Source organism: Lycium ferocissimum, chromosome 2 (assembly GCF_029784015.1).
Source record: "Lycium ferocissimum isolate CSIRO_LF1 chromosome 2, AGI_CSIRO_Lferr_CH_V1, whole genome shotgun sequence".
Taxonomy (NCBI): Eukaryota; Viridiplantae; Streptophyta; class Magnoliopsida; order Solanales; family Solanaceae; genus Lycium; species Lycium ferocissimum.
In genome coordinates this window covers 4,598,011-4,652,936 of record NC_081343.1, presented here as the reverse complement: position 1 = coordinate 4,652,936, position 54,926 = coordinate 4,598,011, and the positions used below count along the sequence as shown (strand labels likewise).

Below are 54,926 nucleotides of genomic sequence, written 5' to 3'. Positions count from 1 at the left end.
TTTAATCACTTTTTGAGTCAATTAAGTTGCGGTCTCCCCCTAATTGCTCCCAAGCAAATTGATAATTTTCCACACAAACTCATGCCTCAATCTGAAACACTATACAACTATAGTTTTCAGTCATCAAATGGTAGGATTCGATAGAGGTTTCTCGAATTTGATATTTTTTTGCACGCAGATATTGGTTTTTTAGAGATAGTCCTTATCACCACCACCAATTTTATCAAGTAATCTCATATGTAAGGTCTAGCGTTGTTATTACTCGTTATCTCTAACGGTTAGGCTCTCTTTCTTCATAATTTTTGTCAACCCTGCCCCAACATAATTCATAAAAAATTTAGGTCTCTCTTTCGCCCGAAAAAATGGCCGGTCGCCGAAGGCCTAGCAAGCTTCAGTTTCGGAATACTTTTCGATAATGGATTTCATATTGTATATCGTATATATCATTGTATATCACACATAGATTCTTCCGGCACATTTTTCAATAATGTATATCGTTTTTATATCACCGTATGATATCACACATTCGACAGTGTATATAACGAATAAGATGTGATATTCACATTACTATATTATATAAGAGCAAATGTGAGGACTTTTGTAGTCCTCACAATAATTTCTCAATTTTTAAAAAAAAAAATTAATTAATTACTTTTATGGCCCTAATCTTATTTATTTAAGTCAATTTTTTTGTTTTTTATTTTTAAAGTACTTTTTCAAAAGTTTATCGAACCCATTTTGTAGTCCTCACAATAATTTTCAAATTTTTTTAAAACTTTTTAATTAATTACTTTTAGGTTCTAATCTTATTTATTTAAGTCAATTTTTTTGTTTTTATTTTTAAAGTCTACTTTTAGCCTATCGAACCTCCTACCTCATTTTTCACGTTCTTTGATTTTTCGATTGTGCTCGATATCCGCATTTGAACTCAATTCCGTGATAATCAGACCGCATCGCATCGCTTCTATTCGGGGGGAGCGCTTCCTCCAAAGATTTTTTTCCATATCCATGTATTCGAACCCCTAATCCCTCGATTAAGAGAGAGCAAACCTCATCCAAGTTGAGATGCTTAAATTATGTATTTGTCGAAAAGCTTCATTAATTATGTATAAATTATTTATTTAGAACTAAATAACTTCGTAAAATTAGGATACATAAGTTATAATGTCAAACCCCGGTTCCAAATTTGATTTGAATTAAATAATTTCATCAAAATGAAAGTTAAAATATTAAAGGAGTGGAATGAAAATTTTCTTTTCATATAACTACCCTACTGCAAAACTACAACGTATAAGTTTGTTGTTGTTATTGCTTGTACACATTTCAACACAAATTATACTTTTTTAAAATATCTACTTTATATTTGAGGTTTGGTAAAGACATTTTACCACATAACTAGTATGTATACATGGATATATTCACTACATCAAACACCCATTTTTTTTATGTTCATACATTATTCGCCACATCACGACTACAAAAACACTATCACTCCCAATCATTAGCAACACCATTGCAATCCCAAAAAAAAAAAAAAAGAAGGAAGAACAAAATTGAAGCAGAAGAAGTAAAGATACGTAGATTCCCTCTTCTCTGGCTATTCAGTTTTTCTCTTTTATTTCGCGCTGCACCGTTTTCTGATTTTTCGATTTTCTTCTTCTTCTTCTTCTTCTTCGGCGTTCTAGATTATTCTACCGGTGTGTGCCATTGTGTGGCTATTTTTGGTGGTCGATTTTGCCTATTATGATTCTTCTCTTGCTGCTTCATCATACTGGTTTGCTTTGGTTCGGCGACATATTCAAATTGGTATAGTGGTGATGATTTGACTTTGGGGAGAAGATTTCAGATATTTGAGGAAAATAAAACCTTCAGAAGGGAGAGATAGAATTTGAAAATTAAAACTATTTTAATGGAAGATTTTTCCAACTATGCGACATATATTTTGTAGTCTGAGCTACCGTGTGCCAAGTTCGTAAACTTGTTTTTTTGTTTTTTAAACGATTTTTAGTGTTCCAAGTTATCATATGATGCCAAATTTCTCTCTACTTTATCTCTAATTACTAGCCTACCTCCACGGAAAAAAAAGAATAAATATGGATTCTACAATTTTAAAGAGTTTGGGTGTATGTGTTTGTTGGTGTGTGTGGGGTGGGGTAGGCAAAAGTAAGTACGCCGTCATCTTTAATCAAAATTCTTGGATTCATACCCTGAGAATGAAGTAGCCTTCGATAGTGAGCTCTTTACTCTCAATGTGGGACTTCTCGGTGCGAATCCAAATTAGTAAGCCTTAAGCTGGTACTGGCATAGAAAAAGTGTTCACATGAGTTTTATGCACACTAAAGCAAAGAACTATCCTTTATAAAAGTCATTTGACATGGTGAATAAAATCCATTTTGGATAAGAATGTTCAGGAAACTGTTGCTTCCATTGCATGTCAAGAGGGTGATTGATTAATTGATTCTAATTCTTGCTACACATTCAAATTGGGGAATAAAGGGAGGGGGGGAGTAAGTACGTCTTCATCTTTAATCAAAGTTCTCGGATTCATATCCTGACCTTCGATAGTGAGCTCTTCACTCTCAATGTGGGACTTCTCGGTGCGAATCCAAATAAGTCAAGCCTTAAAGCTGATACTGACACAGAAAAAGTGTCCACATGAGTTTTATGCACACTAAGAGCCTCGTTTGGACGTTTATGCCATGTTCGTCATAGCCTATAAGTTAAAAAAAAAAAATAAGTTGGGGTAGTCTAACTTATTTTTAACATGTTCGTTTTCACTTTTATGTCGCTTTTTAGATAAGCTAAGTCAAACGGCACGATTATTTTTTTGAGCTTATATTAAGACAAAACGACTTTTAAATCGGCCTGTACCAAACACTCAAAAAAGCCGAAAACGAACATAAAGCAGGATAAAGTTAACTTTAAGCCAATCCAAACGGGCTCTAAAGCAAAGAACTATCCTTTATAAAAGTCTTGAGATGGTGAATAACATCCATTTTGAATAAGAATGTTCAGGAAACTGTTGCTGCCATTGCATCTCAAGAGGGTGATTTGTTGATTCCAATTCTTGCTTTCCATTCAATTTTGAGGAATAAAGGGAGGGTTTCGCTACAATTTCCCAAAGAGATAGAATCTCACTAAACGGAAGGAAAAGGAGGGCTTCAATCCATTGCAATACGGTATCTTGGTATAAAGCGACGGTTTCCTCCAGCCGGACGGAGATTGGCTCTCGAGTGCAATGCTAGAAGGGAGTTTGACTACAAGATCCACTCGTTGAGCAGGGATAAAAATCAACCTCAATAATCCGACGATGCTGAGTGAAAAGGCCGTCACTCAATGAATAAGAGTTACTCTAGAGATTACGAACTAATTTTTCCCAAAAGCTCACATTGATATGAAGGGACTTTACCTGATGTCTCTAGAAACTCATCAAAATATTAATGCATGGTAACCAAGTTTATACCGCATCACTTTTAAAATTTTACTTGAATTTTAATTATATTCTCTTATACATATTACTTCTTCAAGAATTACGATTGATTAAAATAATAATTTCCTACCATACTGAACCTTCATTTATTACAAATCAAATTAAAACAAATAAATTGTCAAGCTTCTGAAAAATCCTAAGTGCTTATTATTATTTTTCCAGAGAAAAGCTTATTTTAGAGTCTATTTGACCAAGCATTTAGGGAAGTAATTTTTTCCCTAAATAACTTACCTTGGTCATGCACAAATTGCTGATGAAATATTGCAAAATTACTTTTGAAATTGATTAGCCAAATATAAACTGTGATTATCCAAGAATATTTTTGTGACGCCCATTTAATTTGTACAATTTTTTAGCAAAGTGGTTTATGATTTTGCCTCCCTGCTATTAATTATAGAACTTAACATCTGTATGTAAAAGTAAGCAGTTAGAGAGAGATATTCCTAGGCTGACATATACTATAAAGTATAAACACTGACCAGAAATATATTGCAACTGTTCGGAGTTCAGAACAACTTTTCAGCATTTGAAGAAACAAGATTGACTAAACAACCAGATGAAGTTTAATACATTTAAAATAACCATTTGCTTCTAGTTGATCATTCGGCAAACACATTTAAAATGTATCTCCTGTCATACAGGTAGTATTTGAAAGGATATTTGCCGCCAGGTTTTGGCCTGCCAGAAGACTTAACCCTTGAGACATCCATGGTCATTTGCAACTCCTAATCATCTTCCCTTTCAGGTGGAAGACCGCAAGGTAAAAGCATTTTCTGTACAAGCACAGATGGAGTTATGAGTTGACATAATGCATCCACACCAGAGATAAAGAAATGCAATATAAATTTGCCCTATCTTGCGCGAAATGGATGAGAACACGACAAGTTGTCAACTAGCCCTGAATTATTTACCTTTATTTTCTTCTTTAAGGTAGGGGTGTGTGGAGGAGAAGAGGGGGGTGGGGGGTGGGGGCAATGGGGAGCGAAACAGATAGGAAAACAAATTTGAAACAACAATAGCATGCGGTTGACATTCCAGAATTCGAATTTGCAAATATTGCAGCTTGATTCACCGCTCAGTAATATTTAACTTAGCAGCGGTACCCAATGGCTACTGAGCTTAACAAGAGTTACCATTATAACTGGAGGTAACAGCTCACTATAACTGCAGTATTTTCACCAGAGTTCAGATTTTACCTTTAAATTCATAAGAAAATTGAAGCCACATCAATATTTAAAAACACAAGAGAAGGGAGGTTATTCTCTTGATTGTGCAGAAAACTTCTCATCAAGAAGTAATTGCCACCTTATCTAGCCGCAAAAAAATCATGTTACCTTCCATTTGTCTGCTCACGACATCTCTAGCGAAAAGTTCTATTACCCTTTAAAAACAGAGCATACTGAAGAGGTATGCTGCATAACCAACACTGTTGATAAGACAGTGCATAGAAAATATACCACATAACACATCACAACACAAGGCCTACTTCTATCATATTTCTGTTGCCGAAGTCTAGTTCCTTCCTATTCACTTTGATGCTTCACTCATCACTTGACTTAGGTAGTTTTGTTTAACCTTTCACTCCCTCAAAATAGTGTAGCATTGGTACATGCTTTACTTATTATCTCATAAACCAAGTACTTTGGAACTTCTGTTTGCGTGGCAAAAGAAGGGTTTGTCTAAATCCTCCTTCAAAATGTAGAACATTATCCCTGTTGCGGCGGTGGATCATATGGAAGGAAAGAAATACTAGAGTTTTTGAAAAACACAGTTAATCGTAAGAACAAATGTATATTTTTGCTCAACTCTTGATGCAACATGGCATCAGTCAATATTTGGGTGCTGGATGCCATGATTGATTTTCTTAGTCTTCACTCTATAAATACATCTTTTTTGGTATATACTTTCCCGGTGGTCTTCACTGGCTTACATCAATGACATACATACATTTTCAAAAAACAATACTAGGTATATTCATCATGAACATGCATTTATCCACCTCCTATTGATGACACATTGGATTGGTCTAAACTTTAAAGCAATTTAATACATCAAACATTTAAAACTCCCGAAGTAAGCTTTCAGGTGCACACGCAACTGAAGTTCTAGCAAAAATAGAACTCTTCTATCCCATTTTATATAATCCCTCCATTTCATTTTATATGATGGTGTTTTACTGGAAACCAACTTTAAGAAAGAATGACTTCTGGCACATTCAAATAGTACTCTTAGGGATCGTTTGGCTGGAAACAAGTTATCCCAGGATAACTTATCCTGGGATTAGTTATTTCACCCTCCCACAGGGATAAAATAAAACTACAATCCTGGGATAATTATACTGCGATTTTATCCCAACCAAATGTGAGATAAACTCATCTCAAATATAATCCGGGGATTATCTATCCTTATCCCTCGTACCAAACGAGCCCTTAGAACTTGTTTCCTGATATTTCTATGACTGTAAAAGTATGTCATTAAGGTAAATTGAAAAGTCTCAAGTTAAAGAGTTTCCAAAATATAAAAAGGTCAAATTCTTCTAGGAACCAATTAAAAAGGAAAGGAAATCATATAAAATGTTACAAAGGGAGTAATAATTTTTGGATAAGTCAAACATTTTTTAACACTCTGGAGAGTCGATCAGTTTTTCGAAGACCTTTACTACAATTTTTTCAAATATTTTTTATATTTACAGTCAGATAAAGTTGTTATTATATTACTTTTTATATAGTTGCTAAATAAGTAAATGTTGTTTCTTCTAATTTAAGAATAGAAGTTTAGATTTCACTCTATTAGACGTAGTAATTTTCCTACTCCATGCTCTGTCAATTCTTTTCAAACATTGAAAGCAGTAAATTAGACAACCATGCATAGTCTGCATTATTACAGAATAAATTGAAACATGCACATTTGAGTAAGCCAGATATGGGCTGACCTTATAGAATCTTTCTTATGCTTCAGGTATACACTTACTAAGTACTTACTAGCCTTGAACAAGTTTTGGTCACTAGAGAATTTTCTCTAGTAAAATTAAAAGCGGCAACCCTCACGCTGATGGCCCAGTGGGTGGATTAATAAGAAAGTACGTGCCCAGAAGCAAATCCGGAATTTAAACTGCATTGAACCTCTTACATTTTTAGTATTATCGGTTTAGACCTAAGATTTGTTGCAATCATAGTGAAATTTTCCACATAAATTTGTACTCAACGTTGAAAGTACTGGGTTCAAATAAAGCAGATGTTATAGGGTTGTGTCCGCCTCTGTATGTGCCCCCAGCCTTGATGAAAGAAGTAGGCCTCATCCAGCTCTAGTCCTGTGTGTAGCCAGAATGTACCACAAGGCAGTGAGACCTAAACTAGTGCAGGAACATCTTCAAGTGAATGGGCAAATACTGACTAAGAGAGGCTTTCAACCTGACTATTACCTAATAGGCATCCAATGTAAGCTAGCATAATGATTGATAAAGTTGCCACAGTAAATCCTTGCTTACTTTAAGGATCTTAGCAAGTCCACCCTCACAAATCTACATGTTTGTGGTAAAACTAGATGGAACCTCCTCTACTTTTTAAGCCACAAAATTGCTTGAACTAGTGCCACTAAAGGCCTCCAGTTCCTGTCTCAAAGGCATAAGAAGCACCAAAACTATATCTGCAGCATCTGGAGCAACACCAGAACTTTCTACCCCTTGCACGATATTATCAAGCAATTTTACTGTTGATTTGCCTCAAACCATAATGTCTACGTACACTGTTCTCCAAATAATCCAACTATTTCCCTTTCAAATAGACTAAAATTTTATAAGAACTATCAAGTGACAAAAACCTGAAGAATCCATCAATCCAAAAAAGAGAAGAAAAGAAATCTTTAATGGCCTTAAATGATTGCACTCCACCTATTACAACATTTTGGCACCCTTTTGACCCTTTCCTGATGTTTTACAATATTCAACCTTCTTAATTTCTACGAATGCTTGTTGTATAAATTCCCTGCCTGTCATTGGCGATCCGAGTAACATCTATAACAAGTGGTCTTCACAGGAAGGTTCATGAAAGCACACCTTGTTTATTTAGCTAGTATTTCTTCTGATCTTTCAGTTAAGCTCAAAGCTCAAAAATTTGGAACCTTTGACCTCACTCTCTCTGGATAGAATCGATCTAGTTACAATTAGGTTTGCCATTATAATATTAACAGAGAGTCCAAATGGAGCTTAACAGTGAGCAGGAAGCCAGACCCCTCTTCTAGTTCCATCTAGTTTAGACTTTTTTAAGACGTCAGCCCTTCAAATTTGGACTAATGGACCCGTTTTGGCGGCTCTCAGAAAGTACTTTTCTTAGAAAGAGGAACTCATCAAATTGGGAGGATAAATTTTAGAAACAAAGACAGGAGAACAGATATTCTTCATTTTCTTTTGAACAAACATTGACTTACTTCCTTTTTCTTTTGGAAACAGGTAAAATACAAACATTGACATAATACTTTCAATGTGTCTTTTCTTCACCTGCTACTTCTGGGTTTCTCTTTTGCTTTTCTCTCCTACTCCATATTTACTAAAGCAATCGGATGAGATTGAACAACAAACTGATTATTTTTGTGGTTGATTAACTGAAAATGAAAATCAAGTTTGCATTGAAGGAATCTTTCAGTGACCTTGTTTTAATTACATGATATCTAATCTGAGCCATCAGATTAATAATGTTGTTATTGTATATTGGAGATTTAATTACTAACTTCAACTGCACTTTGATGTTAATATCTGCAATTAGATGTTAATAGTACTAAGTCCAGATATGTTAGGTAATTTTGGTATTTATGGTAATAGCACTGCACTTCATAGAAGTGTATTTCGCTTCTCACTTTTTGACTAAAGGCCCATAGGCATAGTCATTTGTTTATGATACTACTGTCAGCCAGTTGACATAACATCATGAAACACTGAACCAAAAGCTCACTGAAAATTCTCTATGGAGAATCAATGGTGCACCAAAGTAGCCACAACAGCTCATGGCAGGGGAGTTCGGAAGCATATTAGAGGGTGCTGGAATAACTTTGAGGCAGATATGGGCTTCATATTGGTAATGAAAGGAAAATAAAGTTTTGGGAAGATGCATGGTTGGGCCACACTCCTCTTAAAGAGCAATTCTCGGATATTTTTAGAATATCAACTCAGCACAATGTAGTAACTGCAGAAGTTTATTCAACACAAGGTTGGAATCTCTTTCTTAGAAGGAATGTAAATGATTGGGAAATAGAACGAGTATGTCTTTTTCTTCAGCTCCTAAGCAACATAGAGTTGGACTGCAACAAAACAGATTCTATCAGTTGAAAGGGGCATCCCAAAGGTCTCTCTACTGTCAGAAGCTGTTACAGAAGCTGTTACAGGAAACTGGTATCAAGTAACAACAGGGGTTTTTGGCCTTGGCAAAAAATTTGGCTTAGCAAGGCCCCTTTGAAGGTCTCTAGCTTCTCTTGGATTGTGGCTAGAAGGGCTTGTCTCACTCATTCCAACCTCCAACAGAGGAAAATTCAGCTTTGCAGTAGGTGCCACATGTGTGAAGAACAATATGAAGATGTAGGCCACCTCCTTTTGCACTGTAGAGTTACTACTCAGATGTGGGAGCATGTTTCTGTCAATCTTACACATGTCCTGGTCCATGCCAAAATCCACGAGGGAGCTACTGCAATGGTGGAACAAAGAAGGAATGTACAAGATTTCGAATACCATCCCTCAAGCTATATGGTGGACGGTTTGGCTTGAAAGAAACGAAAGAATTTTTGAAGACCATAGGAAAAATTTGCAGTTCTTAAACAAAGATGTCTTTTTTTGGCTAGCTTTTTGGTGTAACCTGATTATTGTACAGGATGTGGATGCAATTTTAGATATAATTCAGGATCTGCAAGATCTGTAGTTAGGTTTTATTGCACTGGCTTAGTGCAAGCTTTTTGTATACGCCGGTTTACGGCCTGTTTATGAAATGAAATACATTTACTTCATTTAAAAAAAATAAAAATAAAAAGCATGTGCTCTTAGTATTAATCAAGGTTCCAGCATCAACTCCAACACTATGTTCAATCAGTTCTGGAAATCCAACTAAAACACACAAGATTGACAAAATCCATTGATCACTTTATTACGTGCCCATTTACCTTTATCAGATAAACCCTTCTTTTGAGATTTTGGCAAAAGATGCATTGTTCACTGTTTGACTTCAGAAATAGAATTCAACTTATATGAAATAAAATCAGTTTATTGAACGACAAATGGATGGTGCTTGGTTAATAGCTGTTCTTTTAGTGGTAGGTAACGTATTAGACTACAATATGGCAGCTCGAAGCACCGTAATGCATCTTTTTGCGACTAATTCCGTTCCAAACAAATCTATACTAAAAGAATTGTCAGTCGATTCAAACATCAAACTCAACAGTAAGAACCACGAAACCCACAGCAAAAACACAAAACCAGAAACACTATAAAATGCAAACCTGCATAAAGTTGTAGCGTTCCCTTCCGATGGATTCATTTTCTGCTATGGCAAAATAAGCCAACATTGGATAGTGGCCGACATATGACGCGTAGCTATCACGTTGAATGTTTACTGCCCATTCACTACGCCAAAAGAAATAGTTAAATTTAGACAGTTACTATTACAATAATAACTAATTGGGATAATTACAGCCCAATGCCTTTGGGTGATCTAATTTAAAACATAGTCAACAAATATATAGGTATTGTAATATTTATACTTAAATATGCATATAATATACATAAACTATGTGTATAATACACATAAATACCATCCGTATAATGTACATATCAGTGTATTGGTTTTGTATATTTGGGCTAGCACCAGTAAATAAGTTTGGCCGAAGGTACATATGCGTTAGTTTCCCTAATTAATTTAACAAAAGAAAAGAACGAAAACGCGTCATTGTCGATAAATAAAAGAAGATATACATATATGTAAAATAAAGGAAAAGAGGGAAACAAACAATCTAGTCAAGTCGGCATGTCCAGTTCCAACATATTTAGCTTGCAAGTGCTCAAGCTGCGAGTTGATATTGAACCTGTCACTTGCCTACACCCAATTAACAAAACAAACAGTAAATAGTTGGGGTTCTCGATGGAAGAAACAGACTTCAGGGTTTTAAAAGAAATTTTAGTTTTTCAATTAGTAGCAGATATGTGTGTGTGTGTGTATGATCTGAACTACAAAAATTGAACTCAGGAATTTCTTCATACCTGCATCTTTTCAGAAACCAACTGAGAGAAAAGGGGAAATCGAGAAGCAGTTGTGTTATATGGAAGATTACAAAACAGGGTCAGGATTATTGACATGCCTGTACGAAATGTATTCCTGTCTAATGGGCCGGGCTGGCCCGAGACTGACCAGGTCCAAACCGGTAGTGGCCTGGCCCGGACCAGCCCACAACCCGGCGGGCTCCAATTTTTATGACACAGTCCCTTGACAGGTAGTGATTGTTTGGTAGGTAGCTAAAATTATCTCAGAATTATAATCTTGGGATTAATTTATCCCGCCTTTTGAGATTATTTTATCCCAAATAATCCCAACCTTAGTGGGATAAGGTGGGATATCCCATCTTCGGATTATCTTCATTTTGTATGTGTTTGATAGTAGGATAAATTTGGACCGATAAATTTATACCTCCTACCAAACAAGTTACAAAAAATTAGTGCTGGGATATTCCAACCTATACCATGCACCAAACGACCCCGTATAGTACAAATTGCTAGCACTTTAGTTTCTTCCAGATAAGGAACTTTAAAAAAATGTACGCACAATTAATTGTGTAAACCTGATAATGCGAGAAAATCATCAAAATGATCCTAAATGTACAAGCTTTGGCTCCATTTGATCCTTAATATATAGGCATAAGTCATTGACGGGCCTTTAAAGTTATCCATAGGTTCCACTTAGACACCTCAACTCAAACTTGTACTTATTGAACACCTCCACCACTCCGGATTTGAACCACTTAAATACCTTTTTGACAACTAGCTAAAATTATAAAGTGTGTGTATTGAACTGGCAATGACATGCCAGAATGTCTAATTAGAAGATGACATGTGGCATTTGGGCCACAATAATAATTAAAGGATGAATTATGAGAAAAGAAAAAAAGAAAAACTAATTAATTTTTTAAAAAAAAAAAAAAAACTATTTTCATTTTGCCCACCTTTCTTTTCGTTTGCCCGCCACGACCCAAACCGGAACCCGGCGACGGCACTGCCTACCTACCGATTACCACTAATCATGCTATCATATCATAATCATAAACAAGAGTAGACCTCGAGGGTCATCAAATGGAAATCTACTAAATCATAAGAGAAATACGCGTGGATGAGCCCGAAAAGAAATACTATCTGCATCGACAAAAACTATGCAAACCGACAAGGCCGTCGCCATGAATACTAGGGCCGGGGCTATGACTAACGTTCGACTAAACCAAGCAAGCTTTCTCGGGTGTATGACATAATAAGATCGGACAGGCTCCCATACGCCATGCACACAAAAATATAACGTGACTAATAACACAACAACAACTTTGACCAATCAGTGTCGGTTGAATAAAGCAACCTACGGGGACGGATCATCAACTTGTTACTCGAACGGGCTGACATGAAACAAAAGTGACATCGGTACGGACGCATGGCCAAAGTACATTATCAAGCACATAGATAAAATGAATGCAACGAGTTGCCTCGCGGGCCAAAATATGCATAAAGCGTGCGAAGAGGAAGGGGTCATCCATATATATGCGTATATTTCAAGCCTCTCGCGGGCATCATCATCAATGTGACCCGCCGATTGATCGGGTAGTGTGCGTATATAACCCCGTCACCTTCCCTATACCCCATATATATATATATATATATATATATATATATATATATATATATATTACATAAACGCGTATATAACAGGGGTCATAGGTCTGTACGTATATATATAATATATAATGCAATATATGAATATGATAAAAGTACATCCTGAATCTGTCGGAGTGACATAAGGGTTACACCTCCGAACATCGTTATGCAAATCTTCACCAATAAGTGACTCTACGAATCATATTGAATAAGAAGAAGACTTACTAAGAACAATATTCTACATGAATCAACTGGAACATTTAGCTTAAGAATAGGATCTATGGAATAACGTTACGTTTACGTTTCGTTCATAATTCATGCCAAAAGAAGGAAAGTTAGCCTTAACATCGTCGTCAACACAATCCCACAACGAATCCGTCGAACTAGTACTCCAATCCTATAATAGGGAAGGAATTTGTAAGCTTAGATGGTACTAGTATATCACGTATATCAAACAAAAATTGATTCTGAAACATGAACTTAAACCCTCATATACGTAAGATAGGCATGTCTAGTATCGTATAACCTCAAAGATAGTCCAAGTGTCCAAGACTAGGACAACTAACATACGACGAATCTCAACGTATCAAACTTCGAGGTGTAACAACATCGTCCCCATTAAAATCAATTTTCTTGTGTCTTTTTTTTTTTTTTTTTTTGGTTTCTGTTAGATTTGATTCTTTCTTTTCTTTTGTGTAAAGGAATTCCTTTAATTTTTAATATAGATGTTCTTTCCCAATAAATTCAAGTGGTGGTCGTCTAACCCCTTATTTTTTTATCTTTTTTTTCTTTATTTGATTTTTAAATCGGATTATTTTGTGGTTGTAGTTCATTTTTTTCAACCAGAAGAGAGGGAGGGAGAAAGAAATAAAAAAGTGGTGGCGGTCTCCATATTTTTCGGCGAACAAGATAACAATGGTGGGGTTCGCCGGAGATTTCCCCGAATATGCTTTTTTTGAGGCATTTTTTGCCTTGTGTTCTATACTGGACTGATTTGAATGATATGGAAAATGGAACTGAGTTTAAGAACTATGTAAATGGGTTGAGGTTGGAAATAACGAAGGTTAATTATATGAGTTTCGTTAATGGAGTTGAAATTACTTACCCAGATTTGTATTACAATGATTGGCTTGTTGTTCATGGACTACAGAGTTTGATTCCTTTACCTGATGAAATTGAATTTAAAAAATGTAAAGAGGGTCGGGAAGTAAAAATAGGGTGAAGAAGTTGCTTTTCCTTTTTTTGATTAAGTTTTTTTTTTTCAAATATGAATAAAAAAGTTCTTTTTAATTATTTTCTTTGCCAAGTGTCAATTGAAGAAAGAGAGGTGAAGTTTTTTCAGAAAAAAAGAAGGAAAAATACTATTTCAGGCTCAGTCAGGCCCCCAAGAAATGTGAAGAACACTTTTTTCGCCACATTAGCATTTTGTGTTTAAGAGGTACGTGTTTTGAACAATTTAGGTGTTCAATACGTACTAGTCCTAGTTAAAAAGTACTCTTTTTGAACATGCATAAAATAGGAGGTTTCTGAACAAATAATTTAAACCAAACCTCACTTAGGAATACGGGTGTCAAGTGGGCTAGTTTTTCCCACTAACGAACTAGCCTGATATCGGTATTGGCCCGACCCAAGACCGCTAAGGGGAGGGTAAGGTAGTGTCACGACCGAAAAACTAAAGCCATGAAGGCACCTATTGCCGACCGCTAGGTAAGACAAAAGATTAACAACTGATTCATTGGAAGTAAAATAAGTGGAAAGTAAAATGGAAACACGAAATATCCATAAATTAAATTTATATAATAATCAGAATGCGCAAACAACCCGATATACCATCCAAGACTCGATAATGTGTACAAGAGCTACTAAGAATACTAACATAAGCCTGAAACAATCAAATACACTATCTAAAATGTAAAAAGATATAATTAAATAAAGGTAGAAAGAGATTGGCGCTGCAGATCATCTAGGCAGCTCATCACTAGATCTCCTGAATCAACATCCTCAGACTCAGACCATTTCGCAGGACCCACTCGTATTTAGAACAGAATCTGCACCACAAGGAGTGTAGCAAGTGTAGTATGAGTACGGAAGCACGTGTACCCAGTATATGTCATAAAGTAACAGCGAAAGAAGTAGTGACGAAGGTATTAATAAAAGTCTTCTTTACCCTTACCGGTTTACCTTAACTCGAGCCGATCGATTAACAGGGTAATAAATTATCAATTACCAAGTAAAGTCAAATAGTCAATTAATCAGATAAGCAGCTACGCTTAATTCCTTCAGAGAATTTAGTAATAGGTCCAGAACATCTCAACAAGATCAAATAGAGATAAGCCACGAATATAATGCAACTCGTTGCGGGCGTGCAACCTGAGCGAACCATAATACTATGCAGGAAATGTGTTTACGAGGTCACCAAATCTCCGATAGACATAAGTCCAAGCTGAGAGAGTCATGAGGTCCATATACTGCCGGAACCATTCCCCTTCGGCTTACACACCTTCACCGAAACCATTTCCCTTCGGCTTACAAACAATTCGCCGAAACCATTTCCTTTTGGCTTACAAACATTCGCCGAACCATTTCCCTTCAGCATATCACAATTTCAGTGCCGACGATCTCCACGTGCTCAATGTATCCTCATATCTGATCTCATGTTAATGTATATGCATGATACTCCATATAAGAGAGTGAATATCTCAGCAATCTGAACTCAATGAGTTCATCAATAATCCATACTTAATAGCCAACAAGTTCAAGTAAGTTCATCAGAAATTTCCAGACTTAATAGCCAACACGTTCATCAGTAATTCCAGACTTAATAGCCAACCAATTCATTAACATGTTCATCACAAGTTTATGAGATTTATTAAAGTACCAATTATAATCAACTAGTGAAATATAAGACAAGTAGCACATAACATCTAATGCCCACATGTTTTGGCATTCCTGGGTCACGACCCATAGCTACATAGTACACTATTATCCATATCATGTCTCAGTACTCGTACTAATGCTCTTCACATCACGAGTACGAGAACCCCCATTATGCCATTACCCCTTATTATTTCTATTTTAAACATTACTCAACATAAACGTTCCTCAAACGAAGTCTAGAATTCTTAACATACCTCAAATGCCGAGCAAACGCGCCACGAACGTCAAGAAATCGCCTTTTCTTTCCGAATCACCTCGGAACGCTCCCAATCAATCAAATATGGACATTACATAAGTAAACAAATTTGTAAACACCATATTGCTATACTTTAATTCAGAACCTAAAAACAAACTCAAAAAGATAACCATGAGCCCCTAAGGTTAAAATCGTAATAATGTCACAAAATCAATTTATTCATAACCCATAGGTTCTAAATCTAGAAAATCAACCAAAACCAACTATAAATTGACCTCCAATTAAAGGAATTACAAGTTCTCAACTTTGGGGCTCAAAATCTTAATTTTTACTACCCAAACACGAATAAATACGTTAGGTTGCACGACCTACTTCCTGTCCTCTGCAATATCCAATTTTCTCCTAAGGATGGAACACGTTCCTTTACCTGTTCTATGCTAGCATCTTGCAGAGTATAAATTGCAGGCAAGTAAAGAACACAATGATTTTTACGTGGAAACCACTCGGCTCACAAGGGAGATAAAAAACACGACCTATACCTCTGTAGGATTTTCCTCAAACTCCGCTACAACAGTGAAGCCTCTGCAAATTCAAGTTACAATCCTTCTAACCTAAGAGCTAACCTCTAATCCCTATCTTACTAATCAACCTCTGACTAGCAAGCAACCTTTAAGTTGATCCCCAACTTGAAGTTGAATTTACAAGGTTTTGTAACTATTGTAATGCTTATAATAAAACGGATAAAGATACAACTCGATAAACAACCTAATACAAATTTTCTAGACTCAAGAATTGTAAAATATAAACTCTATTCTACAGCTTCTTAAATCATCTTCTCGTACTAGGAATGCATACCTTGATATATCTTTTGATCGCTCAATATTACGAATTCTCTCTTTGTGGGTGCGCAAACCTTCTTCTTGGTGAGACTTTGGTATTTATAATAATGAGTCCACAGTAGGTCGGCAAACACAAAACTCTCTTCGAGTAGGCCCATGAGATGTTAGGGTTTGTGTTGTATTTGGATTCTTGCCTTGTTGAGTTTGCTTCTTGTCTGGGTAGAAGTCTTACTAATCCCAATAAATATGATAAGGAAATCTTTATACTTGACCGCCAAGTCTTTACCATAAATCTGCAAATCCTAATTGTTGTAGGTCTTGCTATGGAATATGTTCACGAACCTGTTTCATTCACCTGGTTCGTCTACCTCTGAATCTCTGCCCTGTCGGAGACGGAACATGTTCACAAACCTGTTTCATCATCCCCTTCTTGTTCATTCTTGCAACTCTATCTTGAGCCTGATTTTTATATGGATAATGGAATATGTTGACAGACTTGTTAAAGGATTAAATTAGTGAAAAAAAAGCTATCTTCTCTCTCTTCAAAAATTAAAACCCTAGTGGTCTAACCCTAATTTCATCGGCCGCCGATGGCCATTTTGGCCGGTGGGCAGCCTCAACCTGGGGTTGTTCCACCAAATATACCTCATACACAGCCCAACCACACGGTAGAACACCATAACAACATACATGCTTAACCTATTTTGCCTAACCCCACGAATGAAGCCTCTACATCCAAAAACACAACCCCCAGCCAAAACGTTCGTAATAATTTGCCTAGCAGAATCAACTATGCCAACCTTTTGAAGCCAAATTTAGGAACAAATATACCCAATATACCTCTAAAACCAGTTACTTTCATCAATGGAGAACCCCATGTGGAATAAAATTCTAAGGAAGTCAAGCAACTAATCATGAAGGAGAACTTACAATATGTTGTACTAGGTAAGTTCTCATATGATATAATAGATATTAAGGAACCAAGGACAGCTGTTCCGGATCAATGTGGCATCAAAGGTAATTGCGTTATTAGTCTCATAGAAGGTAGATACATATGGATGAGATTATCTTTCTTTGGAGGATAATATTGAAATGCTATCTACACCTGCTTATTACATCAAAGTTCATTCAAGATATTGTCAAATGAGGCCAATGATATGGAACCCTTGGTTTAAACTAGATGAGGAAACTTCTATAGCAATTGCATGGATAGGTTTTCCTGAACTTCCTCCAATTTTTTTTGCAAAAGAAGTAGTCTTTTCTTTGGCATCTGCAGTTGGCAAACCTTGACAGTTGATTTAGCCACTACAAATAAAACAAGTCCTAGCTGCTCAAAAGTTAAGGTGGAGTTAGATTTATTAGCAACACACCCTTAGAGGATTCATATATCAGTAAAGGATGAACAAACAGGGAAAGTGCATTCAAAATGGGTAAGAATCAATTAAGATTTCTTACCTAAGTAATGCAATCCCTGCAAATTACAGGGTAATGAGGAGAAGGAGTGCAGAGCTTTACACCCAAAACTGGAGAAATAATATAGAGAGGAGATGAGGAAAGAAACCATGACGGAAGTGGGGACAGCAGCCAATCAGAGGAAAATATTAACAAGTGGGAAGGTACTAGGCAATGTGCAAGCAAGGAAAGAATGGATGCAGAGAAGGAAGAATAAATACATTAAAGATGCCAGTGGAGTAATAATTGGGGAAGTAGGGGAGTCAAACAATCAGAAAGAAGAAATAAAGTTGGATACTCATAATGCCTTTGATGTCTTAGGCAATGTTGATAATGCAGACGTTACAGATAAGTCTGAAGAAGAAGGGACTAAGGAAATTGATGATGCAAATATTCCAGATGTTGCTAAAGATGGGGAGACTAAAGAAAAAGATGATGCAGAGGTGGCAGTTCCAATGCTAGAAGATAAAGCGAGTGATGATGCACCTGCACTTCCAATGATAGATGACAAAGAGAAGTAGATTGTTGTGCACTTCCAATGATAGATGACAAAGAGAAGTAGAATGAACAACAATCAAGCCCTGCAAAAAGTAAATCATGGAGTAGGGGAACAAACAAAAGACAAGGTACATCAAAGTGAAAGTAAAGGCTCATCAAAGGGGATGGTGAATCATACACAAACAAGTGGAAGTAATACCTCAGGAAAAAGAACAGCAGTGGAGAAGAGTGACATTAATAAGATAGAGATGCACAAAGATGATGAAGAGGAGGTGATCTCAAAGGGCAATGACAATAATGAAGATCTCCAGATAGCAAGGTATAGTGCATCTGCAACAAAAACCAAGAGTGTAAGTTCTCAAAAAAAGAATCAAAGTACAACAAAAACACAGTAGTCACAGATGGATGAGGCAAACAAAAACACAGTAGTCACAGATGGATAAGGCAACTTCTTCAAATGAAATACAGAAAGAGAATATAAATGCAAATTCTCAAGGTCAGTGAGGAAGCATTCAAAAGAAAGGGAATGATAAGGCCAATAAGAATAGTTCAGAGGCATCAAAGGCAGCTCAGGTGAAGGATACATGACAAATAATATAGGTTGAGGCTAAAATTCCAGATAAAAAGAACGTCAAGGCAGAGGCAAAGGATCTAGGTGTTCATCCTATAAGTCATATCATGCAGTCTGTTGCTAGGGGAAACCTATCTCCTAAGCAGGTGGAAAGAGGCCTAGGAAGGGGCAAAAAGAAGAGCAACAGAGATATAAGTGTTCCACCAAGTGGTGGAGTTCAAACAAGAAGGAATCATAATAAATCTAGTAATCCATGATGAATGCAATCATATGGACTATAAGATCAGTTAAAACTATGGAGGCTTTTCCAAGGTTGATTAAGATGCATCAAAAGTATCATTTTGGTTTCTTTGGTTTATTAGAACCTTTCCAAGATGCAGACAAGTTAGAGGAGTACAGAAGGAGAATAGGGTTACAACATGCTTTTAACAACAATTTTGCTAAGATTTGGGTTTTTGTGGATGATATGTTTGAGGTACTAACTGTTGTGGATCATCCACAACAATTAACTCTCAAATTGAAGATTCAAGAAAGCATGGAGGAGATGGTTGTCTCATTGGTGTATGCAAAGTGTACTCAAGTTGAAAAGAATGGAACTAGGGGAATCCTTAAAGGATTTGGCTCTCACAACTCATGTACCATGGATGATAGGTGGTGATTTTAATGTCATTACTTCAGAGGAAGAGAAATATGGAGGTTTATCACCACTATGAATGAAGTATAGGATTTCAAATGTTGTATTCAAAATTGTGCATTATTTGACCGAGGCTTTAATGGAAGTAAATTCACTTGGTGGAATGGTCAAAGTCGAGAAGATTGTATTTTTAAGAGATTAGGCCATACAAGATAAATACCCTGGATTGAAGGTGTCACATTTAATAAAAACAGGATCAGATCATGTACCTTTGCTAATATCTTATTCAGGGGAAACTGAATTTCTCAAAAAATCATTTAAGTTTCTCAATTTCTGGGCTAAACATGATACATTTGTGGACACAGTGAAAGAGCATTGGAAAGAAAATTTCATGGCTAATCCTTTCACTCTTTTCCATTACAAATTGAAGAAAGTGAAAGTTGCTTTAACTCGGTGGAGTAAGGACACTTTTGGGAACATTTTTCAGGAGATTGAGATTTGGAAGATGTGGTTAAAATTCATGAAATTCAGTTTGAACTTTAGCCAACACCTTCAAATAGGGAGAGACTACACAAAGTACAAGTTGACTTGAACAAATATTTGCGTTTAGAGGAAGAATTTTGGAAGCAAAAGGCAGGAATACAATGGTTCAAGGATGGGGACAGAAATACTAGGATTTTTCATGCTTATGTGCAAGGAAGGAGGAAAAGGTTACAATTGAGAAGAATACAAGATCAGAATGGTAATTGGATAGAATCTAAAGAGGATATATCATAAGTAACAATTAGGTTCTATTCAGGGTAGTTCACTAAAGAAGAGGATCCAGATGATTTTGAGATCTTGGATCATGTTCCATATATGGTTAATGAAGAGAAAAATAAGTTCATTGGTGAATTGCCAACTGAGGATGAAATTAAGAAAGTGGTAATTAGTTTGAATGGAGAAAGTGTTGTTGGACCAGATGGTTTCAATGGAGTCTTCTATCAAGCTTGTTGGGATGTCATAAAGGAGGATGTTACCAACATTGTTAAGGCATTTTTTTTGTGGAGCTAAATTACCAAGATTTATTACACATACTAATCTGATTTTATTGCCTAAGAAGGATATAATCAATACCTTCTCAGACATGAGACCAATTAGTTTGAGTAACTTTATGAAAAATGGTTTTCAAGGTTGATTTATGAAAGAATAGTGGAGGTTTTGTGAAAGGTATTGATTATATCCTTCTTAGGCAATAAAATCAGATTAGTATGTGTAGTAAATCTTGGTGAAGAAGTATAGAGAAGAATGTTCTACTTACTCAAGAGATCAAGTATAGTGGAGAATGTTGTAGTTATAAAGCTAGACATGGCTAAGGCATATGCAGGGTTTCTTGGATGTTCCTGACCAAGGTACTAAGCAAGCTTGGATTTTCTGAAGTTTTGATTGATATGGTTTTCAGGCTTGTTAGTAGCAAATCGGTGTTAATTAATAGGACATGGCTTTAGAGGAGTCAAACAAGGGGACCCTTTATCTCCTACTTTGTTCAATCTAACTGCTGCGGTGTTGACTAGAAATCTTAATGCTTTACATCATATTCCTCAGTTTAAAGGTAATGGTATGCCTAAATGGAGTCCTAAGGTGAATCATCTAGCTTATGCTGATGATATGATCATTTTCTCTTCAGCAGATGTGTTTTCTTTACAGCTAGTTATGGAAATTTTGAGAAAGTATGAGAAAACATCAGGACAGAGGATCAATAGGGAGAAGAGTGCAATTTACATGCATAAAAGTGTCCCTGGAGATGTGAGCATCATAATAGAAATTGTCACAGGAATTGGTAAAAAAGATTTTCCTTTCACCTACTTAGGTTGCCCTATATACCATAGTAGGTGAAAGAAAGATTTTTTCACAAACATTCTAATGAAAATAATGAATAGACTATAAAGATGGAAAGGGAAACTTTTATCATTTAGGGGTAGAGCTATTCTTATTAAGCATATGTTACAAAGTATGCCAATCATTCTGTTATCTGCAGTGAATCCTCCTATAGGTGTAATCAAACAAATGCATAAAATGTTTGCCCAATTTTTTGGAGAAATACAGTAGGAGGGAAAAGTAGACACTGGTCTTCATGGAATCATCTATGTTTACCAGTAATGGAAGATAGAATGGGGTTTATATCATTGCATGATGCATCTGTGGCTCTATTTTGTAAATTATGGTGGAATCTGAGAACTAAGCCATCATTATGGAGTGCCTTTATGATCAATAAATATTGTAGAAAAGAAAATCCTGTGATTGTTTAGTGGAAATATGGATCTCAAACTTGGAAGAATTTGTTGCAAGCTAGAGATCTTATAGAACATCATATTTGGTGGCAAGTGGGTATGGGAAATTCCCAATTCTGGTTTGATAATTGGACAGGAATGGGTGCTTTGTAAGAAGTATATGATGAGGATGTTCAAAATGTTTCAGGAGTAGTGGTACGGGGGCAATGGAATATGGAGAGATTGAAAGAATTATTGCCTGAGACATAGTGCAACATATTATCAACACTATCAGACCTACAATGGTAGAAGGGGAATGGACAAGCCATGGTGGATACTGGATACTAAGGGAGAATTTATAGTGAAGTCAACATGGGATTATGTTAGATTGAGAGGGCAAACTATGGATGCTTACATATAGATTAAGGGGTTGCCATTCAAGATATATTTTTTCCTACGGAGATACTGGAAATATAAGATACCAGTGGATGATGTTTTGAATAAAATGCATTATAATATAACATCCAGATGTTGGTGTTGCTCAAATCCAAGGAAGGAGACAACCCAACATTTGTTTGCTACATATTATGCATGCAGCTAACAGGACGTAGTCCTACTTTTCTTCAATTGCAGGTTTGAACATGGAAGGATTACCATTACAACAAAGAGTTGTAAAATGGTGGACTGCACTAGTCAAAGGGAGACTAAAGATGATTTTCAGGTTATTTCTGCTATCATTATTTAGGAACTATGGAAGAGAAGGAATGCAATCAGGCATGGAGGGAAAAGATCAGTTGGAAGAGTTATACTAAGTTTTTGCAACTATATGAAGACTGGTTATGATCAGAAATCCATCAATCACATAGGTGCCACACAGATGGGAGGAATTGATTAAAATGCTAGAGGAGGGAGGCACTAGACTAAAGGTTACAAAGGTTGTATGGAAATTTCCACCAGAAGGATGGTTGGTGTGCAATACAGATGGAGCCTCAAGGGGAAATCCAGGAAAAAGTGCTTATGGTTTCTGTTTGAGGAATACAAAAGGGAATTTGCTATATGCTCAAGTAGCAGAAATTGGCATCACTACAAATATAGATGCTGAGGTGATGGCAATTCTAGAAGCTATGAAGTATTGTGGAGTCAAAGGACTAGATAATATCATAGTTCAACCGGCTACGAAATGATTATAAAATTTTGGAGGAAGCTAGAAGCCATCATGGGGAGTTGGTACTTGGATTGAAGAGATAATGGAACTAAGAAGTACTATGACTATGACTATCACTTTCACTCATATTTTTAGAGAGGGGAATAAGCTAGTTGATGCTTTGGCAAACCAGGCTTTAGATGAAGCCTCATTTCAATGTCAGGATTTTCAGGGGCTAAGATCAATTTGTAGAAGGATTCTCAATAGTGATAAGACTCAGATTCCCTACTTGAGAATAAGGACTAGAAACTAAATTAGGAGGTTGATAGTTTGGGAAACTAGAGAAAGGACAAAGGATTAAATTTCATCATCATGTTCAAATCCAGATGGAGGAAAACATGTTGGTATTTTTTACTAACACTGTTTTCTTTTTTGCAGGGTTCTAAACTAAACAATTCAAGATACACAAGGGTAAGGGTTACTAGAACACAACATCAAAACAACAACACAAGGTTTTATACAGATACAATAGCACAAGCAACTAAATAGCTGGAGACGTCATCGGAGAAACAATGGGTCAAGTCCAAAATGTTCTTTTGAGAAAAGAAAAAGCAACAAGGTTCATATACATAGATAAATCAATACAAATCAAAGATGGAATTGAAGCTAATAGCACAAAAGCAAGCAAGAAAGGCTAGTTGTTACCTACCTCAGCTGAAGAAGACCAAGATCAAATAACAAATGGTTATGATTGAGTTCCCTCTTCAGATTAGACTTATACTCATCATTAGAGGGAGATGATTCATTCAACAGTGCGAGTCATCTCAACTGAAACGACGAGGTATAGATCAGAGTTTCAAGCCTAGGACTCAGATTGCATCATTTAAACATCACCTGAGCTACATATACAACACCAGAGCGGAAGAGTCTAGAGAGAGACAAAGAAATGAAGAGAGAGAAGCGGCCGTGTTTCTAGGGCAACAAAAGATATTTGGACAAAGCATATATTTGTTGTCTTTTTGTATATTCTTTTATTTTGATTTTTGTATTTTTGGTTTTAATGGACCCAGTTTTGGGCCATTTTGAACTAGTTTTTTTGGACTAGATTTTCATATTAATAAAAAGGCCTGACCCGGCCTCCAAAACTTATATAAAAAAATGTTGACAGAACTGTTTCATTGATTATGTGGTGCTTTGTGTCTGTCTTCTTCTTCTTTTTCATTCATATTTATTCCATGATTGAACAAATCTTGTCTTCAGCTTTGTCTCACCATGTGACTCTGATTATGTTCTTGCTCCGTATTGGAACATGTTTGTAGACCTGGTTTATATGATTTGTTTGCAACTCTATTCACTTGAACAAAATAGACCTGAGTCATCTTTATCATTTCTGCTTCATAATCTCTTCTCATCCATTCATCAACTGCATCTGATGACTCTTTGTGATAGAACATGTTTTCATGCTTGTTCTATTCTTCTACTGAACTGCTTTGGGACTGAGTCATCTTCATCTTATTAAACAGGTTACTTGTCTGCATCTGTCTCTGTGATGGAACATGTGTTTGGCTAATTCCAGTCACTATGTGCTTTCACCATTTCACTTGTTTTACCTTGACACACATATGTTGATCATCTGTGTTCATGTGTCTGCATTTGTCTCTGCTGCTTCTTTGCACCAGAATATATCTATGGACCTGTTCTATCCATCTTGTGATGTATGCTATTTCAGGCCTTTTATATTGTCTGGAACCTCTTCTTCATCTCAGTCATCTGTCCAGCTTTGTTCAATTTACCTTGTCCATTATCACGTGCATCTAGACTTGGTTTCTTTGCATTGTAGGTTCATTTTGTCAATCATCAAAACTTGACATATGACTTTATGCCAGCAAATACTATAACCAACAGAATTAATCATGGGAACTACAAAAATAAAGATTAGAATCTTACCCTCTATTCGAAACAAGAAAAACTCCGCGAAAGTCACCCAAATTGGAGCTCTAGAACCCAAGATATGATGAAAATACCAAATGGACAAAATTTGAATTATTAATTCAGCGATTTCCGCTTTCGGGGGCAAAAACTCACACCAACGAACTTCTACGTGGCATTTTCACTTCTGCAGACCTTTTTTCTCAACAGTGGGGTTGAAAGTGCCCTACTTTGAATTTGCAATGCACCAGCACCAACAATCTAATCCGACACTAAAATGACCATAACTCCCTCATACGACCTCGAAATTCGATGATTCTCTATGGCTCCGAAATCATGATACATATCTAATGGTTCAATCAAAACACAATTTATAGCTCATTTTCACAATGTGATCACCTTTATACCTAAAGAAATGACGTCGAAACGCCAACCATGAGTGCGACACAACCCAAATTCATCCGAAACTCATTAATATCTCACCAAAACGTGCAGACAAGTTCAAAATCATCACACAAGCTTATTCGAACTCTCAAAACATCTATATGGGGTCGTCTTGAACCGATATTGATCGTGGTCACTCAAATCCTTTAACTTAACTAGATTCTCAACTAAAGGTCCAAATCAATCCTGAGCCCCTCGGGATCCGTCCCAACCACTTGACTAAGTCATAAATCACGTTCTGGACCTTATGAAACTGACAAAACTCCAATTCAATTTCGTTAACCTCCGATGTTGACTTTGGTCTAACTTTCCCATTTTCTTAACTTAAGACCTTCCAAATTTTGCTAATTCCCCTTCGATACTCACCCGACTATCTCGAGAATTGTGTCACCTATCCCTGCAAGTCATGAATGCCATAATAAAGCTACGAGAAGGATATTTCGAAGAAAAGAGTCAAAAAGCTCAAAATGACCTAGCGCGTTGTCATATCATTTACCACTTAAACAAATGTTCACCCTCGAACGGTAAAGAAAAGTACCAAAGTTGTCGAGCAGCCAAAGAATCTCTGTAAAAAACCTCATGAAAGCCTCCACAGAAAAGAATCATGCCAATAGCACCGCTTATTCACTTTATCAGTCAAATATCTTTTAGCTTAGCTCAATAACCTAAATCTCCATTTTTCCATGCCCGAAAGTTCTTCCACAGCTGATTCTCATATATTTGAATTGAATTCCGTTCAAATTACTTGACCTTTGATTATAACCATACATCTGAACTCAATTGAGTGATTCCACAAGATGCCATCATAGACACCATAACCCTTTTGTGGTAGCCACAATCCGTAGCCAACCTGTACTGGTAAAATACTCTGATTCCCCTTATCTTTCTTCTACACCTTCCGAAGTTGTATTTAGTGCCAATAATCCATAGTGCGTCGTCCCACATCACAAATCTAAACCATGACTCTCTCTCACCATAAAAGAATTTGTGCTTATTTTGAGCCACTTCTAGGCATTTCCTTCAAAAACTGACCTTATCCAAGGCCGATTTCGCTAATTTCAAATTCATTAGTCTTGTTTCATCTAGCTGAAGCTAATGAGTCAACACTCATCATCTAATTCCACTTAAACCTTCAAATGACGTATTATGTGCATCAGTCAAGTGATTATCCTATCATGTCAAATCTGTAAAAAATCAACTGGTCACCTTAACGACTTCCCATATCCATTTGTATATCCTCAATACATCACCAAGTAACTGCGTAAACCATTAGAATTGTCCGAATAGCTACCATCAATAAAATATCATCAAGTCCACTTGCACACTCCAATAAAGCCTAGTAAGCCTACCATCCCATCCTCAACCTTGAACTCTCAATCTAGTGATCAATTTGGCTGAAAATAGGCTACTAGAATAATCATAAACCTTGCTATTAAATGGACCATACGCGAATCAACCTTGTTATTTTACCATTTTGGGGCTTAGTGAGCTCCATTTTGGGAGCTTTTGGACTTGGAAATCAACTTTGTTATTGGGGTAAGTGTTCTAGATGTCTCCCTCAGTTTATATCATTAATCTGTGCAAAGATTTACTATTGAAAGATGGAATTTGATGGTTAAAATTGGGACTTAAGACACAAAACTCTAGGATCACAAAATTAAGGATTTTTTGAACATCCAAATGGAAATCTAGGAATAAATTTGGACTTGTGGAGTTATGGGTAATTTGAATTTAACTTTTGTTTCGGTTTTGACGATGTGAGCCAAGAAATATTCCATCGCACAAAGTATAGAGATAGATTGAGAGATTGACTTTGACCGGATACTAAATTAAGGAATCAAATTCTATGGTCTTGTTTGACATCGTGAAATATTCTTTTGAATAGATTGGAGTCGTTGACAGATTTCGTACGTGGTAAAGCTATTGTTGTAGATTGAGCTTGGCTTGGACTGAGGTAATTTAAAACTTTGACCTCAACGGGGAAATTTTTTCAAATAAAAACCATTTTACATATATTAAGTATCTAAGGTACCGTATATGTGAGGTAACGGGCATATATGCGAGCACCGGGGTAATATATGAGATATATGTAGCTACTTAAACTATGCATAATATGTTATATGCATGATATGTTTATCTATGCATTATGAGAATACTAGTATAATATTATAGACAACTGTTACACGCTAGAACAACATAATGGATTTCATGTAAGTTAGTTTACATGTGTGATTTACATATATGACTCGTGTTGTAATATGTGAGATATCTATGTTAGGGCATGCGAATTCACGTTCCTGTTGATTGAATTTGTAAATCTCTGTATTAGGGCATGTCGACTCACGTTCCGTTGATGAGACGAAGAATTCTAGTTTGAGATTATGTTTAGGCATGCTAAACACATTTCGATTATTGCGTGGAATGAATCCTCCCTCCAAAGTCACTAACATGGAATAAAATCATGGCAATGTGCACGGTAATTATAAGGCACAAGGTGCGGGTTCTGACATGTCCGGTTTTGAGTAAAGTTCGGATTATGGGGTACAGGTTGTCCGGTTGAGATAGTTGATAGTTACGCAAATTTATATGCTTGTTGAACATTGTATGAATGCCGGTTATATTAAAGTTGAGATCTTTAAATATGGATACGTGATCTATATACTATTGTTATCATGCATTTGGTAGATGTGAAAGTCGTCCATACCTATTAATGCTTTATTTGTGTATGGAACATATTTTGTTATGCATAGGTTGTGTTTGTGCATTGATTATTTTGAGTATAATATCTGTACAAGTTTATCTCGGATAAATTACTTTTGTATCAAGATGGACAGTCAATATATTTTCTGAGTACTTCAAATACTAGCCCCTTCTTCCTTGCATTTTATATGTAGATTTGGACCCGAGTACTGGAGATTTGTGAGTGAGGTTCCAAAGTTGGTTGATGTACTACTCGTGATTGCTTGCCTTGTTTGCGGTGACTCAGGGTATTTATTTCTTTATTATATCTTCACTCTCTCAGTTGATGCATCCTATGTTGTTTTGAGTTTAAGCTTCTCCGTGTTGTACTCAAATAACTTCTTTCGTATTATATTAAATGGTCTTATTTAGACTTGTGTTCACTTGAATTGTATTAATTGGGGTTCGCTCGACATGGAGATTGTTGGGTGCTAGTCACAAAACTTTAGGATTTGGATCATGACAGTCAATATGTCAATACATATAATAGGTAAACATTTAGATAATGAAGTGTTACATTTTGTTATTTATTCCTATTAGTTAAAAGAGTAGTATCATGAAAGGGTGCTAACAATATGCCATTGCAGCGTATACGATGGAAGTAAATATCGTAACATGTTTTGAAGTGTGACATGTTTGCAAAACTTTATTTCAAGAAGATGTCAGTATAATTAAAGTGGTTGAGAATTTAACGTGTTAATTCTGCGATAATATTCGTCTCCCTAAAAAAAAAGTACTATTTATGTATTGAACATATAGAATCAATTTACTGAATAACTATCTGCACATATTTAACAATTTAACATCAAGAAATGCATTAAAAGGAGCATAAACTTTCAATAGTTTTGGCAAAAAGTATTAGTATTGCCAAATAGTTTTGGCAAAAAGTACAACCCCTAGGCATAGATGGAGTCGGGATACCAGATAGGGTTCATCAAAATCTCTTTTATTAAAAAAACACATTATATAAATAAGGTTTAAATTATTTTTAGTAAATGTTGAATCCCCTTGAGAAGAGGTCGCCACCCCGCCTGCTTTAGTCTCAAATAGGGCGCAAATTGAGGTGAACAGACTGGACCGAACCTCCATACGTCAAACATTTACTTGGAAAACACGTTATACACGTCTGAACCAAGTAAACGTCCAAACATCCTTTCCAGCATACCCGTCCGAAGAGTCAAAGGCCATCTATTTTGAATACCTTTCCCCACCGCCGTGAGGTGTGTATTACTCCTTCCGTCCCATAATAAGTGTTATCTAGCAAAAATAATTTGTTTCATAATAAGTATCACCTTAGAAAATCAAAACATAGATTGACTAGTTTTTTCCAACTCTACACTTAGACAAAAAATGACAAGTTAAAATAACATCTAAATGATAATTGAAAAAGTCATATTGTAACTTGGTATTGTTGGATTACCAATATCAAAATGATTACTACTTGTGCATGCTCTAATTAAAAGCCAAAAATGATTTATTTTTATTATATAAGAGTAATTTAGTAAACTTCACATTGCATTATTGATTTCTTAATATGCGTGTTTTTTCTTAAGATGAAACTTATTATGGAACGGAGAGAGTATAATAAAACAGTCATTTTACTTGCCTGGTGATGCAATTGCCGTGCGGTTATCGACTTCTATACTAAAATAAAAATAATGTTATGTAGTTACTGGACTAGGAAAGGAAACAGCAATAATTGGGCAAGAAGTGTAAAAGATATTACTACTAATAAGTATTGATAGATTATTCTATGCACAACTGATTGGCCATGTCAGAACCCCATTATTAAAATGGATATATACACATACATATTCAGGATAGGGTCCTTAATTTCTGCAATCATTTCAGTGTGAAAACCCAGAAAGATTGAAACTTTGTTACTGATTCACAGTTTTCAAACTTTGTTAGACTCAATTTTGTTTTATGGCAGCAAAATTAATGAGTACAGCAAGTTGGGGACCTTAGAATTGATTATGGTGTGAGCTGTCACTGTCTTTGCAAGTAGGTGTGCAATTGGGATAGGCCCACACTCTCTTCTTATTCTTGTGGACGCTTCATTTTTCAGGATAACGTATCAACGTCATCCTTATTTTCTTGTTCCCATTATTATTATTATTATTGTTATTATTATTATTTTAATTTTTTAATTCTTGGAAGTTGGACAACTTATTGAGGATATTTTGGGGTTTTCATGATTCTGGCCTAATTGAAAGATTAACTGAATGGTTATTGGTATTTCTTAAGGATAAGGAAGATTTGGCTGAACAAAGTTTGCTTACTTTCAGGTAATCTGTAAGTAAACTCAACTTTAAAAGCATTTTTTTTTCTTTGGAAGGGAGAAGTGTCAAAATGTTGTTTGTCAGCAGTAATATCATCATAAGGTAACTTTTTCTAGCAGACAATGTAGTCGCTTTCAATGTAGTTAGGAACTGAATTTGTGATTTCATTACTTACTGCTTTGCATCAATTGGTTAAAACACGACTATTCTTTTTTTTTTTTGCTGAACTTTTTACATACTCCCTCCGTCCCAATTTATGTTATGTAGTTTGAGTGGGCATGGAGTTTAAAAAGTAAATGAAACTTTCGAATCTTGTGATATAAAATAAGCTAAAAATATTTGTTTGATTATAAATTATCTCGTTAAGCATAAAAGTAAAGTTTAACGTTAAATTATTATCAAATAAAAAAATATCTTAATTTTTTTGGGACTGACCGGAAAGGAAGGTGTGTGTGGGACAGAGAGAGTAGTGATTGGTTTTACTATCTGTAACTCAGTTGAGGTTGTATAGTAAAGTAAGAGCAGCAGAAAAAAATGCTTTTGGTTGTGGGCCTGTGCTGTCAAAATTGTTGTTATCAAGAATGGAATATTTGGCAGTTGGGGGATCAGTAAGTGGCAATTCAAATAGTGTTGCTATCCAAATTTGGTATTCTGGGTCTTTCATATATGTTTGGATTTATCATGCTAGTCATTTTCATGGTAATTGGTTCATAACCCTAATTACCAGTGGAATTGTAATCACCGTCAGTAATTAAAGGTGTCTATGCTATCCCCCTCCAAAAATGCCATTTATTGCATCTTTTGGTTTTATTGGTTTCAGATATTTCTCATGCTCTAACTAAACTTGGGTCCCTTTTCTTCATCAATATGGTCAGCAATTCACAAGTGTCCAGTTCTTGATTTGGCGAAAGAAACCACCATCAGTTTGTTTGGCTATTTTTGGACTCCTTTGTTTCTCTTCTCATTCAGCTCATTGGCAGTCCAATCTTCCAGTTAAATTGTTGCTTAGCCAATAACTCAGATCACACTTTCCCTTGAGATGATTGTTCAAGCTTTTTTGTGGGACTGTTGAGCGATTCACTTGCGTTTCGTTTCGATCAAAAGTAAGAAGGGGTTAGATGACAATAGATGAGTCAAGTAGCAGCAGCTCCATATGGAGTAGAGAGCAAGATAAGGCATTTGAGAATGCCTTGGCAACTTACCCTGAGGATTGTGAAGATTGGTGGGAGAAAATTACGTCTGATGTTCCAGGGAAAACATTAGAAGAGGTTAAGAATCACTACGACCTCTTAATAGATGATATTAGCCGGATCGAGTCCGGCTCTGTTCCTTTACCTTGTTATAACTCTTCTTCAGACAGTTCTACAAGCCATGGTGGTGATGAAGGAGCAGGAAAGAAGAGTGCCAACTTAAATGGTGAATCAAATCATGGAGGTAAGTCTTCGAGGGCAGATCAGGAGCGCCGCAAAGGCATTGCTTGGACTGAGGATGAGCATAGGTTAGTAACCATTGCTTTATATCTACAAGTCTTTTCTACCCTATACATATCTTCAAAGTTAATGGCAAGTGCAGGCCATTTATTTTATCCACTATCATGTATTACCCCAGTGTCACCTTATTTTAGTATATCCATATAAATGAGTAAAAGATGCTTGCACTTCTGCGATCGGTAAGCTACAGTGGAATTTTTTCACTGTCGGTAATAATGTATTCCTAAGCTCAAGGTTGATCAATTTGCGCTGGGAATATTAAGTGTGCTTCTTACATAATGTTTACATGTTAAATCTCAAACAATATGCCGAGTCTACAGTCACTTCTTCTAGATCCTGGAGACTATGGTTTGTAATGCTTATATCACTCATGCAAGTACCACAATTTATTTGCATATAAAGCTTTGGCAAGCTTGAGCTTGTGTCATGTAAAATGATAGCAGAGAGAGTATCTTGACTTTCATTTCTCACTTGCTTTGAGTAGTATTTCTTTTATTGTTTGTGAAGCTTCGTTTGTCATAAGAAGCAACAAGTAATGTTGAATGCCGGTGTTCCATTTAAAATGTTTATGCTAAAGAGAAATGTGGACACTGTTTGGTTGAATTTGAAAAGGAGAAATTGAGCAGTATTGACAAATTATGTGAGATAAGTGCATATGGAGTATTAAGTTAGTGGCTTACAGCAAAAGTTTATGTGAAACCAGTGTAATAATATCAAATATTCCATGGTTAAATGAGTGAGCTAAGATATGAATAGTTGGGTATCTATAAGTAAAACTAAATTCAGGGAGAAAATATCTTAAAGGCCCTGTTTATCATTACTTGCATCATTTTGTCAAGAAGGCAGGTTAGATTCTTTTGATGTTCGTACACTTGTACGCAAAACGATTTTGTCAAAATTGCCTCTTTAATTCTCCTTTATATATTAATACTGACTGAGTCACTGAGGATTCATAGCTCAAAATAGTTCCATTAGGATACATAGTTTCAAGATATAAGTAGTAACCTTCCTTACTCCCACAATGAATTCAACCTTGCGATGGCAAGGGAGGAATAATCTAGTGGAAAGGCCACCTCCAACTTTGAGATCAAGGGTTCTAGTAAACAATGTAGCAAAATGAGGAAGGGCCTATTGACTCCTGTAAAGGGTGTTAGCCGGATGGGTTTACCATATCGACAAAGAAAAAGATACAACCTTGTGATCCAATCCTTCTATCCTGTTCTTTGCTTCTCTAAACCTCCCAAATGAGCGACACTAATTTAATTGTATTGGCTAACGTGTTCTACTGAAGTGAGCATGTACATGAATTGCTTATCCTCTTAAGAGTAGGCATTCTTCAAAATTTTGAAAAAGAACTTCAACGAAAAAAATCATTTTTTTGCAAAAACTGTTTTTTCAACCAAACTTCAAGGATGAAAAGTTTTTCAAATACTGAACAACTTTGAAACTTTTAAGCAGCTTTCGCAGAACTGAAAAAAAAATTCTCTCTTGGCATTTGGTTTCTCTCTTCTTGGCCTTTGATTGAAAAGTAGATCCCGGAGCATTTTTCTTACAATTTTTTTTTCTTTCAAATTTTTGAGGCAAACGCCACGTTTTTCTTTTCTTGCTTTGCAGTTCTAATTGGTTTAAGTTATTCCTAATTTAAGTAATCTGTGTTTTTCACTCGAGCTTTCTAAGTTGCTGGATTTCATCCTAAATAGTACTCGTTCAAGGTGTGATGCCGAGGTCATGGATGTTCTCCCAGGTTTCGTTTTCTTATTCAACTCCCCTTTGAGCATCCATGTTTTATTAGTTGCCTTTAACTTACAAGTCAATTAATCATGTCTCTGGGTTTGGCAATTAACCAACTTGAAAGCTTTTATTTTGCACGTCCATGTTTATAGCGCATCCACTGTATCAGAAGTATTGCTCTATTTCTTGCCTAAGGCATGCAAAACTCCGTATTTTGTGTCCCCCCCACCACCACAAATTCTGCATTTCGGTCCTGCATTATAATGCTTTTGTCTTGGCTCTTGTCCTCTGCTAGTGTTTGTGTTAACTGTTAAGTGTCATTCTGCATCACTGTGGTTGCAGCCAACCATTGATGCAATACTGAGACACTTCTGCTAGCAGCGAATAAGCTCATTAAAAGCGCCCCCCCCCCCCCCCCCTCCCCCTTCCGAAAAGTATAAATAAGAATTTAATTTTTTTTAAAAGATTCTCATCTTTTATCCAGAGATAAACTCAGACTTCTCTTTAAGACCCCTGTTTCTGGCAAAACTTTGAACAATTTCCTTGGGAACAAATATTGTGAGTTTCAAATTAATTGTTCAATGAATTAAGCCCATTGTATGGAGACATGAAATGTGATTGAATTGAAACTGGAACACTTAGAAGACGGAGGGAAGGAGAACACTTTTTGTTGCTGGAAAATGTAATTGTTCAATGAATTAAGCTTAGGGTTGTAAAGAGATATGCTGGAGATGGAAAGAGTCATACTAGATGAAGTAATATTTTGTGCTTCAAAGATTTAACAATTTGGAAGATTCATTCAAAAATTGGGGGTTTCATCATTTACTTTCTTTTATTTTAGTAGGCGGCAGTTATTTTTATCTGAAGATGTAAAACCTGAGTACATTTGGATTGGGCTTCTAGGGCTACCATTACATCTTTGGTTGAAAGAGGGTTTTCGAGCAATTGAGGTTTTGTGGTGGATGATTTTAGGAGAGGTAGAGGTAGGCCGTAGAAGTATTGGGGAGAAGTGATTAGGCAGGACATGGCGCAGTTGCAGCTTACCGAGGACATGGCCTTAGATAGGGGGTTGTGGAGGACGTGAATTAGGGTAGAAGGTTAGTAGGTAGTGGAGCGTAGTCCCGTGTATCCATTCCGTATTAGTAGGCGTAATATTATCTTTGTAGTTCCTTGCCCTTTGATTTCCTGTTACTTTCTGATGTCTCTTGTTCTTCGATTATCGTATTAGTTCGTTGCATTTACTGTTATTTATTTTCATACTGCTTATTTATAGTATTTTGCCATGGTTCCTTTACTTTCATCAATTCTTGGCTGACTTTTTGCCCTGCTTTCTCTTGAGCCGAGGGTCTTTCGGAAATAGCCTCCCTACCTCCCAAGGTAGGGGTAAGATTTGCGTACACTCTACCCATATGTTGTTGTTGTTGAGGTTTTGTGGTGATTTTATTGATTTAGGCAATGCAGACACTGGCATCTTAAGTATGATAGAATTTGTGTGAAATGGAGGGACAACCACATTTCTGTTAGTCTGAGATTAGAAATTGAGATCTGTATAGAGGTAAAATCTACCACTTGGGTAAGCTTGGAGAAGATTTCAAAATGATTGATAAATTAGGGAGGTGTTGGCCATTCGGCAAACACCTATAAACAACCAATGAAGAATTTGGTAGTATGAAATGAAGCTCTCTTTTTGTGTGGGTTAGGAGACATGTGCTTGATCAATCATACAATTCAAAATTAAATTGTATGAAATTTTCAAAGGGAGATGTGAGAATTCAAGGGGTGCGATGTACTCGGTAAAACAGACTAGACTCGAATCCAATTGCACACCTGGAGATCTTCTTGTCTATGTGCCTATTCAGGTTGCTAAATGGAAGAAAGAAATTTGGTGAACAAAGTGGATATATTGGGAGAAACTTGGCATAATTTCCAGCAAAACTATGGCCTTTGGCTATTCTTTGTTCCTAGATCCAGTAGATGTAGACATTGAGGCCTTTAAAATAATAGTTAAGAAGGTAGATTTCATGAAGTTACACTTACAGGAAGTAGCTTATAACATAGCCCTTTGTAAGAGGTCCGCCAAAATGATTTGACAGAAAATAAAGAATTGGAGTTTTTTCCAACCTTCCATTTAGAGGTTGCAGCCATACCAGAGGTGACTGATTTTGGGATGGGGTGATGAGTCCTTAGAACATATCCCAAAAGCATACCTCCTACCTTAGGTGGAGGAAGAATAGTGCATGTATCTTCACCAAACTTATTGTTAAAGACATAATTAAATAAATAAAAGTGAGTTCTCTAACAACTTACGCTTTTAGATGAGATGATCACACACTTAAACATGACATCAGAGCAGACAGAGGTCCTGGGTTCAAGTCTCACTGCTACCCATATTTTTTTTTAAAAAAATCGCATGCTTGGCCATGGAAAAGAATCAGGCTTGCACGCGAGGTGATGCCATAAAGATATAACTAAACAAATAAAAGTGTGCTCTCTCTAACAAATTCTCCAATAGCTCTAGCTTCTAGATGAGATGGTCACACATTTCAATACTTATTTTGTTAAGCAAAAGTATTGAATTAGATGAAGAAAAACTTTTGGGAATCAGAAATATTTGGATTTCCTATCCGTTGAAATGTAGGGAGTCAAATAGTAGGAACAAAAGAAGATTCTGAATATTGGTCCATAGAACGATTACTGACTTTTATTGCTTAGGAAACTACAATTGGAGTAGGGACACAGGGCTTGGTAACACTTACATGGCAAATAGGTGTGGATTGAGCTGTCATCAACTCAGGAGAAGGTAGTGGTGGCATTTTATTCTTTGGGTTAGGAGATTGTGGTCATGTAGAAAAGTAGGTCTCACGCTGTTCCTGTTTCACTCGGTTAATCTCAGCATTGTATAGGCTATGAAGAAAGGGATGAGTGAACTGAGATGTTGTATGAATTGACTGCATTCTTAGGTATATTTGATGTATTCCAGAGATTGTACATAATATCTTGCCAAAGAGACTTGACAATTCAACAAATTATGGGGACACAAGGTGGAGAGATTTTTTGCGACTTGAGATTTAGAAGGGAATTTCAAGATTAGGAGTTCAAAGATTGTTAGCCTTGCTACATAGGCAAGTCAATCCGGTTGATAACCCCGATGTTTGGTGGTGGGGCCTGAGTAATAACAGAGTGTTCTCTGTGAAGTCTTTTTATGAGACTTTTGGTTAGAGAGGAGCATGTTTTTCCATGTAATGCAATATGGATTCCAAAGGTACCGAGGGAAGTGTGCTTTTTCACTTGGCTAGCCGTTAGGGGTGATTTTGACAGCGGAAAATCTTAGAAGGATGATGGGGTTGCACCAGGGATCGGCTCTCAGCCCGTTTCTATTCACCTTGGTGATGGGTGGATTGACGCGACAAATCCAAGGTGAGATGCCATGGTGTATGTTATTTGCGGATGACATAGTTCTGATTGACGAGACTCGCAGTGGAGTTAACGCTAAGCTCGAGGTTTGGCGAGAGACCCTGGAGTCTAAAGGGTTTGACCAAGACGGAATATTTAGAGTGCAAGTTCAGTGACGCAACACATAAGGCTAGCGTTGAAGTGAGGATTGGTACCGAGGTCATTCAAAAGCAAGGAAGTTTTAAGTATCTTGGGTCTATTATCTAAGGGAATGGTGAGATCGATGATGATGTCAAACATTATATTGGGGCAGGATGGATAAAATGGAGGCTAGCATCCGGAGTCTTGTGTGACAAAAAGGTGCCTCTGAAACTTAAAAGCAAGTTCTACAGAGCGGTGGTTGGACCAACTATGTTGTATGGGTGGAGTGTTGGCCAGTCAAGAACTCTCACGTTCAGAAGATGAAAGTTGCGGAAATAAGGATGTTGCGATGGATGTACAAGTATACTATGAGAGATAGGATTAGAAATGAAGATATCTGGGACAAAGTGGGAGTGGCCTCGATGGATGATAAGATGCGGGAAACGAGGCTAAGATGGTTTGGTTATGTGCAGAGGAGAGGCACCGAGGCCCTAGTGCGGAGGTGTGAGAAGTTGGCTATGGACGGTTTCAGGAGAGGTAGGGGCAGGCCGAAGAAGTATTGGGGAGAGGTAATTAGACAGGACATGGCGAAGGTTCAGCTTGCTGAGGACATGACCTTAGATAGAAGGCTATGGAGGACACGGATAAGAGTAGAAGGGTAGTAGGTAGTCGCGAGTTGCTCTATTTAGAAGGTCAATAGTAGTAGTAGTACTTGTATAGCTTCTTGCTCTTCGACTTCTATTACATTTTGTTATTTCTTGTAGTAGGATTAGTGTATGCTGTTGTATATCGACTGTAGTTACTGCCTTTTACCTTATTTATTTGTGATAGCTACTGCCTCTTTTTCCGGCTGCTTTATCATAGCTTTGTCGCTCTCGCTATTTTCATTTTAATACTGCTTTGCTCCCCTTGTCCGTATCTAACCTTTTTTGTCACGCTTTCTCTTGAGCCGGGGGTCTTTCGGAAACAGCCTCTCTACCTTCCGAGGTAGAGGTAAGGTCTGCGTACACTTTACCCTCCCTAGATCCCACATTGTGGGATTCCACTGGGTATGTTGTTGTAAAATCTTAGAAGGCTGGAAGGTTGTCTGTATCAGTTGGTGTTACATGTGTAAAGAGGCGGGTGAGGACGTGGATAATCTTCTTCAACATTGCGGGCTAACCATGAGGTTATGGTGGGATATGCTTTGGTGGTTTCGCACTGCATGAGCAAACTGTGAAAGATTTGATTTTCAGATGGAAGAGCGGGAGAAGGAGGAGAAGGTGAAGGGCTTGGAACATGGTTCTACTTGCGTTAATGTGGATTGTGTGGAGAGAGATAAATAGGAGAGCTTTTGAAGGAGTAGAGTTGAGTTTCTCTCAGTTGAGGAGTAGTCTCCGTTTCCTTATTTTCTTTTGGTGCACACAGGAAGTTCCTTGTTGTATAGACGATTGAGTGGAGTTTGTAGAGAATCATATCCTTTTGTAGATTCTTTACCTTATGGTATACCCCTTGTATATGGCCAGTTGGGCCGTGTTTATGAATGAAAATACTTTTACTTGATCAAAAAAGAAAATTGATGGATCTCTATCAAATAGACTTTGGATGATGTCGGAGATTTTAATGTAACCAGACATTGTGGAGAAACATGCTTCAAGAGCATACCTAATTCATAGAATTTTCAGGCACCATAGAAGAGATGGAGTTCATTGACTTTCTCCTTTGTTTTGAATCTTACATGGACAAAAGGGAGAAAGATCCATGATGACATCAAGGATAGACAGGTCGATGACTCTCCATAAATGCATCGTCAGAACATATGTACATGTCTATGGATAGAACTAATATGTAGGCAATCATTCACAATTAATAATTGTAAATTGTAGCAGTATCTAAGGTTTTCAGTTATAAGTGATAAATTGAAGTAGGAATTGGCTTGGAGTTTGCTATTGCTACTATAATCTTAGCGCCTCAACAGATTTTTGGTTAATTAGGTCTTCCTCAGAAACTGACATTTTTAGTTAAATAATTCTAATTTTTTTTGTTGATAACCGAGAAATATCGGAGGACCAGTGGTGCACGGTTCCATTTACTCGTGAATAATTGGCCAGACCTTGTACCCTTCTCCACTTAAATCCCGTGTTATCATATGTAGCAGGATTAAAATCCGTAATGCGCGCCTAACCCACACATCCCTGGATATGCTCTTACCTAGGGATGTAAATGGGAGCAGGTGGGGGTGGGAGTGGGGGAGGAGGCGGGGCAGGCAAGTCTTGACGGCCAAAGTTTTGACCTGTCCTGCCCCATTTGACATTGTTTCCTGTTTTAGCCATGCCCTACCCTGTCCTGTTTATATTTAATGCTTTAAATAGTTCTCGCAGTGCTATATTATTTGATAAATAAAAAGATACCGTGATGCGCACACAAACGCACAAGCTTTAAGATGAGAGTCAAGTTGCCTAGAAAGCATGTAAGCAAATTTGAACCTCTAGCCTTGAAAAGTTTTAGATGCATGTATCCAGAAGACATCACTTTTTTATTTATTTATTTTGATGGATCATTATTAGAGATGGCAATGGGGCAGGGCAGGGTAGGGGAACAAGTAAATGAGGCTGGACCCGGGCAGGCGGGCGGGGCAAAACTTAATTTTGCTTTTTTTATGGGGCAGGGCAGGTGGCGGGTTGGGTCAGTCCTTTATGTGAAAATTGGGTTCCTGAGATTCCTACTTTTAGAAACAAGGCACAAGGGGGGAGGGGGATTATGTTTTGCTTAAATGTTATTAAAAATCATTAATGTGGAGAAATACTCTTCATTTAAGTGGACAGCTATCAATTACCAATCAATAAAAAAGGTGGACAGCTATCAATAACCTTCATATAAAAGAATAATCCTTATGAGATTAGAATTAAAAAAAGAAAAGTATAATCCTTGTGAGATTATTTCACATTGTAATTCAAAATTATAATAATCTGTCATTTTAATTTTGTATTTGATTATTGTTTGATCTTGATTTAAATTTTTAACTCTTTTAGCTTATTCTTCCCAAACTGACCATTACACGGATTATTGGTACCAAAACTAATCACATGTACAATATACAAAGGTCGTATTATATGTAATTCAAACTACAAGATTCAACTATCTATTTAATTCAAGGCTTGCCTAGTGTGGGTTATCTCTCCTGTGTGGTTTGCGGGCTATGACACAGGAGTGGGGTTTACCCTATGCGCACCCAAAGGGTAGCGGCTGCGGGTTCCCTTGTCATCGAAAAGAATAGATTCAACTATCTGTTATTTGCATCATATATGAAATGTCAACAATTTTCCTAACACAAGCAATTTTCTAATTTCCCAAATAATACATTTATGAAGTAGTTTTTGTGCCAAATATGTTATAAATAAAAGGAAAATGCACAAATTCATCACGAAAAGAAACAAATGCAGTTGTTGTTTTGCTTTGTCTCGATCAGCTTATTCCCTAGTATCTTAGAGGCATTCTGCTGTTATTATTAGGTCATTGGCAAGATTGAATTGGGGAGTAGAAGCTCTCACTATCTTTTAACTAGCTGATCCAGAATATATCAAGCTCAACACATGTATAGCCATGATGACTTATGATAGAATTGGATGTCCAGTATTTGAAAAAGAGGACAATTTATAGGCTGAGTCAAGGAGAGTAGTTTCGAAAAGGCATCTGTTTAGAGGTCAAGGGTGAGTTATCTTTGTGAAGCATCTGCTTGCTGATCCATTCTTACTTCTCCTAATGAACTTGGTGACAGTAAGAGCTATTAGTTTCAACATCCTATTCTTTAGTAGACTGTTCTGACAAACTTCCTCATTGAAAAGCCACTCCTTCACCACTAGAAAGGGTGGGAAATAGAAAGTTTGTGCACTTCTCAATCATTATTCTGGGGTTCCTCATTATCAGGACATTCACTTTTATCTTCCATCTTTCCTGGATTTCTGTGGCGTTTGTCTTCTCAACTCCCGACTGGTGAACTTACACACCACACGAAGTGTGTGTTTGCCCCAAGTCAAGTGTGTAATGGCAACTGATGTCTGTCATGAATGGAATATAGACAGAAGGGGGCAAAAAAGAACAAAATAAAAATGGCGGGCAGTCTCAGTTATAGATTTTATGTGGTTTTACTCTCTTCTTCCTTCAGCTATAACTAGATGGTTGTAACTGTTTACTTAAGATGTCACTCTAGCCTTTTGGTGCACTACAGAATCTCAAACAGGTAGATCGAAGAAAGCCCGACCATCAGATCCACTGGCCGGGGCTTCAGTTTGTAACATCTATGCTTCAACTGATGTTTGGGTGGATCTCAGGCTTTAAGTTGCATCTTTTCCAGATAGGCTGGAAAATGGAAAATGTAGAGTACTAGAATGGTAGGATGGATTACCAATCAAGTCCTTGAATCAGAAGTTGGGCTTTCAGAATATGAGGGGGAGTTGGACGTAGGCTTGTTTCTGTGTCTGCTGGTTCTTAATAATAAGAAATAGAGAGGTTAGTCTTCGAGATATATTTTAGTAGTATTTTAAATGGTAATAATTTGGGGGCTTTCCCAGTTACGATAGTATTATGTGAAGAAACTGGTGAAGCAGATAAAAAGAGTGCACAAATAAAATATTGCCTCTCATGATATTGACTAGTGTCCATGGATAAAGATTGCATGGAATCTGTCACCCCGATAGTACATATTTGAAAACAAGAACACAGGTATTTCAACTTTATGGTATATGCTAGCATTTACAATGATGTATTGGCTGTCAAGTGCTCAAAAAAAAAAAAAGCATTTACCTTTATGAATAGGGGTTAACATGTTTCAAGAAAATGGAATGATAAATGATGTTGTTACTTATAGGATTAAAACCAGATAGTTGAAACGGAGAAGTGCTACCGGGTTGTTATATGATAGAAGGATGCCTTTCATAGTGAAAGGTAAGTTATATAGAATAACTATAAGACTGACAATGTTATATGGTAGCGAATGCTGGGCTGCTAAAGTCCAACATATCTACAAGATGAGTGTCGCAGAGATGCAGATGCTAAGAAGGATGTGCGGTCATACCATATTAGAGAAGATTAAAAGATGACTACATTCGTCATAAGGTGCAAGAAGCATGCATTGAGGATAAACTGCGAGAACGTCACTCGAGATGGTTTGGACATGTTCTACGTCGATTTATAGATGGACCAGTCCGTAGGTGCAAAACTATGGTAAGTGAAGGCATTAAAGGGAAAAGGGGTAGACCTAAAATTACATGGAAGGAAGTTGTCTCGAAAGATCTACAAATGCTTGGTATCAAGGTTATGTTGATTGCTAGAATGTTAAGTCTTAGTATTAGATTGTTCAGTTGTGGATTTTAGAAGAGTTAAGTTTTTAAATTAGATAGTGTGCTAAACTGGACAATATCATATGTATTATGTTCGACACCGACACATGTGTCTTTTATTCAATTACAATCTTCTAACCTCTCATAGACATAGTTTTAGAATTTCTTTGATCAATGCAGATTTAGCTAAAGATAGCGGACCATGGGAGAAAAATATCCATATAAGTGATAGCTAGTAGCTACTAGTTGAGGGTAGGTTTTAGAATTGTTAAAGAACTAATAATATTGTTATTATTATTTATTATATATATATATATATGACTTATTTTTCACTTTCATTTTATTTAGTTTGATGATATGAAATGAGCTTAAATGAAAAAGTGGGGATTCATATAGCTGACCCCAACTTGCTTGGGATTGAGGCATAGTTGTTGTATAGTCCTATAACTATTTTTTCAACCGTCTGACTGATTATCATCTAACAGTAGAAATTGTTCGAAGAACCTCCTGAAATTGAAAGTCTAGCTTGTAAGAATGTTTGTTGCGTTCCACTTTAAAGTGCTTCATTATGCATTTTGCTGGTGATATGATTATGATCAGTTTGTCTCGTTTATATATATGGTTTTCCATCTAAAGACAAAAATATATTACACTCTTGAATTTGCACTCTATGCATATTCCCAATTCAAGCTACCTGAAATAGCATTAGTAACTATGAAGAACAGAGTAAGTTAAAATAAAAGGCAGCCGGGTGCACTAAGCTCTTGCTACGCGCAAGGTCCGGGAAAGGACCGGACCACAAGGGTCTATTGTACGCAACCTTAGAAATGCAGGGTAAGGCTGCCTACAATGTAAGTATTTCTTTATAATCATATTAATTTTATATATGTATAGACTTAGTTCATGAAGAAGGGAGATGATTTTGCCTACAAAGTAGATTCTCTGTTGAAATTGGCTATTCCTGTTGGTAATATATAAGTAATATAATAAGTAACTGGCATTTGATTTCCAAGCGGTCTGAGCTTATAGTGTGTTAACTGTTAAGTGGTTGCGGACCACAAGGCTGTTCCTATTTCAAAAGATATTTTAGCATAGGGTTGTATTTCCTCTGCATACAGTCCGAATATGGTAAGCCAATACTTTTTCAGGGCTCTAGTCCGGTTCTTGACTCTTAAATGCCTGAAACTTGAGCTTGTTTGTGCAGACAGATATTTAAAAATCATCGGTTGCAAGGATCAAGTGTGAAGTTATCATTAGATTTAGCCTCTTTTCTCTCAACTAACATGACCTATTTCTTCCCGATCATTAGGTTTAGGGTTTCTCTAAGAAGATAATTGAATTGAATCAACAGGAGCCAAAAAAGTTGAGAAAATGAGATATAGTCTAAATCAACCAATTTCTAAGTTTGATCCAGTAGCCCCAGCTTGGTTAGGGTTTGTTTATTACCCTCATAACTGAACTCAAACGTATTATTATGATAACCTCTTAATCTGTTTTTATTTTAACTCGATGACTCTCTTCATCTTCTTTTCATTTTTCCTTGTACATATCTGCAATAGCAGGAAAAAGAGCTTACCGGATAGAACTATGCAATAACAGGAGAAAAAGTGTATTAGATAGAGCTAGGGGTGTACATGGACCGGGTTGGTTCGGATTTTTTAAACACCAAACCAAACCAATTGCGTCGGGTTTTTAAATTTATACACCAAACCAAACCAATAAAATTCGGATTTTTCAACCTCGAGTTTTCTCGGGGTATTTGGGATTTTTTTTTTTTTTTTTGTAATAGTCTTGATACAAAACATATAACTTTTACTTTAAATATTTCTTTAGTCCTACTAAGATACAACTATATAATTAAGGTCTTTCTTAAGAAAATAACACAAAATGTGAGAAGAGTGATGACATTGTATTAAAATATTTAACAAAAGCTAATAGAATCGGTTAAAGTAAATATTGCTAATTAACAGGCCATAAAGAAAATGACCATAAGCTAAAAATACTAAGTCATGCTAAAATAAGTACGGCTAATAAGTATTAATAACATGACAAAGAAAAAAAAACTTAAGTTATGTATTTTCACTCTCTAAATCAATTATGCAAAACTAAAGAATAGATATCCAACATTATTGTCATTCCTAGTGATAAATTGAATTTCTTTTGTTAGCATTAGTGTTGAGTTGGTTTTGGTTTGGACTTTATTTGAGTTACTAACATCCATAGGATATAAAACTTATTGACATTTAAAATTCTAAGTTCGAGCTTGAATAATATGATAATAGATAAAAAACTACGAAAAAATTTAAGAAATATTTATAAATTACATTACAAATAAATATTTTAAAAATTGAATATATGTAATGTCGGGTTGGTTTGGTTCGGTTCGGTTTGACTTTTTTTAGTTAAAACCAAACCAAACCAATTATGGTCGGGTTTTTTTTTTCCAACACCAAATCAAGTCAAACCAAACCACTAGTCGGGTTTTTTTCTCGGTTTATCGGTTTGGTGCAGTTTGTCGGTTTACTTTGTACACCCCTAGATGGAGCTAATAGAAAAAGAGTTCGAGAAGTGAAAAAGTATATTCTCAATGACGTTGCGATCTGGGCCAGCTTTCAGTTTTTATATCGACCCAGATCCTTTTCAAACATACCTGAAAATGTGTCCTTTAATGTGATGCTTTGTGAGTTTGCTTGTGTGCTGTGTGCTCATTGGCAGAGTTGAAAAGTGGTGCATTCTGAAATGACTTATTGGTTTCTTTCTCGTCTTTTTTCTTGCTTTGCTACTTGTGTTTGTCGATGCTAACTCAGTCTTTATAGTGGAAGTGACAATTAATCTCATAATGCTTTATCTTCATGGGTTTGAAAACAGATTGTTCCTTCTTGGCTTGGACAAATACGGGAAAGGTGATTGGCGAAGTATTTCCCGAAATTTTGTTGTGACACGTACTCCTACACAAGTGGCCAGCCATGCTCAAAAATACTTTATACGCTTAAACTCTATGAATAGAGACAGGAGACGATCAAGCATACATGACATCACCAGTGTCAACACTGGAGAAGTTTCAGTGCCTCAAGGTCCAATTACTGGCCAAACAAATGGTTCTTCTGCAGGAAGTTCTTCTAGCAAACCGAGCAAACAACCAACTCCGGCACCAGCTGCTCCCCCTGGTGTTAGCATATACGGAGCAACTAGCATTGGACAACCAATAGGAGGGGCCTTTGTTTCTGCAGTTGGCACACCAGTGAATCTTCCACCGCCAACACATATGGCATATGGTGTCCGGCCTCCAATGCCTGGAGCAGTTGTTCCTGGTGCTCCAATGACCTATCCAATGCCACATATGTCTATGCATAGGTAGTACAATTGTTTAGTTATGAAATTGTACAAAGTAAGATCGTAGAGGCTTCTGCTTGTTCAGGCTTAATACAATCTTCTCACTTAGCAGTATTAATATCTTTGTGATATCGCATAAATTTGACTTTCATTGTCAATTTATCTTATAGATCCAAAATAAAGCATTGGGCAAGACTTCATGTATCTACGTATGTGATGTAGAAGCACCAAGATATAGGGCAAGTAACCTTCTTGCTTTAGGTATGTAGGAATCTTCTCATGAAGTGAAACACTATTTGAGAATTAAAATTTTAAATGTATTCTGAAGCAGAATTGTAAGCTACGTTTGCTTCCATTGACAAGTTGAAACTAGTATTGAAATGCCAACATTGAGATCGTGTCAAGCCCAAAACAGACGATGATGAAGGTTCGATATTTACGACTATAGGTTTATTGACCGCCACTTTACAAGATTTCTGCAACCAAACAACCCCCCCCCCCCCCCCCCCTCCTTTTCCCCCGCCGGGTTTGTTATAAGTGAGATAAAAAAAGGAGTGGAAGTGTCACTCACCCCTAACCAAAAAAGGACCGCTACTTAAGTTCAATCTAGTACTTAACAAATTATTTAGTGTTTAGCCGCAATTAAAAAAGGGAGAGAAGCAGGTTCTTCACTTCCTCGATTAGCTTTTACTTCCAGATTTCGGGATATTGTCAAACATTGTGTGCTAAAGTTTGATTTTTTCAATTTAAAACTACTGCACATTATGTCCTTAAGTTATGTTTTTTCTGTTCAAAACTGTAGGACATTGTGTCTTTATGTTAAAATCGAGACAAGGATGAGAATTTAGAGAGACAATAATAATTGGAGAATTCGTTCTACTTTGTATTCATCATAGTGATCTCCTTATGTGGAAGTAAGATCTTCCTTTTTCTAGTCTAATAAGGTAATCCTATTCTAATAGGAGTACACATCCTACCCATAATTACAATTTCACCATAATAAAACTAAATTAAACTAGAATAGGGTTGCATCCCCCCCCCCCCAACCGGGGGGGGGGGGGGCTCTAATTCCCAACTTGCTAATTAAATATTGATGCCGCGATTTGCCCAAAGCCTTTGTAAACACATAGGCCAATTGCTCAGTGGTTGACACATGACTGGGAAGTATTATACCGGATTGGAGTACATCCCGGACATAGTTACAATCAACTTCAACGTGTTTAGTCCGTTCATGAAGCACCAAATTTCGTGCAATATACAATGCTGCTTGACTATTACAATATATTTTCACTTGAGATTTATGTTCAATGCTCAAACTATGCAAAATTCTCTGTAACCATTTCAATCCACAGACTGTCATTGCCATTGATCGGTATTCCGTCTCCGCTGACGAGCAAGAGACAATGCGCTGCTCCTTGGTTTTCCATGATCCGGGTGAACTCTCGAGGCAGATAACTAGTAAGTGATTTTCGAGTCAATGGACATTTGACTCAGTCCGAATCACACCATCCGTACAACTGGAGATCACAATCATTTTTCATCACAATGCCTTGTCCTGGGTTCTTCTTCAAGTAGCGCACCACACGGAGAACCGCATTCCAGTGTGCTTTTTTCGGTTGCTACATGAATTGGGACAAAACATGCACACAATACGACAACTCGGGTCGCATAAAATTGACAATCTACCGACCAAATGTCGGTATGGTTCCGGATCTCCCAAGTTGGCTCCTTTGGCCAACGCCAAACTGTAATTCTGTTCCATGGAAGTATTGATTAGTTTAGCTCAAAGAAATACAGACTCAGAGATTATATCCAAGGCATATTTCCATCGATAGAGAAATAACCCAGTTGGTCCACGTGCAATTTCAACTCCCAGAAAATACTTTAGAGGGCTCAAATCCTTCATGTGAAAGCATGTATGGAGATAGTCTTTGAATTGTTCAATGACACTATGGTCGTTTCCGGAGATAATCAAGTCATCCATATAGACTAAGACGTTAAGTTGCGTACTTCCTCGGTGCATCGTGAAGAGATAATAATCCGAGTACGACTGTTTGAACCCATATTTCATCAAAGCACTTGACAATTTCCCAAACGTTACCATGGGGCTCGTTGCAAACCATACAAAGATTTTTGGAGTCGACATACTTGGCCCGGACTAGAAACACGAAATCCAGTGGTAATTTCATATAAACTTCCTCTGTAAGGTCACTGTGCAAGAAGGCATTATGAATATCCATCTTATGCAACTCCCCGATTTGCGCGGCAAGCAATCGCCGTAAAAGGTTCGAACGGTTACTACCTTAGCAACTGGAGCAAAAGTTTCATTATAATCAATTTCTTCCTCCTGTTTATTCTCGAAAATGACCAACCGAGCTTTATGACGCTCGATTGTGCCGTAACAGTTGTACTTGATCTTGTACACCCAACGATAACCGAGAGCTTTCTTATCCGGTGGCAATGTTTTTAATGTCCACGTTACATTGTTCTCCAATACTTGAACCTCTTGCTGCATGGCTTTTCTCCAATGTTCCTTTTTCATTGCCTCCAAAAGGTTTTTGGCTCGGTTCCTGTGGTGATTGCTGCAATGAAGCTTTGGTGTTGTGAGGAAAAATTATTACAAGTTATATCTTGAGCTAAAGGGTAAGACTCACCTGAGGGTTCTTTGAGGATCGGGGCAGACCCGTGGACTTTCTTTCCCGAATGTTTCAGTGACGTAATCATGCAACCGAATTGATTCATGCTTCTGACGTTTACCCCGACCCATTGTTCTTCCGGTGGCACTTCGTTGGCATGGACACCTTCCGTCTATACTTTCTCCACGTTTTCTCTATCCGGACCGACATCTGTCCAGTCTAATTCTGGATGATCCGTAGGTTTGGTATCCGGTGTCCGTACTTTATCCATCTGAGTTTCGTTTGTAGCTACATTGTCAGTCTGGTCTTCTTCGAAGTTGTGTTGGTTTCTTTCTCCCTCCGTTTCGTCCGAAATTACTTTTGTGTTGTCGATCAAGTTATCTGATCCTACTACAAAGGGAACTTAGTCTCATAGATGTTGACACCTAATTTTTGCCCCCGAATAATTTTATTTGATTATTCAGAGTTCTTGAATCACAAACGGAGTGAAATATATCCTTTTTACAAGTAAAAATGGTTTACAAAATTATTTCGATGGCATTTCACCATTTCATTTGGCAAAATAGCATCCAATATACCATCATCCTGTATATTGGGTATATATTAAGCATTTCCAACTTATTTATCAAGATTTTAATTCAAAATGGTGAAAAATAATTATTAAATTAATTTTTTAAAGCTACTAATGGTCGATTGATAAATATTTTACTCCGTTAAGACAAGAAATTTGAAAAATTAAATAAACAATCAATTACATCTCAATTTTACAGTTTCTTTGTTGACGCTAATTGCAATTACTTTCAAAATCCTAAAATTGAAATGCCAATTTGTTTTATGCTAATTGAGGTCATAATTACGAAACTAGTTTAAGTTTTAAGCTTGCATTAATAGCCACATTTTTGGCAAAATTAGCCTTTCATTACATATACACATATGTGAAAAGGAATTTTGGGCCTACCCCTTCATTTTTCGGCCAGGCCTAGTCTGAGATGGAGTGACCCGGCCCAACACTGTCTATACACACAACACATACATATCGTTTTGATATGTTGAGCAGTTGAAAGCGGCAAACCCTAATGTACTCCGCCTGCATACTATCTCTGCATTTTTGCCAAATATGTGAAGGAGCAGTGTACATCTCACATTTCGTTGTTGCTCATCTGTTTTGGGCAAGAAAAACTAATGCTCTTGCCCTCTCTCCTCCACGCCACCATTGGACAACCTCAAAGGTGAGGTTTCCACTCTTTCTATTTGTTTTTCTGTATTTTTCTTAATGGTTCTTGTCTTATTGATTTTCAAATACTCGAATTTGATTGGTTTGCTGTGAATTGGTGGGATTCGCCCCCCCCTCCCCCCCTCCCTCCTTCCCCCACATTCACTTGTCCCACATTGATTTGACCATGAAATCCTAGGATTTGGGGTTCTATATAAACAACCCCTAATCCCACATTATAGAGAGACGAAAATACTAGCATCTTTTAGCAAAAACCATTTCAAGGTTCTTATACTAAATTAGTGAGTATACATAGGGTTTCTGTTCGCCCGAAGCCCTCTCTTGTTCAAATTTGGTCTTGAGTTTTTGAAATCCTTTGATTTCTTTTAGTTTTGCATGGTTGTGAAGTGTGGAGGAGATAAAAAGGCTCAACACCATTCTCAACAAGGGCTGCCACTACAAAACGTAAACTTTCCTCTTCTCTTTAGTTATTAGTTTTATTTGATCAATTTATTTGATTGCCTAGCTATCTGTTTGTCTGCTTGTTTATCTATTTTATCCTAGTTTGTTTAAGTGTGAATTATTGTTTAAGTGTCTTCTAGTTATGTAGTTGTTTTGTTTAGTTCTATTAGTGGTAGATTAGATAGATGTTAATGATAATCTGCCTAGTTGTTTGAGTTTAATTGTTTGGTTAAGTATACTCAGTGACTATTCAATTGTATGATGTTCATATTGAATCCTCATGTAAGAATATGTTGAATAACTGGTTTAACCTTGATTAAGAATAATATGCTTCCTTTTAAAACCAAATCTAGTGTTATATGTTCACAAATCAGAGAAAACTTGAACTAGATGAACTAGATGGTCTTATATGTTCACACAAAAAATGAAACCTGATTTTAGCCTGATCTGTAAACTCATGGTGTTTTAGTGGTTTGGAGCTGTCTTGAGACCTGCACATGTGAAAATCTACCTATCTCATTATTAGGCTTGAGTCAACATGTCTTACCTAGTCTGATGTAAAATGAATATGAAAAAATCTCGGGATAATTTAAGTGTGTGGAATGATGAACCTTAAGTCCTGAGTTTAAGTGCTTATTTGTCTCAAATTAATCAAAATGAGTACCTATTGGATATGACTAAGCTATTGATTACCTGCTCAAGCATGGGTCCAAACTGAATATGTATGCCAGAACTGGTTCATTGGAGTTCTTCTTCATGTTTTTGTATGTCTAGTTATAATGAGTGCATGATTCATGTGTGATTTGTCACCAACTATGTTCAGGGTTTTGATCATCATATGTGTTTTATGGTAAAATTTTGGTCTATGAGTGTTTAGAACCACTTGTTGACCTTAATGAGTACACATATGTCCACCATGCTAAAGGAAATGATTAAAAAACATGCAACTGTATTGTTATGTCTGTTTTGAGTGAAACTAATAGTTTGAAAGGGCTAAGCACCCGAAAGAGTAAAATTATTGGCTTTCTCTAATGGATGTTGAACTGATAAGGTTAATTTAAGGTAAAAAATGGAATTGCTGTGATCACCTAAGTAAAGAGAGCTTGTGAGGTTAGTCCTTGAACTATGGTAAGGTAAAGGGTGACTATTCTAGGGCTAGGGAGAAGTTAGGAAAGGCTTTGAGTTCTTTTACTCAGCCTAGTACTACTGATCCTAAGCTGCTGGGGGTTCCCTTTTGTTGAATCACAATTTCATGGGACCTTTTCAGGTTTCATTAAGTATAAGAGAGGAAAACCATGTGTGTTTGCATGATCATCTCCCTTTTCTCCCCCTTTCTTCGGGTGCTTTTTTTTTTTGTGACGCTAATGGTATGATAATGATTTAGTCTTGAAAAGCAAAATAGTCACTTTAAGGCGCATGTTCTTTGTCATTGTTCGGTTTCCGCCTTCTTAAGACCCGGAAGCCTCTAAAATCGCATTCTCTATTGGTGAATCTGTACGCCCGAAAACCAGAATTTAAAATGTATATCAAAATATTGACATGGCTTGTGGAGTTTGTGTTCTTTTCCCCTTTTAAAATGAGTAAATCTGGGTGATGTGTATTTAGTCCCTTTTGTGCACTCAAAGAAATGATAGTTTGGAGAAATGAATGTGTAAGGTATATCAGTGTATGTTATCTCTCTATATGTGTATATTTGAGGTATTGAGACTGGTTTAAGATGAATATCCATTCCTGCATGCTTAAATTATCTCTCTTTCTTTCTTTTTTCCTTCTCATCTGGTACTGATTATGGCAAGATATACATCAGGTATACGGAATATATATACTCCATATATATACCCCAGTATATATTGGGTTGAATATTTTGTGTATCCATAGTATATCATGTTGTTGCTTATAACTGGAAACACTGTTAGACAAATTGGGCCTATCCCTTTAGTGTCATTCCTATAAGAGTAAGCCTTTGTCTGGTTCTACTAACTACTGATGTCCTCTTGGGCCTACTGTGTTCCTTACGATATATATATTGGGCCTGTCTTTTCAGTTTGACAGTCTTGTACCTTTGTGTTACTTTCAGTTCTATATAATTATACTTGATATGTATATACCTATCTATGTGATCGTGTTTAAGTATTTAAGATTTTGTTAGATTAATTATTGAGCATAAATGCTCTCTAACCGTATTTCTCTTTTTCCCCTTCTCCTTTTTTCTCGTGGGAAACACTATCGTGGGCCCTTGGGCCAAGTTGCATCAGCCACAGTTGTTGGGCCAAAAGCCCAACAGCTCTTTCTTCTATCAAGTCTGAACTAACTTGAAGGCCCAACCATGAGTGAAAATGGTTAACTGGTGGGCTTGATAGGCTCCCACCCTCCCCTTCCTCTTAGGTTTTTTGCTTAATGTATTTGTAGATATCTTTGTAATGAATGCTTATGAATATTGAAACCCTACAGGTTATAACCTAGTCGTCTTAGGCAAATAATGCATATATCGTTTAGAATGGATAGGAACCTATACCATTTCAAAATTAGACCCGACAAAAGATAGAGAATGATATTCTTTCAAAAAACGTGACAAAAGAAATAAATTTTGTTTTCTCTTCACAAAAACAGAAAGAATGGAAACGGCAGAGATTTTGATGAAAATTCATTTCTTATTTTTTCAAACCCAAGAACTTACTAAGGGTTAAGGGAAAACAATTTCAAAAGTAAGTTTTATTGAAAGGGATTTTAAGTGGTTCAAGTGGCTTAAAAGATTTTTCAAACCTCTTTGGGCCAAGCCCACTCTAATTGCAATAACATAAAGGGAATTTCTTTGGACCTTAGTTTTGAAGGAAATGTTCAAAATGGAGTATAGTTGGCCTTCAACAAATAAAAAATAGAAAGTTTGCTAAACTTTTATAAACTTGTATGAGTCACATGACATTTTTACAAAAAGAGATACACTTGTTATGAAACTTATAAGGGGCAAAAGGGATATGACATTTGGACCAAAAATTAAGTGGAACTCTACTCAAGAGAAATCTTGGGTGTGTTTTTGATCTGGAAATGAAATGACCATTCCAAACCTTATATGCATTTTCAAAAAGACCAACCTTTTTTTTTTTTTCCAAACAAAAGAACTTTTTGCGATATTGTTTTAAAATGATATGCCATGACAAGATATACAAGATTTTAAACTATTAAGAAAATAATTACAAATCACACATTGAAGCTCGAAGGTCAACCCTATTCTACGGATTCTTAATATCGGGGTGTCCTAACGCCTTCCTTGAGGAATCATCAGAGCCCTTACCTCGAACTGTGATTTTAAAAGGATTTACCTCTTGTTTGACTAAACCCTTTTACTTGATTTTCCTAATTTACCTTATATATTAGGTGAGGACCCTTAAAAAACATAAAATCCAAAAGAGTTCGTAAATTCGAAGTAGCTTTTATGCCTCGCATAAAAGTGAACCGTAATAGATGACGACTCTGCTGGGCATTTTTCAAATAGATTTTAACCATAAGGGTTTCAATGTAATGTGATTTATTGTATTTATTTTCTTATCTATTTACTTTCTTGTATATATAATTATCATTGCATGCATATCATAAACTCCGCCAAAATAGCAAAAAACTGCATGGTTTCAAAGGCGACACGCAGGCTGGCGGTCGAACCTTAACTAAAAAATCAAATTATTTATTTGGAACACGTTGAAGGTGTAGTTTGTTCGCGGTCGTCCAACAGCCAACAACGGTTTATCTCGAGTAGTCCACTCATGTGCTAAAGTCATTTGAAAAGCCCACTCTAGTATTGTCTAGGATAGAGTGAAGCCAAATGTTAACAGACTAGCGCATGCTTACCTAGACGGGCTTAGATACTTGAGACGTATCTAAGCCCATTAAGAGACTACCTTGTGTCAAGACGGTCTATGATCCGAAGACACCGCATCCCACTATATGCTAATTGGAAACATGATTTGTGCCTATGTGAACCATTGTCCTTTAGGGTGGGGGGGGGGGGAGGGAGAGAAAATTAACGGTCTTTTATTTTGTAGATGTCGACCAATCTAAAGTTCGACATGGTGCTAGAGGCACTCGATATACTGAGAATTTGGTAGGGTTGGTTAGATGATGCATTACAAAGGGAAGTCATAAAATCATTAGACACCTACCTCGCTGAGAATTATGAAAGTTGTAGAGAGAAAATTAACGGTCTTTTATTTTGATAGGATGGTGTTTAGGTTGGAGACGTGTGAGATGATCCCAACTGGAGGAAATCCGAGATTGCATAGATAACAACGTTAATGATTAAGGAAGTTAGAAAGGAAGTCACTATCACCTTAATCCCACACAAGCATACCCTCGATAAAATCCTGAAACTACTATCTTTCTCCCATGCCAATTGGATCTTCAGTCCAACCATATCCTTTAGGGATTTGTACAACCGATTCGTAACCAAAAGGGGATTCTACGACTATTCCATGGACCTTTGCCGGCCTACTCTACTCTTAGCCTTTTCCATATGCCTATTGGGACTCACGATCTTTCCCAAAGATAGACACCAAGCCATAGACACCCGAGTCATTTTTGTCACCTATGCTATCTTTCATGGCATAACCACAAATGAAGAGATTGTCCCGTGATATAACCAAGCCTCGAGTCTATGCCGAAATCACTATAGGTAGGATAGCCGTGGATCATCAAATATTTGAAATCCGTGGTCCCCAATATCGACCATCAAAGCACCTTAATGGACACCACACAAAGATAAGGCTTAGCGAAGACAACATACAATATGCTTCCGATTTCATATCCCGAAACTACTATGCCCATTTCTCCCATGCCAATTGGATCTTCGTACACCAACCAAATAATCCTTTAGGATTTGTACATACCGGAATGGTCACATAACTTAGGTCTCAACACCGAAAAACGGGGG

General features: G+C 36.7%; 2 protein-coding genes and 1 long non-coding RNA gene across 3 annotated transcripts; 2 read left to right on the top strand and 1 right to left on the bottom strand.

Annotated features, from left to right (window-relative positions):
• Window positions 1-3,951: 3,951 nt before the first annotated feature.
• Window positions 3,952-10,892, bottom strand: LOC132032980 (uncharacterized protein At4g14342-like). The gene is made up of 4 exons (XM_059422813.1): window positions 10,725-10,892; window positions 10,475-10,560; window positions 9,968-10,091; window positions 3,952-4,263 (listed from the first exon to the last, which is right to left on the bottom strand). The coding sequence occupies exons 1-4, from the start codon at window positions 10,818-10,820 to the stop codon at window positions 4,216-4,218; spliced, it is 354 nt and encodes a 117-aa protein (XP_059278796.1). The 5' UTR covers window positions 10,821-10,892; the 3' UTR covers window positions 3,952-4,215.
• A 19,705-nt stretch (window positions 10,893-30,597) lies between these two features.
• On the top strand, window positions 30,598-46,037 carry LOC132032977 (transcription factor SRM1). Its single transcript, XM_059422802.1, has 2 exons — window positions 30,598-31,786; window positions 45,230-46,037. Exons 1-2 carry the CDS (start codon window positions 31,407-31,409, stop codon window positions 45,717-45,719), a joined length of 870 nt encoding a protein of 289 aa, XP_059278785.1. The 5' UTR covers window positions 30,598-31,406; the 3' UTR covers window positions 45,720-46,037.
• Window positions 46,038-49,392: 3,355 nt separating this feature from the next.
• Window positions 49,393-50,191, top strand: LOC132047935 (uncharacterized). Its single transcript, XR_009412847.1, has 2 exons — window positions 49,393-49,559; window positions 49,934-50,191. It is a non-coding gene; the product is annotated as an uncharacterized LOC132047935 (long non-coding RNA).
• The last annotated feature ends 4,735 nt before the right edge of the window (window positions 50,192-54,926 follow it).

Coding starts and splice junctions, on each gene's coding strand:
- LOC132032980 (XM_059422813.1), bottom strand. CDS start 10,820: ATGTCAATAATCCTGACCCTGTTTTGTAATCTTCCATATAACACAACT. Junction 10,561..10,724: donor TGGTTTCTGAAAAGATGCAG/GTATGAAGAAAT, acceptor AATTGGGTGTAG/GCAAGTGACAGGTTCAATAT. Junction 10,092..10,474: donor CATGCCGACTTGACTAGATT/GTTTGTTTCCCT, acceptor CTTTTGGCGTAG/TGAATGGGCAGTAAACATTC.
- LOC132032977 (XM_059422802.1), top strand. CDS start 31,407: ATGACAATAGATGAGTCAAGTAGCAGCAGCTCCATATGGAGTAGAGAG. Junction 31,787..45,229: donor TGGACTGAGGATGAGCATAG/GTTAGTAACCAT, acceptor GTTTGAAAACAG/ATTGTTCCTTCTTGGCTTGG.